This window comes from Lolium perenne, chromosome 7 (genome assembly GCF_019359855.2).
Source record: "Lolium perenne isolate Kyuss_39 chromosome 7, Kyuss_2.0, whole genome shotgun sequence".
In the NCBI taxonomy this organism is placed as follows: Eukaryota; Viridiplantae; Streptophyta; class Magnoliopsida; order Poales; family Poaceae; genus Lolium; species Lolium perenne.
In genome coordinates, this window is record NC_067250.2 from 254758636 (window position 1) to 254830724 (window position 72089).

At 44.7% G+C, this 72089-nt stretch overlaps 3 protein-coding genes across 6 annotated transcripts; all 3 read right to left on the reverse strand.

Annotated features, from left to right (window-relative positions):
- Positions 1 to 7124: 7124 nt before the first annotated feature.
- LOC127313439 (uncharacterized) lies at positions 7125 to 28680 on the reverse strand. 4 transcript variants are annotated; one of them, XR_007859000.1, is made up of 5 exons: positions 25626 to 28679; positions 25292 to 25412; positions 23346 to 23405; positions 18181 to 18265; positions 17910 to 18035 (listed from the first exon to the last, which is right to left on the reverse strand). XR_007859000.1 is itself a non-coding variant. In XM_071823145.1 (4 exons), exons 1-4 carry the CDS (start codon positions 28511 to 28513, stop codon positions 7331 to 7333), a joined length of 4020 nt encoding a protein of 1339 aa, XP_071679246.1. In that variant the 5' UTR covers positions 28514 to 28680; the 3' UTR covers positions 7125 to 7330. The 4 variants fall into 4 exon arrangements, 2 of the variants coding, with proteins under 2 accessions (XP_071679246.1, XP_051199899.1); XR_007859001.2 differs by having other exon boundaries at positions 17947 to 18035; positions 18168 to 18265; XM_071823145.1 differs by lacking the exons at positions 17910 to 18035; positions 18181 to 18265; positions 23346 to 23405 and adding exons at positions 7125 to 8281; positions 8411 to 8470 and having other exon boundaries at positions 25626 to 28680.
- Positions 11601 to 13696, reverse strand: LOC139833082 (uncharacterized). Its single transcript, XM_071823239.1, has 4 exons — positions 12371 to 13696; positions 12039 to 12159; positions 11705 to 11762; positions 11601 to 11611 (listed from the first exon to the last, which is right to left on the reverse strand). The coding sequence occupies exons 1-4, from the start codon at positions 13666 to 13668 to the stop codon at positions 11601 to 11603; spliced, it is 1488 nt and encodes a 495-aa protein (XP_071679340.1). The 5' UTR covers positions 13669 to 13696.
- A 1802-nt stretch (positions 28681 to 30482) lies between the features above and the next one.
- On the reverse strand, positions 30483 to 32671 carry LOC127313440 (putative F-box/LRR-repeat protein 9). The gene is made up of 2 exons (XM_051343940.2): positions 32276 to 32671; positions 30483 to 31254 (listed from the first exon to the last, which is right to left on the reverse strand). Exons 1-2 carry the CDS (start codon positions 32629 to 32631, stop codon positions 30579 to 30581), a joined length of 1032 nt encoding a protein of 343 aa, XP_051199900.1. The 5' UTR covers positions 32632 to 32671; the 3' UTR covers positions 30483 to 30578.
- Between the last annotated feature and the right edge of the window lie 39418 nt (positions 32672 to 72089).

Here is a 72089-nt window from a genome sequence, read left to right on the forward strand (position 1 = left end):
ACTCAGAGAGATCCACGCAGGGGACTGCGGGCATCATGCCGCTCCCAGGTCACTCGTTGCAAAAGCCTTTCTGCATGGATTTTACTAGCTCACAGCTAAAGAAGATGCTGACAAGCTGGTAAAAACCTGCAGAGGTTGCCAGTACTACGCTACTCAACCAAACGCTCCATCCTAAGAGCTGAAGACCATACCTATCACCTGGCCATTTGCGGTCTGGGGCTCGATATGGTTGGTAAACTAAAAAGATCATCTCCTGGCGGTTTTGAGTACCTCCTGGTCGCTGTTGACAAGTTCAATAAGTGGATCGAGGCAAAGCCAGTGAGAAAAGCCGACGGTGCTACGACACTAAAATTTGTTTGCAGCCTCGTGATGAGATTCGGCATCCCACACAGCATAATAGAAGATAATGGCACAAACTTCGCGCAAGGAGAACTGAAGGATTATTGTGAGGACGTAGGGATACGGCTCGACCTCGCTTCTGTGGCCCATCCACAATCCAATGGCCAGGCTGAAAGGGCCAATGGTCTCATATTATCAGGGATTAAGCCACGCCTTGAAGAACCGCTGCGACGCGCAGCTGGAGCTTGAGCTGATGAGTTAGATTCTGTCTTGTGGAGTTTACGAACTACCCCTAACAGGTCAACTGTATTTACTCCTTTCTTCCTGGTATACGGATCCGAAGCCGTGCTCCCCTCCGACATCATCCACGATTCACCGCGAGTTTCCGCCTACAATGAAGAAACTGCTTACGAGGCCAGACAGCTATCTGTGGACCTGATCGAAGAAGCTCGGAATTTAGCTGACCAACACTCCACCATCTACTAGCAGAAACTCCGATGCTATCACAGCCGTCGAGTTCGGAATCGCTCCTTCATGGCTGGAGACCTGGTCCTCCGCCTTCGTCAGGTGAAAGACCATAAGCTGCAATCTCCATGGGAAGGACCCTTTGTCGTTAGCAAAGTGCTTCACAATGGATCATACTACCTTGTTGATTTCCGGGAGCAAAAGGACAGACCTGCTAATTGGTACCGGAAACGCAAGCGAGAGGATCCGGATGACATATACGATGAAACAGATCGCCCTGGAACATTGCACAGCTACATCCTTTCCACACTTAGCAAAATTTTCCGAGTTACATATTCTGTAATAGTTATACATGATCAATGAAATAAAACTTTTGGTTCACTCTTTGAGTCTTTTACCTCCTTTACTTGTTCATTTTTGGATCGTGTATATTTTCCAACTAAAATCGCAGAGCTGGATATTTCCGCCTAGGCGTGTATGAAAGTTGTGATTTTCAAAAATCGTCCTTTAGGACGTGAGCTTAAGTTTTCTGGTGCAAATATTTTCTGTTGCAAACTCATGGATTCCTAGTAGCAATTTCCGGCACCTTGGCTGGGGGCTTGTTTCCGCGGTTATTGACGGATTACCATTGGGCTTCGTCGCCGCTGGCGAGCGTTTCCGGTTAAAGGTCTTCCGGCTCGCGGAAGGTCAAGTGAGTAAGCCGGAAAACATAGAAACCAACACTTGCTTTCAAACATAACGAAACATGCAAATAATATTAACGGATAGCAGGATAAGTTGTTTCCGCCCATGCATACGTGTTTCGTCCCTAACTACTTAAGAATTTGAAGTTATATTACAAACCCTCTCGGACCAAAATGATGCATTGTTTGTCCATCTTTTCCGCAGGAACAAGTTCTTACTTCTCCTTAGCCGGAAAAGTTTCCACATTGACATCAGCCTCCGGAGCTTCTTTCTCTGCGTCCTTGGCGGGAGAGGAGACATCTTCGTCGTCTTCTTCTTCATCTGCAGCCGGAGTTGCAGCGCCACCTTGGTCCTTGGAGCCTGTCCAGGTATATTGGCTTCCGGATTGCGCAGGTCTGGATTCCGCCTCGCGTTCCTTGAGAATCTCAGCTTCAAGGGGCTCGTCGGCTGGAAGCACCACCTTGTCATAAAATTCGTCGTGGCGAATTCTCTGAGCAATGCGGGTGTCGTAGCCACTAACTGCATTCATAAGTGCGTTGACGTCTGCCTCCGGAGGAACACCAGCAGACACTCTGTCGATATCCAGATCCGGGTGGTGCGCCAAGCACATGGCCAAGGACATGGCAGATGCGCCTCGAGCAGAAGATCCTTGCAGATCCACCACCAACTCCGGAAGAATGTCCATCCTTTTGATAAGCTTGCGCACATCGCAGGTTCGGCTTTTCTTAAGGTTAAGGTTGTGGCAGATCTTCCGGGAGGCGGAGATGAGATCCTTGCAATCCTCTCCGGCTAGCTGAAGCAGATCATCACGCGGGAACTGGCTCCGACGCTCTTCATCATATCCAAGAGGATCTGAAAGACATAATTTTTGCTAGGTATAACAAAATCAAGCGCAACATATGCACTACTCTATGAGCTTCGAGGACATACCCATGAAGTCGGAATTCAGCAGGTCCCAGCAGTTCTCCGCTGTCTCCATGTAATTCCAGAGTCCCCCCAGCTCTTTCTACTGCTCCTTGATGGTCTCACTATCAGTTTTCCTCTTGAGCTGGAACTCGCCCTCTTTACGGATGAGCTCCGAGCTTTTTTCAGCAAGCTTTTTCTCCACCTCGGCAAGTTTGGCCTCAAGGGTTTTCTGGGAGGCGCGCAGAGTTTCCAGCTCGGAGGAGGCTGCAGCAAGGGGCGAGGATGCACCTATTCAAGAGATATGTAAACGTTAAGTTTGAGATGCGGAACATAATCTACAGGCAAAAGAGAGTCGGAAACCAACCTTGGGCTTCTGACAGCTGCTTCTTTAGATCTGCATTCTCTTCTTTGAAATGTTGAATTTTTTCTGCCTGACTGAGGGTAACGCGGCGCTGAAGAGCAATGTTTTTATGCAGCTCAAAATGCAGAGCCTGCTGTTCCTGTAAATTCAGTCAGTGCAAGAGTAAGTTCCACAAGTATTTTATGGTTAAGTCTTTCTAAAGCATTGTTGCCGGAAATCTTTCGGCCATAATGCTTGGGGGCTGCCACGACATTTAAATTTTCCTTCAGTTTGAATTTTTTCTAAGTATCTAGACGCTAACTACACTAGTTTCTGCCTATATACTTGGGGGCTACTGGGGAGTTACCTTCCGCTTGCGGATGAGCTTGTCCAAGAACTGGCCGGTTTCCCTTTTGAAGTCCTGGATCTCCGACGTCTCGGCGTCATGTTTACCCCAGGCATTGTTCAGCATAGAGTTGAGCAGATCTTGCTCCAACTCCCATTTTTCCGCTTCTGTTAGTTTGTTGAAAAACTTTGTGGCATAGGCTTTAGGGGTGGAGGTAAGATCAGCCGGATCTCCAAAATTCTTGGGGAAAACGACCATATCACCAGTTGCAGCTTCAGCTTTGCCGGAGGAGTTAACTTATGCTTCCTCACGGCCTTGTGCTTCAGTTTCTTCAGGGGCAGGGCCCTTGCCACCGGAACTTTCTCCGCCCGCTTTGTCTCTACTAACCGGAATTATTTCCGGTGGAGTGGATGCAGCAGGAGCAGGAGATTGATCCGCGGGAGGAGGAGATGGCTGTGGGGTAGCTTGGGGGCGCTTGGCGGAGCAGGAGTGGCAGGACCAACGGCTGGGGACTTCTTCATGTATTTTGTGATAGGTTCTTGCACATTGGTCCGCGTAGCGGTGGTGCTCGGATTCCTGCAAGCAGGCAAAGGGAAAACATAAGTAACAAAACTTGTCAACTTAAAAGACGCATAGTACTCGAAAACTTACGTCGCGCCCGGAATGTTGGGGCGCGAGCGCTTCCCTGCTGTCGTCAGCAGTTTAAGACGCTCGCGCTCCGCCTTCTTGGAATCGAGCGGAGGCGGCTTGGTCACCTTGGGTTTCTTGGCGGAGGCCTCGCCGCTAGCTCCGGCTTCAGAGCCGGAAGCTTTGGCGCGGGAACGCTTCGAAGGTCGAGGGGCAGCCTTTCGAGGCGCTCGCTCCTCCTCCTCCTCAAGGTCCTCCGGATGCTCCTCCGCCGCATCGCCGCTGACTGGGACTCGGAGTATGTTGCGCAGATCCTCCTCCGCCAAAGTATCGAGCTGCGAGAAGGATTAGAAGAACAAGTTAAAACACTTTGAAAAATCGAGAAGTTGAAGAACAACGAAGAAGCAAGTGCTTACCGGAGGACACTGGTCGTTCGTCTTGATGTCATTTATCAGTTCCGGGACCTCTTGGCCCCATCCTATCTTCACCAGCTTCTTGAATCTCCTCTTGAGGGAGTCAGCCGGAAGATCATGGCGTGTCACCCGGAGAGGATCGTCCGCCCCAGTATATGCGCACATCATGCGTGCGTTGTAGCGCAGAGGTTGGATTCTCCGGGAGAACCAGCTAAGGGTCAGCTGGGCTCCGGTTAGTCCATCGTGGACCAACCAGGAAATCCTCCGGGCCGCCTTCTCCAGTATCGGAGTTTGAGCGAGCGTGGGGATGAAGCTCCAGCTAGCCAGTTCTTCTGGAGGCTTGTTGCTGAAGGAGGGGAGTCCATCGTGGACATTCGGAACTGAAACATTCTTTACGTAGAACCATCCGGCGTTCCAGTACCGGACGGACTCGTGGGAATCGTGAGGCGGATACATACGGCCAGGTCGGAGCATGAAAGTCACGCTCCCGCAGTTCAGCATGGCCTTGTCCTTCGTCTCCTTCTTCACTCGGAAGAAAAATTGCCACAGCTTGACATCTGGTGGGATCCCAAGATGCCCTTCGCAGAGAGTTGCGAAGTTGGAGAGGAGAAGGTACGAGTTGGGGCAGATGTTGTGGGGTTGGAGCCCGTACGTGTCGAGGACGGAGAGAAAAAACTCCGAACAGGGGAGCGATAGACCGCGCTCAACCCATGCCTTGGTCATGACTCGTTCGTCCGCATCGGGTTTGGGGACGTCGGAGTCACGCATGAAGCTCCAGTGCTCGGAGATCATGCCCTCGTTTTGGAGCTCTCTAAGCTCCGCGTCGGTGGTTTCGTAGGGCCACCATTGACCCCTCACACCTTCGCGGATCCGGGCCTTGGAAGCCTTCTTATTTTCTACTTCCTGAACCTTGGCTGCCATTCTAGCTTGGCCTTGAAGTTCTTCTTGGAGCTCTTGAGCGGTTGGAATCCGGCCTAGTACGGTACTGGAAGAGGCGGAGAATGGTTGAGCGAGCCTAATGTCGGAAACATATGGTGGTAGATATGCAATGGGATCCGGGCAGATTGTTCTACAGTGCTGGGTTCCGGGCTACTCGGAGAACTACCAGTACAATGTGGTGAACCATGCGGCATGCTTCCGGCTGCACCCATGCAAACTAGTTGGGTAACCGGAATCTACGCTAAGTCTAGTTCTTCTTCTACGAGGCCGGTGCACGTACCGTTAATGGCGCGGCGGTCCGGCGATGCTCCGGTGAAATAGAGGTCGTCGAACTTGCAGCGTTGAGCCTCCGATGACCACGAATCGGCGGCGGAGACGTTTTCCCGATCAACCCTGGCAATCTCGGTGCGGAGGGAGGCCTGGAACGGCGGTGCGCGAAGTTCCCGTGGAGAAAGCTCGCCGGAGTCAAGATCCGTTGGGCGGCGCGGCGCGAGTAGGAAGACGATGCGGTGAAAGAATGCGAAGTTACCGTGCTTAGGGGTATTTATAGACCTCGCGCGGAGATTCGTGATTTGGATCCAACGGTGGAAACGGAACGGTCACACCGTCAGATGATTGACACGTGTCTTAGGTCAAAAGCGGTAAAACGACGTGGAGGTAACTTAACTGTGCGCTCCCAAAATTTCCGGCTAAAGATTCGCATCTCCGAAAATTTAGCGCGTGAAAAGTGGAATCTCCGTTGCATTACCAATTCAGAAGATAAGAAGATCTCCGAGCAGATGAAGCCGGAAACAAGTAAAAGTTTTGAAGCTCTTCAAGATTCTCTTCGGATCCGAGTGACATGAAGTCGGAGGAATGATGAATCTCGGAGAATTTCGGGGGCTACTGTTGTGGGTATACTTTATGGGTATATCAACGGAATGACCTAGATCCGGCAAGCCCGGGTGGCCCATGGTTGGTGATGAGGCATGTGGCCCATCGGGCGGCCCAGTTGCTGTAGATCCTGAAGGATGAAGTCCAGCCCAGGAGCAGGAAGCCGGATCCCAACCGACCTACGGAGGAGGCCGGATTCGTGAAGGCCCATGAAGTATCCGGATCCAGCACGTACTTAGAGGAAGGCGGATCCTTGATGTACACGGCAAGATATTGTACCGTAGTTAGGCAACTTGTATTCCGTCTAGGACTCTCCGTGTAAACCCTAGATCTGTGCGCCTTTATAAACCGGATCCCGGGAGCCCTAGAGGTACAACCACAACTCATTGTAACAACGCGAAAGCGCCCAGATAATTCCAGACAAGCAGCAGTAGGCCCTGTCATCGTGCAGGTGTTCCGAAGCTGGGTAAATCGCGTACCACCGTCCCGTGTGCACTCCGCCCTATGGCCCCTACTTCTTCTCCCCCTCGTGAGGATTCCTCCTCCGAGGCACCGTCGAATAGGCAACGACAGTAAGTTAGCTTTTCTCCCGTGAAGATCCGGTGATTTCGTTCCTTTCAAGCGTTCCAAAGAACATAGAGGAAGCGGATATAAAGTGTGCACAGTTTAGCTGGTTAAAATTTTGAGATATCTCATGGTACGTTTGGTTTTCTCCTGTGTGTGCTCTGCCAATCGTTGGCCAGCCAATTTTTTGGCGCAGAAATCTTCTGCCAGCAGATGACCAAAAATATGGCAACAGATTGTGAAGGCTGTACCAAAGGATCCATTGGCAGCCAAAATACTGGCAGTAAACCAAACGAGAGAGAGCCTTTCACGTTACCAATATCTTGGAAGGGCAGCTTGGAGGCATGAACCAAAAATACCCTCAATCAAACTTCTAAGCCTCCGGATCGGCATCCAAGCGATCCAGGAAACTCTACAAAGTACAAAGTAACAATTGAATCAACAATTTTTAAAAGTTGCACTCCTACAAAGAGTATAGTTTTAAATTCTAGTAATGTGTAATTTAGGTGACTATATTTCCAAAAAGAAATCAGACAGACGAAAATGCTTAGGGGCATACATGGCGAAACAGAAGATGCAAAACATATGTCAGCAATTTCAACATTTTGCAACTGTTCGCGCCCAGTTGCATACATATTCATCCCTGGGAAACCAGAAGCATAAACTGGGAGCACGAGGTAGTACTGATATAACACAAAACATACAACCGGCAACAAACTAAACTTCCCCCATCTCTATATGCAGATAATCTGATGTTGATATGCACTAAAGGGTGAGACAACCCCTAGAACGGATGCTTGCCGATTGCACAGCACTACCATGTACTCCATGTCATCAGCCCCTCTTCCAAGCGCCACTGGTTCGACTGCGGTCAGGCGCAGCAAAGTGAGATTGACCACCGCGGCCTAGTGCACCGTAGTAGGATGCCACAGCAGGGTGCATAAGGTGCCCGTAAGTCAGAAGCTGCTGCACAGGCATGGCAGGCGCAGCAAAGTGAGATTGACCACCGCGGCCTAGTGCACCGTAGTAGGATGCCACAGCAGGGTGCATAAGGTTCCCGTAAGTCAGAAGCTGCTGCACAGGCATGGCAAAATGCTGGTTCCATGGGTATGCCTGGGGCAAGGGGATTTGGGATTCGCTTGGCATGTCATACTGAAGCATGGACTGGCGCCGTAGCTGCTGATAGGGGAGCTGTGGTGTTGGAATCTGCGCCTGCTGAAGATTACTTTGGGAGTTTGGGTTCACTTCTGGTAAGTTACCATGCTTGTGAACAATGCTTGCGGACTCGTCACCTTCACGGTTCCAGGGCTGGGCTGCAACAGATATGTCACCGTACTTGAGAACCATTTCCTTAGTTTCATCTTCAGAGAGAGAAGTGTGCCAGGTCTGTGACGTCGCTACATTGTCAGCGGAGTTTTCATCCTTAACAACACCAGGACCAAAGCCCGGAAGAACGTCAGCGGTTTCAACATCCTGGCGGGGCTGACGAGCATTGGAAGAGCGAGCTGGTGGCTGAGAAATCATTGGAAGAACACTAGAACTCGTGGCCTGACTCTCGGGGACATCTTGCATTGTGGGCACTCTAGGCGAGACATTGGGTCTCTTCCACACGACCAGTCCAATAATAGATGTTTTAGTCCAGGTTAAACTGCCCGACTGCTCCTTTGGCAAATGGTCAGCAAGTATCTGAGCAGCCTCCCCATGAGAAGGACAGAGGTACATCACCACTCCTTTAACAACCTTCACTAATCCTACTCTCCCATTTGCAATATCCCTCTCAATGGTCTGCAGGAGAACAATATGTGGTTGAAAAATCAGGAGCTCGATGATGGTGCTACTCTTTGACTTAATGGCAAATACTCGAAAAAAACAACATTTGAGAAGAACTGTAGTTTCAGGAGAGTAGAGAGAAACCTTTAAGAGACGACGATGACCACTCTTAGGCGACCCCTCCTTCCAACATAACTCAGTTACCTGCAAAACAAGTGACAGATATTTAATGGAAAAAAACAATTTTTTAAGATGAAAAACTCAAGAAATCCAGAAAGGTGTGAAATAAGTATAGATTATTCGGAATATTCGATATTTGAATTTCGTACGATGTGAATATATGTCAATCTACCCATGGTATAAATGCTAGTTTATTTATTATTCAATATCACAGGAAAATAAGGATGTTAATACCAGCATACAGATTCCAGTTGCAGTGTCCAATACATATGGGAACAAAATTTATACACCTCTATGTTTTATAACCTTGTCGTACTGCCTCCAAGGCAACTTGTGGAAGACCAGAGGAGAAGGGGGTAGTAGACTAGATAATTATTATAACTCGTTATGAAAATAGAAAGCATAGCTTAATGATACAGGGCGTGCTGGCCGTACTGGACCTGGCAAATGTTATCGTCTATACACTGAAAGTGCTTACCCCAATGAAATGTCTCCCACAACGATTCCAGAAATTCAGAGGACCAACTTGGGATCTACAGTTCTTAATATGAAGGCAATGGGGATAAATGACCTACTACCCCTAGATTTAATGGAAGCCCTCAGAACCTCAAGCACCATCTCTGCTATGGAACTGCTTTACAGCCATGGCACCGTTGACGGAGAGGGTCTTCTTACCAAACTGGGTAGAAAAATGGCTGAATTCCCACTGGATCCACCACTTTCAAAGATGCTACTAGCTAGCATTGACCTTGGCTGCAGTGACGAGATACTGACTATCATAGCGAGAATATTTTCTATATGCCTAGAGAAAACAGGCTCAAGCTGATTAGAATGTAGTTTTGTCCTAAGTTTATTTCTGTTAACTAAAATCACAGCTGTCAGTACGACTAAATGGCACACTGCAGGTCTGCAGCACATTAGCAGTACTCATTACATCAAATCCAGCTAGTATGCCTAACTTGTATGCACAAATTATGAATAGGCATGCTGAAGACAGGGATAAACACCATATATTCGTAATGCAGATTCAAAAGATTATGAAGAAAAACATGCTTATAAAAGGGTAAAAAACACCCATGAAATGTATTACATCCACTCAACTGCATAGATTCTGTTGCGTCTGGATATTGAACTGACATTAGTGGCTGACTGCGCATGCAAACAGAAGACAGGGATAAAAGAACAGTATGTGTGTGTTGTCATGTTGCTATTTCTCTGAATTTATATCCTTTTTGTTCTCTAAAACTTGTTTTGGACATACCTGAAGTAAGACTTTCAAAACTGTGCTTACTGATATTTGAAAATAACAATATGAATTAGTGGACATGATTGTGATTTGGAGACCTCATCATTTTACAAAACAACTGGTTTCAGATGACTGCTGGGACTATAATGAGGTCCCTCCAACTTTTTGTCCAGCTGGTGAACATCCACCCAAGCAGCGCGCTATTCCAGTGGCAGCCGGACTGGGTCATTTACCATGATCTCGTAATGACACGAATGAGTACATGAGGGAGGTTACCGTGGTTGACCCGAAATGGCTGGTGGAGCTAGCGCCGAGGTTCTACAAGGGCACAGACCCAACCAAGATAATCAAGAGGAAGCGGCGGGAGAGGATCAAGCCTCTCTATGACAAGTACCATGAGCCCAACTCGCGGCGTCTCATCAAATGCTGGGCTTGATGGTCCAACCATAGAATGTTTTTGACCGAGCTGTAAATGCTTATGCTCTGCTTGTAGACACTGTCACAGTAGGTACTTTCACCTACCTAATGTACTTCTTTTCCTTGAGACTAGATTTTCTTGGTAAAGTTCCTTGAGACTAGTAGTATATTTGCACTCAAATTTTGACCGTTACTGGGTGGGTTTTCTCTTGTTGGATAATTTACTTATGATTTAATTGTTCTGCTGAATTGACATATATAGTACGGAGTGGAAAAGTCAGCTCTAAATGTCTTTATCCTGCCCTTTAAAACAAGCCTTTTGTGATTTCCTTTCTATTTACCGTAGGGACTTCCCTACAGTTTCACGGTCAAAAATAAATTTCATTTCTATTGTCTGATTTAAAAAGCAGCTTTGATAGCTAGATTACTTTCTCAGTGATTCTTGAATCTCAAGGCACTCGTTGATCTGGGTGAAAAAGTAATACAACACAAGAGCGACATTCATTAATAGTTTGTCTATGGGATTTACTGTAAAGTGTTATACAGTGACCATTGATCTTATGTCTGTATTGTTCTGTTTGAACTTTGAACAGCTGGCTTGTATTACAGCTCGTTTTGGTTCGGAACCTTGGAATTCTTGCTGACGCTTGTCAACTAGTCCTGGCTGCCAAATTTCTTTATGCTACTATCCTACTTTTATTTATTTATTTATCCTTTTTTTTACTCTTGGAATAACATGGCAAGGACGGACTCGTTCAATAGCTTTAAATTTGGTGTTCATCTACTTAGATAGGGACAGAATCTGGCAAATGCGAAGAACAGTTTGCTAACTAGAAATTGCTTGTGGCCATAGACAGTCAGCGTTCCTATAAATATATGGATCCGTATGGGAGTACGCCTATGTCTAAAGCATTATCCTTCTAGGAACAAATGTAGGTATCATGATCAGAGGATGACAAATGTATGTCATTTAAAAAGCACAACTACACATCATGCGTCCAGGTGGGGGACGATTTTTATGGATAACATTCTACGAAACGACAATGTCCTTAGCTTCCTATATTCCAGTCCATCTTTGTAATGCTAACACTAAGAATTATATAATTTTTAGTACGAAAAGTTTTTTCCTGGGGAACAAACCTTTGGATCACAAGGAGTTCTAGTGCATATTGACTTCGAAAATAAATTTTAGCTGAGTTGTAGACAAATTAGTATTCTGTAGAGAGAAAATAGGATGTTACACTTTACATGTGTTGTGTTTTGAGTTGAATAAGCTTATAATCTCTACTTAACATATTTCTATGTCTAACTCTGATCATCGATCTGACTAATATAATATGGATCCTGTGCGTAAAATTGTACTAACACTTTATTTGTAAAAAAAATTGCTGACCAACGGTATGCAATTTTTTAACACATAATTCATATATTGTCAGTAAAATTGATGTTAATTTTTTTATAAGAAGACACCATGTAATTTGGGATGAAGTATCACAATCCATCTAATACCAAAAGAAAGAATGTTTATAACTTTATTTTTGGTGCTACCATGCATTTGTCCGTCTGACATGTTGACCTGGAATGCATTAACTAACCGTTGCATCCAATCTTAAATTTTATGGCATCCCAGTGCCCTGACTGTGAACATGTACACTGTAAGTTCACATAATACAAATACAGGTAATTAAGTTTATGCAGCTATGATGTAACCACAATGAAACACATTCAAGAGACATGTTTCCACTGGGTTCTACAATCAAATCATTATTCTGTCAAAGCGACTGAGACAACTGTTTGCAAAAGTCCACAAGTGCAAGAATGTGTATGTGTCAGTAACAGAAAGAGTATAGAATTGCCAATATTAATAAACGACATAGTCATCCAACCGACAAAAAGATGTATGAAACCACACACAGAACAAATAGTTACCGTTATAGCACGTCTCCTGGATTTAGGAAGTTCTTCAAGATATTTTTTAAGTTCACTGAGGCTAGTTTTTCCATTGATCCCAAGCAAGCGGGGCCACTCATTTGTAGATAGCTTTTCACCACTGCAGAAGAAAAGCAACATAATAATAAAATTTAGGATTCCTCCATAACATGGACATGCAGGCTAGGACATGTGAAGATACACAAAATGAACTGGAGTGTTATTTGTTGAAAATAAATAAAGTACTTTTTTGTAGTTAATAGTGTGTTTCACAGGAAAAAAAACATTTACTAATTGCATAGGATTACTATAAGAAAGGTGATGAAACAAACCTTTTGAAGATAGCAACAATATTTGTGCGTGACCGTGAAGTCAAACTAAGCTTAATTGCTCCCTCCCATATACTGCCATGAATCAATGCAGCATCAGGACTTATCTTACACTGCATATCTGATTCAGGAATCAAACCGTTTAGAGTATCTGATTTTTCAGCATCCACCTTTTCAGGGGGGGATTCGAATATCACATCTCCCTTTGATTCTACAACTGGATCCAACATTGAAACTGATTTTTTTACGGGCGATTCTAGCTTGGACTCAAAAGTGTCTTGTGGAGATCGTAAATCAGAATGAAATTGGAATTTTAATGCACCAGCATCGTCTTTAGCTATTGGAGAACTTTGTGACTTCAAAGCCTTATCAGCTTTGTCAATACTAGGATCATCTTGCAGGGCTCCAGCGGACTGATCTTCAAAATGTGTTTCTGAATAAAAGAGATCCAAGAATTCATCCAGTGTCATGATCTCTGGAAGATTCTCCGTGTCCTGCAAGTCATCAACCATAGGTTCTTCCGTCATGTCACTTTTCTCATTCACTGGATAATCTAAATTGCTCGATGTGTTTTCGTTGCATGTCTCAGCAACTCCATCTTGCACACTGTCGTCCGATCCCTTGACCTCCTCCTGCACACTCGTTTTATCCATCCGCCACTCCGAAAGCTCCTTCGAAGCAAGCTCTTCTTTAGTCATTGTGCATAGGCATTTAGGTGGTATGTCTCCAGACAGGACTCGTTCCATCAGCGCAGGGTTATTTTTATTTTTCAGATTAAACACAAGCGATCTGCTTTTCGCCTTGTATTTCTTATTAACTTCTCCAAATAATTTGAACAGCTCCTCTTCGATTGTAACTGCTAAACTTTGGGCCTTATGAATCCTGCCATTCCTTGCTTCAGCTGCCCCATCAGTGGTAACTTCTCTTTCAGACTCTGGCCCGATTTGGAGAGATGCATTAACCCCAGCATGAACATCAGACATCCTGTCCCTTTTTGGGTTGGGCTGTGATATTACAGGTGACACGTTTCCAGCAGATTGTTGCCCAGAGTGGTGGTCAGAATCAGAATCCATACTCAACGCAGCAGCCAGAGTCTCCCTGAACTTGGATCTGAATGGATCGAGCTGCACCTGCGGATGAGCCCTTGGGGACAATTCCTTCTGAGCAAAACGTTTGCCAGCAGAGAACGGTGAAGGCAGTGGCTTCAGCATCTGGACCTTCGGGGACACCGGGTGCGGGTCCTGCGCGGACCGGTGGACAGCAGAAGGCAACGGCGGCTGTGGCCTTTTCGTGAGTCCCATCGCGCTATGCCTTCCAGACAACACAGGCGCCCGCGCCTACCTAAAGGTGATATCAATCCATGGCGGAAGAGGGTTGTGTTAGCGCCGCATACGGACGAAATATACGCGGCAAAGAAACAAAACGGCGCGTACGTGCAAGTGCAATGCGGGTTTCCCGGAGAGCTCACCTCGGCGATGTAGTGCCACCCGCGCGGAGACCGGAGGGCGGCGGCGGAATCAATGACGGAGCAGGGTAGGGGTTCGTGGTAGGGTAGGGTTCGAGGATTTGGGGGTTTCGCGGTTTCTTGCGTTTTTGGACGCGGTGGAGACGAGGAGACGCCGGCGAATAGTGGGCCGCACGCGTGGGCAGAATGCGGTTCCGAGAGGGGTGCGAGTGGGCTTCAAGTAGGTTGGTGGGCCCTCAAAGCCATCGCTGTAAGCCCGTTCTTGTGATGTGTTTCGCTCAGAAAACAATAGATCGGGGCTATTGCTAAAAAAGAGGGTGTGGACCATGTGTGATGTCAACGGGAAATCTGCAATGCATTTCTTTGCCCGGAAATCATCAATTGAACAGGAACTCAAATTTTGTAAACTAAGTGAAAGCCGTATTTGTAAGTTACAAAGAAATCAGACATATTGGTTTGGGGTATATATAAACCTACTTATGTAAAAATCGCACATACACCCACACCCACACACACAAAACTGTACATAGCTCCGCCAGCATTGGTATGCAATCGGCTCGGCTCATTCACGGAACACGGAACTGCGACATATCTCGATATCTCCTCATCTACGATATGTCGCAGAACGGTCTTTGGCCTGGGTGAAACCCTAGTGAGCGGCTTTTGATGTTGACCACGGCGACACCTCTTGTTGCCGCTTCCTCCTTGGAGGCGTGGTCTTGGGCTTGACATGTTTTCCCCTTCTCGGTGCCAGGGAAACCCTAGGTCTAGTTTACCAGACCGGGTGGTGGCGCCATGGCGTTGTTTCCTCTATGGAGGCGTTGCTTTAGCTGCGAGGGGAGTCCCACTGTGGCATTGGGAGCTAATGGCCTCGTCGGTCTCACCAGAGAGGCTTAATGGTGATGTGTCGTTGGTGGTTAGCTACTGCTCAAGACGTGGGTCTCCAGAGTGCTTTGTATGTCATCGCCAACCTCCTAGTTGACTACTTCCTCATGCTGGATGTATCCTCCCATTTGCTCGTCAATTCCCTAGGCATATGAGTTAGGGGTGGAAACAGATCCACTAGTAGAAAACCTCTCATCCATCTAAGCCATAAATACCGGTTCCCTTACGAACCGGTACTAAAGGGTGCATTAGTACCGGTTGCACTGCCCAAACCTTTAGTACCGGTTCGTAAGGACCTTTAATACCGGTTCGTGACACGAACCGGTACTAAAAGGTTCGCGTCAGCTGAAAAACCTTTAGTACCGGTTCGTGACACGAACCGGTACTAAAGGTTTTTCTGCTCCCCCACGCAGCTCCACCCCCCCCCCCCCCGTGGATCGCCTTTTTTGGCACTGTAAAATAGAAAAGAAAATGATAGAAAATTCAAAAAATAAAATGTTTTCAGATTCTTGTATATCAACCTACTATTAGGGAAAATTAACAAATTTGAATTTTCACTTTTTTTGCAAAAAAGTTTTGAAAAATGGTAAAACCGCAATAACTTTTGCATACGACGTCGAAAAAAAGCGTATAATATATCAAAAAAATCCTGGTAAAAAGTTACATCCGATTTCACCCGGGTTTACCCAGTTAGCCAATTTTTAGATTCTCAAAATTCCAAATGAAAATATGAAAGCAGGAAGATTTTAGTTTTTTTTTTCCAGAAATTTAGAATTTTATATATATATAATTATAAGATTTAGTGAGTCCTAACATATTACTATTACTTTTATCAAATTATTTCAAGTTTTAGGTTTTGCAAAAAAATATTAATTTTTTTAAAAATAATTAAAAAAGTTAATTTTATTTATTTATTCAACATTATTATTACATCATTACTTTTGTTTATTAAAAGAATTATTTGGAATTCAAACGATAAAAAGTGTGACATCGACCAACATGTTAATAGGATTGATATGATACTACTATCACATACATGCGCGCGAAGCACTTGGAAGTGGAACGGGATGGAACTTGGAAGTTAAGCGTGCTAGTGCGGGAGTAGTGTGAGGATGGGTGACCGACCGGGAAGTTTGACTACGGGTAAGTAATTTGACTAGAGATTAAGTGTAGTTAGAGACTAACGGAAATACTAGTAATTCTGAAAAAAATAAAAAAAAGAGGCCGTGAAAATAAGGGTGTGAAAAATAATTAGGAAAAATGGAAAAAAAAATTAAACGAAATAGGCTTTAATACCGGTTCGTAACACGAACCGGTACCAAAGGTCTTCAGCCCCACGGGTTCCTCCGTGCCCACGTGGAGGCACCTTTAGTAACCGGTACTAAAGGTGAAAGGCTTTTAGTACCGGATAATTAGTACCGGTTCCAAAACCGGTACTAAAGGCCCTTTGGAACCGGTACTAAAGGGAGGTTTTTCTACTAGTGATCAGATACGGATCAGATAATGCCATTTTCATATCTGTTTCCATATTTTCAAAACGTACGGATACGGATACAGATGTTGCCGAATATAAATTCAGACTCGAATACGAATACATATCGGATAATTTGTCAATTCGGTGCGGATATGAATATAAGGAAATAATAGATTCATTTCTTATAATTCGCTAACTATAGAATGGTAGAGAGATAAATATACCAATATAATGCAAGTAGTTCAAAATGAATAACATAAAAAAACATTTGACCGATTTGTTAGTTTCTCTAGGTTAGGTAATTGGCATATTGGGGTTAAATTACTAAGTTAGTTTGTTAGGTAATTGGCATATTGGGGTTGAATTACTAAAATTGGCTATATTTACCATATTCATTTTCACATGCCTCCAGATTCAAATATTACCACTTCTATTTTCGGTTTCTCGAATACAAATATCGGATAATACGACTATCCACTACCAGTTGTGCTTCAGAGTCACGACTAGACCAAATACCACCAAAGCACAACTAGGAATATCGGATACTAGAGTGCATGCTTACGGGCATACGTGCGAACCAGAGATGCATATACATCCACAATGATAAATAAGTAGCCAGAAAGTCTCTGCGATGTAAACATACGATAGCAATTTCAGCTTTCGATTCTTGCAGCTGCAAAGTTGACGCCTAATTTTGTAGTTGCATACATTTCAGTCCCTGGGAAACCAGAAGCATAACTGGGTGCACGAGGTACAGATATAACACAAAACATGCAACCAGAAACCAACTAATTTTCCCATCTCACTTCAAAAAAAAAAACCCAAATTTCCCATCTCTATATGCACATAATCTGATATTTATATATGTGAAAAAAGGGATGAGATAACCCCCAGAACAGATGCTTGCACTTTGCATGAAACTACCATGGATTCCATGCCATCAGCCCCTGGTTCCAAGGGTCATTGGTTTGAATGTAGTCAGGCCCAGGGAAGTAGGATTGCCAACTGCCGTCTGGTACGCCGTGGTAGGATTGCCAACTGTCATCTGGTACACCGTAGTAGGATCGGTGAAAAGGCTGCATTGTGTGCCCATAAGGCAGAGGCTGCTGCTCACGCATGCCAATATGCTGCTGCTGGGTATATGCTTGGGGCAAGGGGCTTTGGTACTCTCCTGTCATGTTGTACTCAAACATGGAATGGTACTTTGGCTGGTGCTGATAAGGGGACTGTGGTTGTGGAATATGCGTCTGCAGGAGATAGCTTTGAGAGTTTGGGTTCCACTCTGGCATGTCGAAGTCACCATCGCAATTCCAGGGATGGGCTGCGACAGAGATGTTGCCATACTTGCGAACCATTTCCCTGAATTGATCTTCCGAGAGAGAGGTGTCCTGATGGCCCCTGTAGGTTTGCGACGTCGTTACATTGCCAGCTGAGTTTGAGACGCTCAAAAAATTGTATTCTGGCATATCATCATCATCCTTAACAGCACCAGGACCAATGCCCGGAACAACCTCAGCGGCTACAACATCCTGCTGGGAGCGACAAGCATTGGAAGAGCAAGATGGTGGCTGAGAAATCCTGGGCAGAACTGAACTAGAAATTATGGCCCGACTCTTGGGGACATCTTGCCTCTTGGGTGGCACCGTCGGTGTGACATGGGGTCTCCGCCACACGACGAGTCCGATAATAGATGTTCCAGCCACCGTTAAACTGCCTGAGTGCTCCTTCGGTAGGTGGTCAGCAAGTATCTGAGTGGCCTTCCCTCGAGGACAGAGGTACAACTCCATCCCTTCCGCAAGCTTCACTAGACCTACTCTCTCATCTCCAATATACGAGTCAATGGTCTGCATGAGAATAATAGGTGGTTAGCAAATTAGGAGCTCAGAGACAGCCTAAGGTTTGACTTAAGGGCCAATATATATGCAAGGTTGGCTAAGCTAATAGAAGAGATCAAAGTTGTGGTATATGTGCCAGACACTGATTCTATACATGATGTAGCAGATGGTGTAAAGGCACGGTTGCTCAACACCCAGTGAGAAGCTCGCAATTGCATATGGGCTCATTTGCACAACCCCTGTTACAACAGTGCAGATAAATAAGAACCCTCGAGTCTGTAATGACTGTCACAATGCAAGCGAGTTAATAACTCTAGTGACAGGACCGGAAATTATCATGAGAGATATTCAACCATTTCACCATTTTAAGGACGGTAAATGTTCATGTGGAGACTACTGGTACTAAAGTTCTGAAGGCAGGCCAGATATGGATTTTATATAAAATATAAAACGGAGGCAAAAGCTTTGCCTCATCCATTAATTAAGAAGAAGGTGCCCGATTTTTTAGGAGAAAATCGGGCGAAAACCTACAAAGACAGGGCCAAGCCCACACCCACCCACACGACGCCGCGAAGGGCATACCGAGCCACCCTGGCTACCCACAGAAGCTACACAAACGCGAAGCTCGAGTTGGCCTATGCCAAACAGGTGGCTCCCCAAGAAAAACCGGTAGCTCCGATTTTGACGACAAGCCCTGGAGAGGAGATGCACAAGACCTGCGCCGAAAAGGACCTTCACCGCCAGACCGCCCCTCGAAGGTCATCGTACACCACCCAAAGGCAGCTTCGACTTCACAGCAAGAGGAGACCAACTTGAAGACATTCGGACACGCCGGGACGGAGCCGACTAACACGGTCTTGTAGCAACCAAACCATGCTCAACACCATTGTCGTTGCCACCCAAGCCCACCGTCGAGAGTCACGCCCACGCGACCCAAGGTCAAGCACCCTCGAAGATGACGAACATTCGGAGCCGCCGCTCCGACATACCGCCGCTCCGACATACCGCTGCTCCGTCGTGCCCTGCACGTCCACCAAGACCACCACCTTCCGGGGCCGCCGCCCCGACATACCACCGCTCGCTCTCGAGCTGCAACGCCGCACGAATCATGAACCCGCAGCCCAAGCTGCACAGGGCAAACGGCCGCAGACCACGGGCATCACACCAACTCATCTGGGGCCGCCGCCCCGACATAACGTCCGACCGTCCTCTCAAGGACACGTCCGACCGAGCCGACTGCCCTGCCGCCCACACGGACAGGGCCGCCACCCAAGCTGTGGCAAGCCGCATCCCCGCACCATAGAGATGTTGCCGCACCGCCTTCCGGGGCCGCCGCCCCGGCACACAACCATCTACCCGAGGCCGCCGCCTCGGCATCCTCCAACACAGACGGCAAGGCAACGCAGCCCGGCAAACAAACCACCATCGCCAAATGAAGGTCATGCACTCCAAAGACGACGCCTCCAAGAAGGGAAGCGACGAGACCGCCGCCGTCGCTCGCTCCGGCCGAGGCAAGAGCTTGGGTTTTCACCCGGAGGGCACGAAGCCTCGAAGGCAGGAGAGGTGGGAGCTCCACGACGATGCCTCCAAGAAGGGGAACGGCGCCCTAGGGCGTCGCCATCGCCGGCACCGATCAAGTCGGGTAGAGCTTTCACCCGGAGCAAGCACCTTCCCATCGAGAACTCCTTCACCGGCAGGACAGCCCGCATGCCATCACCGCCGTCCACCAAAACGCCGCTGCCGGGCGCCGCGCCCGCACACCACCACCATCCGGTGCCGTTGCAATCCCGCAGCACCTCCACGCCAAGGGGCCGTGCCGGCCTGCCGCAGCACCGCCGCATCGCCCAGACCACCCGCGCCCCCGAGCCGGCCCTCGTGGCCCAGATCCGGCCCGCCGCACACTGCCCCGCGCCAGAGATATATATAACTTCATGCCACTAATACAAGTAGGATAAGATCATACTCTCAGAATATCAGGTGAACTTAACTAATTGGCAAGTCTATTAAGGTGCTTGCTGAGTTTTTATATGGCGCACATCGTGTGATAGTAGCATTCTATAGAAAAAATTATGTTCATGTTCAGACTTTTAGAGCTGCGAATGAAATCTGAATGGGCTTGTACCATACTCTGCTACAGGTCTAGCAGCTACCTTCTTTATCGACACTTCGCGGCTCAGATTGTGAAGTACCAGCGAGCTTTAGTGATCATCCCACGGAGCATACTGTAGACTTAGGTAAATGCAGATTATACCTGTAAGTGGACAGACCCACGGCTGTTCGTCAGCTTGCCGTTTGTGCCCGATTAGTTAAACATGACTACGATTTTGCCCCCCTTAATCCCGTTCTAGTACCACGGCGTTCGTCAGGCCCGCTAAAACCCACCAACCATGCCAGCTCGTTCTTCGATCCGCTCAGTTCATGACCCTCCGACCATGCCAGATGCCATGAACGACCGTACCTCTGGGCGCGCCAGAACTGCACTTCATGGTGCCGGTCCAAAAGCTCGTGGGGCTCTAATTCGGCCGCCATCGACCTCTCCATCTGCCGCGACGCTGACCGCCGGGCAGGAGCATGGCGCATGAGGTTGGGGAGAGGGGCGGCCGGCAACGAAGGAGCACAAGGAGGCCTCGATTCGCCGGTTTTTTGGGTGAATCGGGCGGCGGCGGGCGTGAATCGGACGGCTGCACGGCCTTCTTCCCCCATTCCGCGACGGTGAGGCCCCCTCGTTGGATTGGACGATGCTGCTCGTGGACGAAAGGCATGGCCGCACAGGTCCAGGCGAAGAAAATCGGCAAGTATCAGGTACGCCGGCGGCAAAAAAAAAAATCAGTCGAAGAATCCAGGACAAGTCATGGCCGCATCATTGGCATCTCCCCAGATTCGTAGCCATTAGGGTGCTCCTGCTTTGGATGAGGAAAGCGCAGAGCGAGGAAAGCGGACTGTTTGTTTCCGAGCAGTTTGTTTCCATTAGACTGCTCATAGTGGGAGTAACATAGCTAGTAACATCACACATCTCAAGGCATTTTGGTGACATGGCATGCGAATAAATGAAGAAAGAGAGTGAGGTAGTAACTAGCTATGTTAACATAACATCACACACCCCAAGGCAAAATGAGTCTACAACATAATAAATGACACAATGCATGACACCACATATAAGTTACTACCCACTATGAAGGTAGTAACCTAAACTAGTAACATGACATATGTTACTAGTCTAAGTTACTCCTCACTATGAGCATCCTTAGAGAGGAACGGGACGGGGTGGGCTTAATTAGGTAGAGAGGGTTAGCCGCTCCTGCCCGGCAGCTAACATGCTATATCAACGGGTGTTCACGTGCACGATTAAAGTGGGAACGGCTGGCGGCGCCGTGGACAGCCCACCCCAACTTACAGCCTTAATGCAGATATCCTTGCGGCTACAGATGAAAGTTTTGATTATATGAGCTCTCTTTTAGTTCAGGGATGCTTTATGTCTGTTTTGTTTCTCTTTCAATCTCTGTGAATTTGTCAAAATACTATGCTGTGGTGTTGTAGTTTCCTTGGTAGGTTTGAAACATTTTCAGATTGCAAGCAAAGAACTTTTGGCGAGCCTTATCATCTATATCCTGTCACTTGTGCTTTTAATGTTTCACATGGAGTATAACATATTAGTGCTTGCGTTCAAAAAAAAGATGTTACATGTTTTAACTACTACAAACCCCAAACAAGTTATGCATTTATTTAACAACTAGTTTTGTTTTGCTTTTCTATATACAACTAATGTTTTTTTGGAGAACTATTTCACTTTTCTTTACCCATATTGTTATTTGACAGGAAGCTTATAACTATTTTACTGTGGCCAGTTGATTATACGTGTTCCCGTGTCGCACTTATAAGCATGCTGTTTTAGGCTGCTTCTGGCAACTCAATTACTCTAGCGGTCAAAGTTTTCGAAGAAACTTTGATTTCTTCAATCATATGTTTTCAAAATTGAACAAAGCTTTATAAAAGACTTCCATGAATTTAGAGCACCATGAAATTTTTAGTACATTTCTATGTTTTATGTGATACTTTCTCTTTCATTAATTTTTTCTTCTGGAAACAAAATATGTGTTATGCTTAAAAGGGGCATTTTAGCCACTATCCTGATTTTCCTGTCACACAGATACTTTTCTGTCACGCGGATTTGCTTCTGAACAAAAGAATAATAAATTGGTTGTTTATTTTTGGCCCAGTTATCATTATTGCGAGATTAAAGTTGGTTAAGGAAAATGTCTACCAGTTATTGGAAAATACTGATGTTTTAATTTTAGAAAAGAGGTTATTGCACTCCCAAATGTGTGCTCTGTCTAAAACTAATTTTTGGTGTGTTGGTGTGAGGTCATATATATCGTTAATATAATAGGAGTACTAAACACAGGTCTAAGTGACTTTGACTGTGATGTTGACTAATCTTTGACTTGGACAAGCTAGTTGGTAAAGGATGAGTATGAGCAGGGAAGTCGTCATGGAGGTAGTAGTGCTGTTGGAAGGGATAGTACAGCAGCACTCATGGAGGTGGTAGTGCTGTTGGAAGGGATAAAGCAGCAGCATACTTATGTTAACACAGATGACTAGAGAGGGAAGTACGTAGCGGGGCCAGCCTGGGTTTCCCTGCCGCGGCTCCCACAGTATCTCTTACCACCTCTCATGGCTTCCCATCCAAGTAATAGCAACCAGTAATTTATTTTCTCCGGTGGTACCATGGAGTGTGATTGCTGCATTGCGACAAGGAGAAGCTGCTGAGGGTGGTGAGGAGGATGAGGGAGGAAAGCAGCAGCCAGCAGAAGAGGAGGGAAGAAGAGGTACAGCTGACAGAGGTGAGTGGTGACTAAGGTGCTTCGCGTGGTTAGCTTCCTGTCCATCCTCACTGGTCCTTATACCTATTACCTTACCTCCACCATGTTCTCGATCCAGGGAGTAATCCCCTTCTCTCATACGTTTCTCACTTCTTCATGTGTGTGTTGTGCCTGCAATGTTTTATAGTAGTATAATAGAAGTAGCAGCAGTCGAAGCAATCTCTGAGAGGGTATTATATATGTAATCTGTTCAATTTTTTTTGCCTTGGTTCTCATAAATCATGTGCAAATGTTCCACGCTGCTGAATAGTGCTGGAGTCTCTAGGAATACGGCGCCTTATTGAGTCCTGGTTGTTTTGCTAGGTGGCAACTGTTGGAATTAAATTCCTAAAAAAAACCTTTATTCCACTAGTGTTGTATGCATAACTCAATAAATGGTCAATAATTGATGGTTAAAATATTTGAGAATAACTCTATTTTCCGGAGAATAGGGAGGAACCTGTGAAAGATGATGCCGACCACTCTCAAGAGAACCCTCCTTACAACATAACTCAGTTACCTGTCACACAAGTGGCAGATATTGAATGGAAATTATAATATTTTCAGCAGCAAAAACTCAAGAAAACCATGAAGGTGTGAAATAGGTGAAAGCCATATTTCGAATGAGTATTCATGCAGGATCAAAGAGAAGGGAGAACAAGAGTGTTTTTTCAAAAAGGGAAGAAACTGAGGACAACATGTGTATTATGCATAAGTACGACAGGGAAATATGAAGTTTGGTTATTATGCTATCGGCAAGTAATAGTTGCAGAAAATTAGATACCTAACTTATAGTGTTTGTTATTTTTTTAGAGACAGATTAGTTAGATTGATTATTATCGCATATTTATGAAGATTACATAAACTGGGTATGATAAAGTAACTTAACTTCCAAGAAAACAATAACCCCATGTCTAAGAGTCTAAGGTAGTAACATCGGATCTATTTATAAAAACTCCAAACTGTAGCTCTAAGAAATTGGCTCTAGCTAGGTAGCTATAACCAAAAGTTGGACATTTGCCGTTGTCCACAGCCCTAACAAAAAGGATACAGTTTCGAGAAGTGGTGATACAATAGGAGTATTAGTTTTGTGGTGGCATTTCATCATGTATAATTTATTTCTCAATTTTGTCCTAAACTATGTTTAGTAAGAGTAGATCACGATATTGCAATGACTCGTTCTGTTCCATGTGGTGTAAAATAACACAATTGTACAAACATGACCAGATATGGGAGGAATCACAGAAAGCCTGTGAAGTTCGCCAGACGCCACATGCAACAGAATTCAAATTCAAATATGCGGTTGACTAGTGGGTACAGATGCAGTTGCCGTGATTAACTACCATATTTGGAAGGACACAAGATCACACTGCATGCACCAATTCAACAGTAATGCTAAACATGCACAAAATATTAATATCAGGTCTTTCTTTTCCTTCTCTTCCCGTCGAAATGTTTATTCTGCAAGATCTCTTTGCAGTACAATACTGTTTGTAGCAGGATCCTAACAGTATAGCATATGAAAGGTGCTCAAGTTCAGTATGTCAAAACACAAAACAATCTAATTGCTCTGCTAAAAGAACAATCTATTTGAACCTTTGTTGTCCAAACCTCAGGTGACCCCTAACATGTAAATGGTTCAATGGAACACTAACTTATATAACAATAAATTTACCAAATGTGGTGATGAAGTATTGAACTATCAACTGTAAATAAAAGATGACTAGGTCAAGGAACATAGATTAGTGGACTGCCTTATCTCATGATCTACTTTCATGGCTTGCTACACTAGTGCTTTTAATTAGTACAAGATAGATGCGCACAATCCACCCACGCCACCACACCTACACACACGAATGTGGGCCTCCGACATATGCTATGGCCAGTTCTTAATCTACATTGGAAACACCATAAGAACACCACAATACAAGGCCAGGCATTTTATGTCCCATATAACAGGTAGGTGCAGTCCAAATAAGTACGGCATGAGGTGTTAATCCTAAGGATTGAACCCAGTTTTGGGTGGGAATGAACAATCTCGCTCCTGCCACTAGGCCACAGAACCCATCCCTTCTCAGTCTGCCACACTGAACTAGGATGCATTAACTAACAATTACATCTAGTCTTCCATTTTATGGCATTTCAGTGCTCAGACTGTGAACAGGTACAATGCACATGATACATATAATTTAGTTTATGCAGCTATGATATAACCAAAATGAAACACATTCAAGAGTACATCTTTCCACTGGGTTCTACAATCAATCATTATTCTGATAGAGACAACTGTTTGCAAGGCAACAAGTGCAAGAATGTGTATATGCCAGAATTGCCAATTTTAATAAACAACATGGTCATCCATCCGACAATAGCATATATAAACCCAAACATAGAAATAATAGTTACCATGATAGCACGGCTCCTGGATTTAGGAAATTCTACCAGAAATTCTTCAAAAACACTGAGCCTCACTCTTCCTTTGATCTCAAGAAAGCGGTGCCACCCATTTGTAGACGGCTTTTCACCACTGCAAAAGAGAAGCAAGATATTGATGAAATACGGATGCCACCAAAACATTGAGATGCATGCTAGGAAATGTGATTCCCAACGCAATGGAGTGTTGTGTTGATTGTTCAGGATAAAGAAATTGCAGAAAAAGTACTTCTTGTAGTTAATTGCATATATGTCAGAGAAGTAGTCAATGGCATACGCTTACTATAAGCGAGGTGATGAAACAAACCTTTTAAATATAGCAACCATATTTGTGAGTGTGGACGAACTAAGCTGAATTGATCCCTCCCATATACTGTCATGCGTCAGTGCAGCATCAGGAGTTATCTTACAGTGCATAGTAGATTCAGGAACAGAGCCATTAACAGTATCTGGTTTTTCAGCAACCGCCTTTTCAGGGGGGGATTTAACTAACACATCTCCCTTTGGTTCTTCAACTGGACCTAAAATTGAGACTGATTTGTTCATCGCTGATTCTAACTTGGACTCACAATTGGCTTGTGGAGATGGCAAATTAGAATGGAACAGGAAATCTGATGCAGCAGCCTTGTCTTTAGCTGTTGGAAAAAAGCCTGACTTCAAAGCCTTGTCAGCTTTGTCAATACGGGAATCATCTTGCAGGGCTCCAGTGGGCTGATAATGAGGGTCCTGCGTGAATTCATCCAATGTCATGATCTGTGGAAGATTCTCTGTAACCTTTAAAGCATCAATCATTAGCTCTTGCATGAGATCACTTTTCCCATTTGGTGGATAATCTAAATTGTTCGACGTGTTGTTGTTGCATGTTCCGGCAACGCCATCCTGCACACTGTTGTCTGATCCATTGACCTCGTTGCCTACACTTGTTTTATCATCAGATTTGGTTTGAACTGCAACATGTTTTGATGGAACATAGGAAGGTGATTCACCCCCAAGCCCAACTTCTGTCACATCAGTTTCTTCTACAATTTGAAATTCTCCTTTGTGCGTTTTCCTCACCAAACGTCTAACATCCACTTCTCTATGAGGAAGAACAACCATGTTTGCAAACTCTTCAGCTTTAACCATCCGCCACTCTGAAAGCTCCTTTGAAGCAAGTTCTTCAATAGTCATTGCACATAGGTATTTAGGTGCTATGTCCCCAGACAAGACTTGTTCCTTGAGCACGGGATTATTTTTATCTTTCAGATTAAACAGAAGTGATCTACCCTTCTCCTTGTATTTCTTATTAACCCCTCCAAATAATTTGAACAGCTCCTCTTCAATTTGAAATGCTAAACTTTGGGCCTTATGAATCCTGACCTTCTTTTCTTCAGTTGTCTCACCAGTGGTAATTGCTCTTTTAGACTCTGGGCCAATTTCAGATGCATAAACCCCAGCTTGAACATCAGACCTCTTGGCCCTTTTTGGATTGGGTTGTGACATGGATTGAGATTGAGATTGAGAAGCTCCAATAGGAGACCAGCAAAGCCCCTGATCTTGCAACAGATCATCTAAAACAACAGAGCTATTGCCTGATACTTTGTTTCCCAAGGGTACATGTACTGTTTGTTGCTGCATATCATCCCTCACTTCTATTTTCATGTATGGTCTGAGATTGCTATTTGACATGTCACCGTGTTCACTTCTTCTAGTAGCAACTTTTGTCACATTTTCATCATCACCTTTACCTGCAACCTGGGAGGCAGTTGTGAATCCTTGCATTCTACCACGGTCTGCCTGTATGTTCCCACCAGCTGATCCCAAAGGTGGCACATTTCCAGCACATTGCTGTCCCATCTGTCCATAAGATTCCATACTCAACGCAGCAGCCAGAGTCTCCCTGAACTTCATTCGCACTGACTCAAACAACTGCATCTGAGAATGAACCTTTGGTGGCAGTTCCTTCTGAAGAAAACGCTTGCCAGCAGATAACTGTGGCGGCATTGACTTCAGCATCTGGACCTTTGGCGACACCGCCACCTTCTTGCCGGCCGAGGGCGGTGAGGGCTGTGGTGTAAACATCTCTGGAAACTCCTTTGAAGAAAGTTCTTCGACAGTCATTGCACATAGGCATTTAGGTGTGATGTCCCCAGACAAGACCCGTTCCCTGAGCACAGGATTATTTTTATCCTTCAGATTAACCAGGAGTGATCTACATTTCTCCTTGTATTTCTTATTAACTCCACCAAACAATTTGAACAGCTCCTCTTCAATTGCAAATGCTAGACTATGGGCCTCACGAATCCTCCTGACCTTCTTTTCTCCAGTTGTCTCATCAGTGGTACTTGCTCTATTAGACTCCGAACCAATTTCAGATACATTTACCCCAGCTTGAACATCAGACATCCTGGCCCTTTTCGGATTGGGCTGCGAAAAGGATCGAGAAGCTCCAATGGCAATGTCAGGATCCCAGCAAAGCCATGCTCTGTTTCCCGAGGGGACATGCTCTGTTTCTTGCTGCATATCATCCCTCACTTGTGCTGTCATGTCTGGACTCAGGTTGCTATGCAACATGCCACCATGCTCACTTCTTCTAGAAGCGGCAACTTTTTTTGTCGCATTTTCATCATCACCTTTACCTGCAACCAGGAAGGCAGTTGTGGATCCTTGCATTGCACCACCACCTGTCTGTACTGACCCCAAAGGTGGCACATTTCGAGCAGATTGCTGCCCCGTCTGCTGGTCAGAGCCCATACTCAGCGCAGCAGCCAGAGCCTCCCTGAATTTCGATCTCACTGAATCGAACTGCTCCTGCTGATGAGCCTTTGGGGGCAATCCCTTGAGAACAGAACGCTTGGCAGCAGAAACCTGTGTCGACGGCGGTGACTTGAGCACCTGGACCTTGGGCGACACCGCCTTCTTCTTGCCGGCCGAGGGCGGCGGTACGAACATTTCTGGAAAATCCGTCTGCACACTCGGCGCCTGCCGCGGCGGCCTCAGCGACGATGCCCTGCTCGAAGGCCTGCTACCGGATTGGTGTGCGCTGGGAGTGGGCGCACCTGGCTGCTGGCTCGCCGGCACGATCGGGTAGGAGGTGGTTGGCGCCTGCGCGGTCCGGTTGTCAGGGTAGAACACGGCGGCGGGGTACGGGACCTGCGCGGCCCGGTGCGCAGGCGGAGGCAGCGGCGGGTGTGGCCGCTGCTTCGTGAGCTCCATCGCGCTGCTACGCCTCGCAGGCACACGCGCGCGCACGCACCTAAAGGTGGGATCAATCCATGGCGGAAGAGGGTTAACTAGGGTTGCGTTAGCGCGCGCGCGCGTCAGCACGGACGAACTAGGCGACAAAAAGACGGCGTGCAGGTGCGAATGCGGGTTTCATGGAGAGCTCACCTCGGTGAGGCGGGGTAGAGGCCGGAGAGCGGGGACCGGAGGGCGGAGGCGGTGGCGGTGGCGGTGGAGGCCGGAGAGCGGGGTTTTGCCGTTTCCTGCGCTTGTGGGGAGGAAGAGAGAGACGGCGGCGAAGGGCGATCGGTGGCGCCGCACGCGTGCGTGAGTACGGCGAGGGTGGAGTGGTTCCGTGAGGAGAGCGGCTGGGCCTTGAAGAGGTTGATGGGCCTTCAAAGCCATCACTTTAAACCCCTTTTTTTGTCAAGATTATAAGGGCATAGCGACCGTTTGCCTCCGCCCAAAAATGCGTCTGGTACCACCTCCAGCGGGACGACGCAAAGTGACCGGACCGTCCACGGCGACGCAAACCTGGCCTAAATATGCGTTTCGGATGCGTCTGCACGGACGCGCAAAGTGTCCGCTCGCGTCTAGCGGACGATTCGTCGGGCCCGCCTGGCAGCGAGCCTGCGTCGATGCGTCTTCTCAGGCGCACCTCCGCCAACGCAGTAATGGCGACGCCCGCGGCCGTCGCCTGCCTCCGGCCTATATAAAGAGTGCGCACGTTCTTCTTCCTCATCCACTCCTCCAAACAAACCCTAGCCGCCACAAGCTCCACCGTAGCGCCGCCTAGCTCTTCGTGCGACGCATCCAGGCCCTCGAGGAAATCCATGGCGGGTTCTGGTGGCCAGCGAGGTGGTCCAGGCCGCGGGCCTGGGCGCCCGGGTCCAGGGCAGGGGCCGCCGTGGTGGAGCAGCTACGGCCCCACGCTAACCGTCGCCTGCCCCCTCCTCGTCTTCGCAGGAGGACAGCTGATTCGAGTTCCTCCTCCGCATCGACGACGACCCACTCGGCATCAAGCGACGAAAAAAAACAATTAAAAAAATGCATCACCCTGCTGGAGCCACCCTCAGACACAAACGGACGCGCGCGTCCGTTGGAGATGCCCTAAGGGCAAAGCTCATGTTGCGTTTCCTCAAAAAACAAAAGGAGTGATGGGCGTTCCCCAGGAATCAAATGCCCCGTCCCGGGTGGACAGCCGTTGGATTAGGTAAATCTGACCTCTACAAGAGATGTGTTACAGTAGCTTTTAATCTCGCTTTTGCTTCCATAATGTATCAAAGTAGCAAAAAACAGTTGGTTTGCAGCATAATCTATTTTCACCAAAATTCCACTTTTACTTCCATAAAAGTACCAGTGTAGCAAAACCAAACCAGCCGTAGCAAAAAATGATTTACCCACGAAAGACACATATCTCGCCGGAGATCATGTATCAAACAAACTATGTTATTATAGCAAAAATATCTAGTATTCTAGCAAAACCAACCTCACTAGAGACCTCGCCGGAGACGTCACCGAAGACTTCGCCGGAGGCATTGCCAAGATTCTCGCCAGAGACCTCGTAGCAACAATTGTGTACTATTGTAGCAAAAACACAACATAACTGTAGCAAAAACTCGATTTTCGCTCGAGACCTCACCATAGATCTGGCCTGAGACATTGTAGTATTGTAGCAAAACCGCATAACAATTGTAGCCAACATAATAGAATTATGAAAAAAATCTGCAGCAAAAATCCTGAAAATCCGATTTCAGAGGTAGCAACATCGAGCATCGTTTGTAGCAGCACGAGAACACCATTTCGTCATCTGCCATTTGTAGCACCTCCGCCACACATCATAGTAAGGTTGTGGACAAAAATACGGAGCAATGTCCTCGACCTATAGTAGCAGTGTAGCAGGTGCAGATGGGATGATGAATGCCCAGGCGGAAACTTGCCGAGACAGGAGCACACCAAAGCAGCAAAATACAGTGAATTGGTGAGCAAGAAGTCAGTACAGGGGCAGCATATGCGCACTTCCATCAAAACATCTAGGGCCTGCATGATACCATTCCATCTACATTTTATATCTCCGCATGCTCTTGTCCAGTATCCTATCATAGTATTCTAGATTAATCTCATCGTCCTCACCAAGGTAGTAGCAGTAAGAATAACGGGACTCCTTGGGGACCGAATCATCGCCGGCAATGTATTTGGCTGCAGCGTCTGCTATATCTCTCCAATAAATGGATCCTAAAGTCCTGATCGGGCGATAATTAATCGCACTGGCATGGTGGTCCTTGAAGGAAGGAAGTATTGTTTTTTTCTTGATCCTAGAACACATAGCTCGTAGGGCATCATCCATGGTGATATTGCGGCAACCTGTCAAGTCGAGGGATTCCAGGTGGGGGCAATTGTCAATGATAGATGCCAGCCCTGCATTAGTGAGCTTATCACGAAAAAGCTGCAGGGTTCGTAGTTCCGGCATACTTGCGATTGCCAGGGCTTCCCGGTCATTGTTGGGATCCGTAATATCAAAGTCAAAGTCAAAGCCGAGGTATTTTGTATATGTGATATGCTTCATCCGTGGACAAGATCTGGCGACATGCTCAAACACCCCAGTGTCATCTATACCATGACACAGATCGAGCTCAAGCTCCTCAAGCAGAGGAAAGTTAGTAATGGCAGCAGCAAATCCTTCATCGGTGATTCTATAGCAGAATTTGAGGCGAAGACATCTCAGCAATGGTGCCCTGCAAACATAGGATTAGATATTACTAGCATGTGACGATTCTCCTATTGAAACATTGAACTAAGCAAGTAGTTCGTAAAACTACTTTTTTATGTGAACATAAAAAGGGTATGAGTTTATTTAAACCAAATCGACCTAAACGGTTAATTTAATTTCTGTTCGACAGCTTACAAAAGTTGGACTTTAAAAAATTTAATCGAGTTAATGATTTCATTTTCTCCTTTTGTTGCACCACCAAGAATATTGTAAAGTATATGCATAAATCAATTTGAAAAAATCAAAGTAACTAAGTACTCTGCAAAACTAATATCTCGACATGATCCTACATATTTACTTTTCTATTTATGTTGCGCAATATTTGCAACATTAGTAGTAGGACTAAGAAAAATATATGCATGAAATAACATTATTAATTTATTTCACGTGGGTTATGTTATGTACATACTAGGCTACTAGCCATGTTGATTTTCCAAATTTACATCAAACTGTCCTTGATGTACAATGCATGGTTTCTACACTTAAAATGGAATTAAATATTTTAGTGTGAGCAACTTGATGGTTACGTTGGTGAGCAAGACATACTATTCAACTTGATGGTTACGTTGGTGAGCAAGACACTACACAATTCAACTTACGATGGTGAACTATTATCCATGATCCAAATTCTTAAGCCATACCGTACCTGTCAAATCTGCTGTACACGCTCTAAATCTTGCATAGTCAAATTTGTAGTAAATCTGAAAACAAGTATGGCGGTTCAGTTAATCTAGTGTGCCAAGGTTGGAGACTTCGCTGGGATTCGAGGTTCCCCGGCCGTCATCCTGATGTACAGCACCAACGATTGTTCCAAGATTGATGCCATGGATTTTTTTTATTAGTTTGATGAGGATGGTTGTTCCTTGTTAAGTGACACTACTAAGTGATCAGATCGATACACGAAACTAAATCCTAACCCTAACTGAACAAGAAGAACAATAACAAACCACTCGGTATAATCAGACCAACAGGTTAGTAAATCTCACCGGTGGGCGAGGAAGAGCAGGAAGTCGTCGTCCAGGTGCTGGCCGCAGAAATCCTGGCACTGCCCCGCGCTGAGGCACACGGCGCGACGGGCGATGCCGTCGAGTTTGCCCGGGAAACGGAAGCTAATGTCGATGCGGCGCCACAGCTCGGGCTCGTGGCGCGCGGCGCGGCGCCAGGAGCTGCACACGGCGGCCACGCTGCCCTTGACGAGCTCGACCAGGTCGAGCTTGCGGAGGATGTACGAGATGGCGTCCAGCGGCAGCTCCGACCAGTCTCTCTCTGGGATCAAGGTCGGGAACTGAAAGTGGTTGAAAACGTCGGGTACTATGGGTTCCGGCCGACTCCAACGCAGCATCGCGATCCGCTAACTTACAATCGGAAGGGATAGTGCTGAGCGTCCCCCGGGGGATTAGATTTCCGATCCCCGGGTCCGCATCCGTCCGATTAAGGCGAGGGATCCGTTCGATCTGCTACTGGTCAAACCTGGCTTTCCTTTTCATCTAGGTGGACCTAGTTGATGTGGCTTTCTCTCACGTCGCTTTCATCTCTCTCTTCTCTCGCTGGCTCGGGAAAAAAACCCACCCGTACTCTCTTGACGTTCCGACGACATGGCGTCGCATCACCGCCCCGCTCCATGTGCACCGGCGGCCGTCGCAGCAGCGCCGCCCGACCGCCGTTGAAGCATCGGCGGCCAACCTTCGCAGCAGCTCCACCAGCTCCATGTAGCAGCTCTGTCCGCCCGTCGTAGCATCGGCGGCCGGCGGCCGACCTTCACAGCAGCACTGCCAGCTCCATGTAGCAGCACCTCCGACCCGTCGTAGCAGCGTCGGCGGCTCCATGTAGCAGCGCGGCCGGCCCTTTGCAGCAGCGCCGCCCGCTCCATGTAGCAGCGCGGCCGGCCCTTTGCAGCAGCGCCGCCCGCTCCATGTAGCAGCGCCGCATGCTCCATGTAGTCGGAGCCGCCGGCCCTTTGCAGCAGCGCCGCTGGCTCCATGTAGCCGCGCCGCCCGCTCCATGTAGCAGCGCTGCCGGCCCTTTGCAGCAGCGCCGCCTACTCCATGTAGCCGCGCTGCCCGTCCTTTGTAGCACCAGCTGCCGGCCTTCGCAGCAACGGTGGCCGGATTTTGGAGCAACAGCGGCCAGAGTTCGTAGCAACAACGACTGAAGTTTGTAGCGCCCGGCAGCAACGGGCGCGGATGGCACTAATGGTGGGCGCCTCCGATAGCAGCGGCGAGCGCGATGGCAGCAACGGCGGGCTCCGCTAGCAGCAACGGCCGGCGCGGACAGCAGCAACGGCCGCTGCCGACGGAAGCTCCATATTGGCAGCCGTGACGCCCGCGCTGACTTCCGGCGACCCCCGTTGAGGCGGTCGAGCCCACATCCTTGGAATCCAGTGGCGGCCGTCCAGGCAGGGTGCGGAGCGCGTCGCCGAACCCGGGCCGGGGCAGAGGTCGCCGAAGACGGCCGCGACCCCATGGGAGCAGTTGGGGAAAAGGAGATGCGAGACGGGGTGGAGGGACGACGGCGTTGCGGCGGCGCTCCGGCGATATAGGAACTACGGCAGCGCCTCGCTCGAGCGAGTACGGAGGCGGAGTAGGTAGCAGAGAAGGTGGAGCGAGCGGGTCTGTGGGTGGAGCTGGAGCATCGTCGGTCTCTGCTCCCATCAGAGAAGAAACGAGAAGGCAGAAGGAAAGGATACGTGCACTTCAGGGAGAAGATAAGGTGGGCCTGCCAAGGACACGCGGCGCTTAACCGAGGAGGACGATCGCTAGACCACGATCCCCCGAGGGAACACAAGTATTTTCCAATCGGAAGGGCTAAGAGAGAATCGGGTTTGTCTCGTTTTATAGGGATCTCTAGGTCGGTGAACTTCTAGCCGGATAATAATAATGAGTGGACCATACTATGTTTTTTTTTCTCAAACACAGACGCTCATATACATGCGTATACATCCACCCCTATAAACGCACACACGCACACCCTACCCTTATGAGCACTTCCGGAAGACTGAGTCAGCGGATTGGATCTTAAAATTGACGAAATCACCACAGACGCCTCACTGTCGACGGGAGCATCGTTTCCCAATAAATAAATATTCCGCTTTTATGAGACACACAGATGTCAAACCTTGGATTTAAACTCTGATGGGCTTGAGGTACAACCACCCTCCTAACCACTCAACATCAGATTTGTTCTCACACTCTATGTTCTCATTTGCAAAGAACTAAGATCTAAGCATACTTTAGCAATTCAGCTCTCAACTTTATGCAGCTGCTAAGTTGGTGACGAGGGAATACCTCGGCAATGCCTACGTATTGTAGACTAGGGTTTCGGGAGAGCGACGATGGAGATTCCGGGGACGAGATTAGGCACACGACGTACCCAGCTTCGGGTCCCCTCGGTGGAGGATCCCTACGTGCTGCTAGCAATCCACTATATGATCACAGTATGTTTACATGGTGTCGTCATCGGCGGAGCTATGTTGTCTATCTCTATGTCTATATGTTGTCCTCCTTATTTCGGGTGCCCTGGCTAGCTTTATATATGCAACCAGCCTAGGGTTTTACAAGAGTCCTAGTCGACTACTTCTTCGGGTTGCCTTGTTGGGCCTTCTCCATATTGGGTCTTCTCCATATTGGGCCGAGCCGGGTATACTAATAATGGGTACCCGAAGGGTATGCCCATGTCAGTAGCCCCCGAGTTTATAGGGAAGTCGAAGACTTGCGTAGAAACTCCAAGCATAACCATCTCCGAAGTCGAAGAAATACAAGGCGAGATCCATGTCGTATATCATGTGTAGCGTAGATGATGTCGATGATTCTTGAAATTATCGGGTGCGCGGCAGCGCTCCTGATGGGAGTAGCCCCCGAGTCTATGGGCAAGTGCTTGCACTTGGGCATAGACTCAAGTTGTACTACTCGTTGAAGAACTTTAACTATATTTCCGGAGAACTTGATGAAATCCATGTGCTCCCGATGGGAGTAGGCTCCACTCGAGTCGTAGAATCGAGTTGAGTCTACAAACCTTAATTGTCGTAGATGTTGTCGAAGTTATTTTCTATCGGGTGCGCGACCAGCGCTCCCGATGGGAGTAGCCCCCGAGGCTACAGCCAAGTGTTTGCACTTGGGTGTAGGCTCAACTTGCTTTTAATCGACACCACAATTTTTCCTCTTTCTTGTATCTTATCGGGAGGATGAACAATACTCTCGATAAGAGTAGCCCCCGAGCCTATGAGCAGGTGCTTGCACCTAGGCATAGGCTCAAGTTGTACTACTCGATAACGAACTTGGTACGCCCCTCTTTTTATCGACTCCAAGCCGTTGCTATTTTTATTTGACATCCATATCTATATTGTACAGGGATAATGGTAGTTGGGGCTAGTTCATCTGACGGATCAGGTACTAGTTAACTGCTCTAGTGGCAATCCGCAAAAACCTACTTCAAGATCACGTCCCTGGACATGATCCCGGGATACTGGTGTAAACTTCGACAGGTGCCGCTTAAGGTCTTACCATTCTGTCGAGTCCCAGTCATGTTTTATCGGGTACCTAACGCGTCCGTTAGGATTTTTCTTCGTATCTGTTGATACGGATAAAAGTAGCAGAGCGCAGTCTTCGGCGATGCCACGCCCAGCAGAACGGATCTGGGGTCTTACCTTCGCAAATTTGCGGCATTCAGAAATTGATCGCAACTTTGGCGTTCTGAGAATATATTGTCGAGTGCCTTGTTTGGCTGATGCAATGACCCATTTCGCGGGTTCTTCTATATTTTTCTCGGGTGTGATGAGACAGCCGAATATATTGGTTATTCTATATTGTCGGGTACATCACCGATGCTCTTGCTCGGAAGAATATGACGAGTCAATGAACCCGAAGATTTGCCTGTCCTCTTTTCTCTCTCTTTTTTTTTTTTTTTTTTTTTTTTTTTTTTCCTCCTTTTTTTTTTTTTTTTTTTTTTTTTTGGTTTCTCCTTGATGATAATTTCGTCGAGTTCCTCCCTCAGGAAAATTTCTTCGGGTCCTCCTTGAGGACAATTCTTCGGGTCCTGCTTGAAGATAATTTTTCGGGACCTCCTTCAAGATAATTCTTCGTGACCTTGTTGAAGATAATTCTTCGGGACCTCCTTAAGGACAATTTCGTCGGGTTCTCTTTGAGTAAAATTTCGTCGGGTTCTCTTTTGAAGAAAATTCCATCGGGTGCTTTTTTGATTTCGTCGGGTTCTGTCCTTTCTTGAAGACAATTTTGTCGAGTTCTCACTGTAGACAATTTCGTCGGGTTCTCTTTTATATACTTTGAAATTTGCTTTCTCCTGCACAAATGAACAAACTTTTTCTATCTTTTCCTTGACTCTCTTTTTCACATGCGGTGTCGATGCTCAGATTCAATGATATGTAAAGTGAATATACGCCGCAGCCCCCGAGCATCAGGTGCGGCAAAAGTAAATGATAATCAACTTTGTGTAAGATAAAGGAACACTTAGCTTTATTGGGTATGATGGAGTCGACGCGCGATGAAATCTTCGACTGCATAGAGGAAGTCGAACCGAAGTAGAAACCACCAAATAGCGATAATAGATGCCGCCAAATTGTTGATGAAGAAATAGCCGAGCCTCCGAGCGCTGCTGGGGTGACGTTATGATTGTTACTTAGATGTTGTGTCGCAGTTGCGACCCGAGGCGAAGTCATGGTCGAGCCCCCGAGTGTTTAGCCATGATGTCGAAAGAATTTGACGGAGTTGCGACGTCATATATGGTGACGCCATTTAAGATGAAGCCATAGACAATAATATATGAAGATGAATCCCAGATGAAATATTTGAGATGAATCCATATTGAAGATTACGCCATTAAATATAGAGCATATATTGAAGATAAATCCATCTATATCACAGAGGATGAACCCATTGACCCGAAGAATCCAGTAATACCCATAGAAGATGAATTCGCTGATTATCATAGAAGATGAATCCATTGATCCGAAGAATCTAGTAATAACCATACAAGATGAATCCATTGACCCGAAGAAAATAGTTCCAGTAATAATCGTAGAAGATGACTCTCTTGACCGGAAACGCATTGGATAGTATAATATTAGAAGAAACCAATGATAACTTTATAAGAGGAATCCGAAGTAGCCAAATCCAAAAGCTGAAGAAAATAAATCCATTGAGCCGAAGAAGATAAATTCGCTAAGCCGAAGAAAAATAAATCCAATGAGCCGAGAAAGATGTATCCGAGCCGAAGAAGATATATCCACTGAACCGAAGAATGATATATTCCATCGAGCGAAGAATGATATATTCCGGAGAAGATAATTCCACTAAGCCGAAGAAAAGAAATTCACCAAGTACCCGAATATATTTGCGGTAAAGAAGTAATGGCACAGCCCCCAGGTATTTTGGGTGTAGCGAAAGTAAATAATAATTGACTCTTGAAAAAGGAACACTTAGCTTCGTTGATCAGGTGACGAGTCGTTTGTCAAGCAGGTCGTGCAACGAACAAAGTCGATGTAGGCACGCGACGTCTGGCTGACATTGTTGATGTAGTCGCGCGGATCCTAACCGACTTGGTCGATTTAGATGACGATGTCGAAATAATTGCGCAACAAAAAGACAGTCGATGTAGTCGCGCGGCGCCTGGCCGAAAGTATTCGATGAAGATGACACAGTCGAGGTGGCGGATCCATGACGGTGAACAGCCGAGTATGTCGAGTCCATGCTGTCGGGTCCGCGTAGCCGAGATAACTGGAGCTTGTTCCGATCTGAGCAATTTATATTGGGATTTCGTCGGCACATCTAGACTGCACCGTTTCATGCCATGAGTTCCATCTTGTTGACCGAGCATCTAGCTATATCTTTGCCTAAGTATAATGCAGACAAGTCAAAAGATCTACGCAGTAGTACTAGTCTAAATACATGTGAGAATACTTAGCTCTATTTTTCTTCACGAAGTGGTTGTTTGATGGTATTGATGCGGGTGCGCCAAACAAACTTCTCTCCTTTTCTTCTTATGTGGAGTGCTGTTTTGGCCACAGGTTGTCTTCACGTTTGATTGCCTTGTCCTTGAAGAACACGGACGGAACCAGCAGAGTTCCGATCAAGTTGCTGATTGCACCGTGGTGGTAGCTCGCGAAGTAGATGCGATCTAAGTTTTTTTTTTTTTTTTTTTTTTTTTTTGTCTTCAATCTTGATGTCGATGAAGAACTTGATGATCCCGCCCGAATAACAAAATCCAAACGTCGCCAGTTCCCACAGACGGCGCCAATTGACGAGGGAATACCTCGGCAATGCCTACGTATTGTAGACTAGGGTTTCGGGAGAGCGACGATGGAGATTCCGGGGACGAGATTAGGCACACGACGTACCCAGCTTCGGGTCCCCTCGGTGGAGGATCCCTACGTGCTGCTAGCAATCCACTATATGATCACAGTATGTTTACATGGTGTCGTCATCGGCGGAGCTATGTTGTCTATCTCTATGTCTATATGTTGTCCTCCTTATTTCGGGTGCCCTGGCTAGCTTTATATATGCAACCAGCCTAGGGTTTTACAAGAGTCCTAGTCGACTACTTCTTCGGGTTGCCTTGTTGGGCCTTCTCCATATTGGGTCTTCTCCATATTGGGCCGAGCCGGGTATACTAATAATGGGTACCCGAAGGGTATGCCCATGTCAGTTGGCGCTCAATTTCAAGGTGCATAGATTTCATTTCTTGTGAAACTAGAGGTATAAACGGGTGCATAAGGTACTTTTTTTTTACCTGGTGTATTAGCTATATTTGGTAGTTTAAGGTTGTAATCTAAATCTATCTCTACTAGGTTTCATAGTCTCGAAATTTTGTCTACTATATAAACAAACCAAGAGGCTCAATTTAATAATCGAACAATACAATCAATATTTCCGCAATCTATCATGGCACCGGAGCAGTTCGTTCCACCTAGGGTTTAGCCACCCATCGTTTCTGCCGCGCCTATAGGGACATCGATCTCCATGATCTCAGTCGAGGGCATCAGATCTCGTAACCAGCTTTTCTTTAGATTTGTTTCATAGTTTAGCAAAATTTGTTTTAGATCTTTTTCTTCCTCACTTTTTCTTTAGCCACCAAACACCCGGTCGGTTCAATCGCCATGTCGTCATCACGCGCCTCTACTCCAACCTCGACATCAACACATCTCTGGCAAATTCTCGTTGGCGACCATGCCAAGGAGGTTTCGCGTGGCGCCCCAAGGGACGACTTACGCGCCGTCGTTGGCTTCTTCGTCTGCATGTCGCCACCATGCCGTCTTTGCCAACATCGACAAAGGGCAGCGCCATCATCGCTGGTCATCATCGCCCACCTACCATCTACAACAACACTAGCAACTCGCGTGGCCTTCGTCAACACCAATGGGGTTCTTCTTCGACTCTACGTTCATGCACGCGGAATTCCTGGGTTTAGTCCCCGACATCTACTTCAACAACTACCTCGCCGTTTTCATCCACCACAACCTTGCCTCCAGAGTTGCAGTCTATTTTTTGTTTGCACACTCGTGCTTAATTTTCTTCTTGAAGCTACTTCTTCTACTCTGCCATATCGGCAGACAACTTCTACGCAACGACCGTTCACAAGGACCTTCTCTGCTACTCCATCCGATTTTGTCACGCATTTCTCATGGTGGTCCTTGTCTTCGCATGTTCGGTACTGGCAAGACCGGCGTGTGCCTTCGTCCCCGGCGCGCTCCCGAGTCCGGCAAGCTTGGCACAGCGTGTCGCCTATTACTTCTACCACAACTACATGCCCCTCCTTCCGAGCGTCTTCCCGGGCTCAACGATGACATCGACCAAAACACCAACAACCTCAGCAACTTCATCAACGTCGACAACATCAAGCATGGTACCATCAACCACGACTATAACGGCATCACTCTCGGCTACATCGATATCGGCATCAAGTGCTACACCACGTCTTTGGCTTCTACTCTAGTCGAATGATACGTCTCCAACGTATCTATAATTTCTGATGTTCCATGCTTGTTTTATGACAATACCTACATGTTTTGTTCACACTTTATATCGTTTTTATGCATTTTTCGGAGCTAACCTATTGACGAGGTGCCGAAGTGCCAGTTCCTGTTTTCTGCTGTTTTTGGTTTCAGAAATCCTAGTAAGGAAATATTCTCGGAATTGGACAAAATCAACGCCCAGCATCTTAGAATCCCACGAAGCTTCCAGAACACCCGAGAGCCACCAGAAGAGGGCCCTGTGGGCCCCAGATGACAGGCCGGTGATACGTCTCCAACGTATCTATAATTTCCGATGTTCCATGCTTGTTTTATGACAATACCAACATGTTTTGTTCACACTTTATATCATTTTCATGCATTTTCCGGAACTAACCTATTAACAAGATGCCACGGTGCGCTTCTGTTTTTCTGCTGTTTTTGGTTCCAGAAAGGCTGTTCGGGCAATATTCTCGGAATTGGACGAAATCAACGCCAAACCTCATATTTTTCCCGGAAGCGTCCAGAACACCGAAGAAGAGTCGGAGAGGGGCCAGGGGGCCACCACACCACATGGCGGCGCGGGCCAGGCCTAGGCCGCGCCGGCCTAGGGTGTGGCGCCTCCAGGTGCCCCCCTGCGCCGCCTCTTCGCCTATAAAAGCCCTTTCGACCTAAAAACGCAGTACCAATTGACGAAACCCACAGAAACCTTCCAGAGCCGCCGCCATCGCGAAGCCAAGATCTGGGGGACAGGAGTCTCTGTTCCGGCACCCTGCCGGAACAGGGAAGTGCCCCCGGAAGGCTTCTCCATCGACACCGCTGCCATCTCCACCGCCATCTTCATCACCGCTGCTGCTCCCATGAGGAGGGAGTAGTTCTCCATCGAGGCTCGGGGCTGTACCGGTAGCTATGTGGTTCATCTCTCCCATGTACCTCAATACAATAATCTCATGAGCTGCTTTACATGATTGAGATTCGTATGAGTTTGTATCACAATTTATCTATGTGCTACTCTAGCAATGTTATTAAAGTAGTTTTATTCCTCCTGCACGTGTGTAAAGGTGACAGTGTGTGCACCGTGTTAGTACTTGGTTTATGCTATGATCATGATCTCTTGTAGATTGTGAAGTTAACTATTGCTATGATAATATTGATGTGATCTATTCCTCCTACATATGCATGAAGGTGACAGTGTGCATGCTATGTTAGTACTTGGTTTAGTCTATTGATCTATCTTACACTATAAGGTTACTTAAACATGAGCATTATTGTGGAGCTTGTTAACTCCGGCATTGAGGGTTCGTGTAATCCTACGCAATGTGTTCATCATCCAACAAGAGTGTAGAGTATGCATTTATCTATTCTGTTATGTGATCAATGTTGAGAGTGTCCACTAGTGAAAGTGTAATCCCTAGGCCTTGTTCCTAAATACTGCTGCGTTACTACTGCTTGTTTACTGTTTTACTGTGTTACTACTGCTGCAATACTACCACCATCAACTACACGCCAGCAAGCTATTTTCTGGCACCGTTGCTACTGCTCATATATATTCATACCACCTGTATTTCACTATCTCTTCGCCGAACTAGTGCACCTATTTGGTGTGTTGGGGACACAAGAGACTTCTTGCTTTGTGGTTGCAGGGTTGCATGAGAGGGATATCTTTGACCTCTTCCTCCCTGAGTTCGATAAACCTTGGGTGATCCACTTAAGGGAAAACTTGCTGCTGTTCTACAAACCTCTGCTCTTGGAGGCCCAACACTGTCTACAGGAAAGGAGGGGGAACGTAGACATCAAGCACTTTTCTGGCGCCGTTGCCGGGGAGGAAAGGTAAAAGGTACTCACACTCCGGACCTCGGCTACCAAGCTATTTTCCGCCATTGTAAGTACTCGAAGCTATTTCCTTTAGATCCTGCAATTGCAACTTTTTGTTTCTTGTTTACACTAGTTAGGCATAATGGAAAACATCTGTGAGCTCTTTGTACTATTTCCTGAGTCAAGACATGAATGGTTTAATGCGAAAATTAAAAAACCCATGGAACATGTTAGCATGAATACTTTGAACACCATTGTTGCTAATGATATGGAAAATTCTAAGCTTGGGGAAGATGGTTTTGATGAGCATGATCTTTTTAGTCCACCAAGCATTGAGGAGAAAATTTTCTTTGATGATACTTTGCCTCCTATTTATGATGATTATAATGATATTAGTCTTTTGGTACCACCTACTATGGAGAGTAAATTTTGTTGTGATTATACTATGCCTCCAACACTTGATGAGAATAATAATGATAGCTACTTTGTTGAATTTGCTCCCACTATTACTAATAAAATTGATTATGCTTATGTGGAGAGTAATAATTTTATGCATGAGACTCATGATAAGAATGCTTTATGTGATAGTTATATTGTTGAGTTTGCTCATGTTGCTACTGAAAGTTATTATGAGAGAGGAAAATATGGTTGTAGAAATTTTCATGTTACTAAAACACCTCTCTATGTGCTGAAATTTTTGAAGCTATACTTGTTTTATCTTTCTATGCTTGTTGCATTATGCTTCTTGAACTTGTTTATTTACAAGATTCCTATGCATAGGAAGCATGTTAGGCTTAAATTTGTTTCATACTTGCCTTTTGATGCTCTCTTTTTGCTTCAAATACTATTTCTTGCGAGTGCATCATTAAAACTGCTGAGCCCATCTTAATGGCTATAAAGAAAAGAACTTCTTGGGAGATAACCCATGTGTTATTTTGCTACAGTACTTTGTTTTTATTTTGTGTCTTGGAAGTTGTTTACTACTGTAGCAACCTCTCCTTATCTTAGTTTTGTGTTTTGTTGTGCCAAGTAAAGCCGTTGATAGAAAAGTAAGTACTAGATTTGGATTACTGCACAGTTCCAGATTTCTTTGCTGTCACGAATCTGGGTCCACCTCCCTGTAGGTAGCTCAGAAAATTAAGCCAATTTACGTGCATGATCCTCAGATATGTACGCAACTTTCATTCAATTTGAGCATTTTCATTTGAGCAAGTATGGTGCCATTTTAAAATTCGTCAATACGAACTGTTCTGTTTTGACAGATTCTGCCTTTTATTTCGCATTGCCTCTTTTGCTATGTTGGATGAATTTCTTTGATCCACTAATGTCCAGTAGCATTATGCAATGTCCAGAAGTGTTAAGAATGATTGTGTCACCTCTGAATATGTTAATTTTTATTGTGCACTAACCCTCTAATGAGTTGTTTCGAGTTTGGTGTGGAGGAAGTTTTCAAGGGTCAAGAAAGGAGGATGATATACTATGATCAAGAAGAGTGAAAGCTCTAAGCTTGGGGATGCCCCGGTGGTTCATCCCTGCATATTTCAAGAAGACTCAAGCGTCTAAGCTTGGGGATGCCCAAGGCATCCCCTTCTTCATCGACAAATTATCAGGTTCCTTCTCTTGAAACTATATTTTTATTCGGTCACATCTTATGTGCTTTACTTGGAGCGTCTGTATGCTTTTGTTTTTGTTTGTGTTTGAATAAATGCTTGTGTGGGAGAGAGACACGCTCCGCTGGTTCGTATGAACACATGTGTTCTTAGCTCATAATATTCATGGCGAAGGTTGAAACTGCTTCGTTAAATTATTATATGGTTGGAATTGGAAAATGCTACATGTAGAAATTGGTGTGATGTCTTGAATAATGTGATACTTGGCAATTGTTGTGCTCTTGTTTAAGCTCTTGCATCATATACCTTGCACCCATTAGTGAGGAAATACATAGAGCTTGTTAAAATTTGGGTTTGCATGAGTGGTTTCTCTAGAGTCTAGATATTTTCTAGTAAGATGTTTGAACAACAAGGAAGATGATGTATAGTTTTATAATGCTTCTAATATGTCTTTTATGTGAGTTTTGCTGTACTAGTTCGTGCTTGTGTTTGCTTCAAACAACCTTGCTAGCCTAAACCTTGTATCGAGAGGGAATACTTCTCATGCATCCAAATCCTTGAGCCAAACAACACTATGCCATTTGTGTCCACCATACCTACCTACTACATGGTATTTTCCGCCATTCCAAAGTAAATTGCTTGAGTGCTACCTTTAAAATTCCATCATTCACCTTTGCAATATATAGCTCATGGGACAAATAGCTTAAAAACTATTGTGGTATTGAATATGTAATTATGCACTTTATCTCTTATTAAGTTGCTTGTTGTGCGATAACCATGTTCACTGGGGACGCCATCAACTATTCATTGTTGAATTTCATGTGAGTTGCTATGCATGTCCGTCTTGTCTGAAGTAAGAGAGATCTACCACCCTATGGTTAAGCATGCATATTGTTAGAGAAGAACATTGGGCCGCTAACTAAAGCCATGATCCATGGTGGAAGTTTCAGTTTTGGACATATATCCTCAATCTCATATGAGAAAATTATTAATTGTTGTTACATGCTTATGCATAAAAGAGGAGTCCATTATCTGTTGTCTATGTTGTCCCGGTATGGATGTCTAAGTTGAGAATAATCAATAGCGAGAAATCCAATGCGAGCTTTCTCCTTAGACCTTTGTACAAAGTGCGGCATAGAGGTACCCCTTTGTGACACTTGGTTAAAACATGTGCATTGTGATGATCCGGTAGTCCAAGCTAATTAGGACAAGGTGCGGGCACTATTAGTATACTATGCATGAGGCTTGCAACTTGTAAGATATAATTTACATGATACATATGCTTTATTACTACCGTTGACAAAATTGTTTCATGTTTTCAAAATAAAAGCTCTAGCACAAATATAGCAATCGATGCTTTCCTCTTTGAAGGACCATTCTTTTACTTTTATTGTTGAGTCAGTTCACCTATCTTTCTCCACCTCAAGAAGCAAACATTTGTGTGAACTGTGCATTGATTCTTATATACTTGCTTATTGCATTTGTTATATTGCTTTGCATTGACAACTATCCATGAGATATACATGTTACAAGTTGAAAGCAACCGCTGAAACTTAATCTTCCATTGTGTTGCTTCAATGTCTCTACTATGAATTTATTGCTTTATGAGTAACTCTTATGCAAGACTTATTGATGCTTGTCTCGAAAGTACTATTCATGAAAAGTCTTTGCTATATGATTCACTTGTTTACTCATTGCATTTACATTGTTTCGAATCGCTGCATTCATCTCATATGCTTTACAATGGTATGATTAAGATTATGTTGGTAGCATGTCACCTCAGAAATTATCTTTTATCGTTTACCTACTCGAGGACGAGTAGGAACTAAGCTTGGGGATGCTGATACGTCTCCAACGTATCTATAATTTCCGATGTTCCATGCTTGTTTTATGACAATACCAACATGTTTTGTTCACACTTTATATCATTTTCATGCATTTTCCGGAACTAACCTATTAACAAGATGCCACAGTGCCAGTTCCTGTTTTCTGCTGTTTTTGGTTCCAGAAAGGCTGTTCGGGCAATATTCTCGAAATTGGACGAAATCAACGCCAAACCTCCTATTTTTCCCGGAAGCGTCCAGAACACCGAAGAAGAGTCGGAGAGGGGCCAGGGGGCCACCACACCACATGGCGGCGCGGGCCAGGCCTAGGCCGCGCCGGCCTAGGGTGTGGCGCCTCCAGGTGCCCCCCTACGCCGCCTCTTCGCCTATAAAAGCCCTTTCGACCTAAAAACGCAGTACCAATTGACGAAACCCACAGAAACCTTCCAGAGCCGCCGCCATCGCGAAGCCAAGATCTGGGGGACAGGAGTCTCTGTTCCGGCACCCTGCCGGAACGGGGAAGTGCCCCCGGAAGGCTTCTCCATCGACACCGCTGCCATCTCCACCGCCATCTTCATCACCGCTGCTGCTCCCATGAGGAGGGAGTAGTTCTCCATCGAGGCTCGGGGCTGTACCGGTAGCTATGTGGTTCATCTCTCCCATGTACCTCAATACAATAATCTCATGAGCTGCTTTACATGATTGAGATTCATATGAGTTTGTATCACAATTTATCTATGTGCTACTCTAGCAATGTTATTAAAGTAGTTTTATTCCTCCTGCACGTGTGTAAAGGTGACAGTGTGTGCACCGTGTTAGTACTTGGTTTATGCTATGATCATGATCTCTTGTAGATTGCGAAGTTAACTATTGCTATGATAATATTGATGTGATCTATTCCTCCTACATATGCATGAAGGTGACAGTGTGCATGCTATGTTAGTACTTGGTTTAGTCTATTGATCTATCTTACACTATAAGGTTACTTAAACATGAGCATTATTGTGGAGCTTGTTAACTCCGGCATTGAGGGTTCGTGTAATCCTACGCAATGTGTTCATCATCCAACAAGAGTGTAGAGTATGCATTTATCTATTCTGTTATGTGATCAATGTTGAGAGTGTCCACTAGTGAAAGTGTAATCCCTAGGCCTTGTTCCTAAATATTGCTGCGTTACTACTGCTTGTTTACTGTTTTACTGTGTTACTACTGCTGCAATACTACCACCATCAACTACACGCCAGCAAGCTATTTTCTGGCACCGTTGCTACTGCTCATATATATTCATACCACCTGTATTTCACTATCTCTTCGCCGAACTAGTGCACCTATTTGGTGTGTTGGGGACACAAGAGACTTCTTGCTTTGTGGTTGCAGGGTTGCATGAGAGGGATATCTTTGACCTCTTCCTCCCTGAGTTCGATAAACCTTGGGTGATCCACTTAAGGGAAAACTTGCTGCTGTTCTACAAACCTCTGCTCTTGGAGGCCCAACACTGTCTACAGGAAAGGAGGGGGAACGTAGACATCAGCCGGCGCGGCAGGGGGTGGGCCGCGCCCCCCTATGGTGTCACCTGTTGGAGATATGCCCAAGAGGCAATAATAAAATGGTTATTATAATATATCTTTGTGTTTATGGTAATGTTTACATACCATGCTATAATTGTATTAACTGAAACATTGATACATGTGTGTTATGTGAACAACAAAGAGTCCCTAGTAAGCCTCTTGTATAACTAGCTTGTTGATTAATAGATGATCATGGTTTCATGATCATGAACATTGGATGTTATTAATAACAAGGTTATGTCATTGTATGAATGATGTAATGGACACACCCAATTAAGCGTAGCATAAGATCACGTCATTAAGTTATTTGCTATAAGCTTTCGATACATAGTTACCTAGTCCTTATGACCATGAGATCATATAAATCACTTATACCGGAAAGGTACTTTGATTACATCAAACGCCACTGCGTAAATGGGTGGTTATAAAGATGGGATTAAGTATCCGGAAAGTATGAGTTGAGGCATATGGATCAACAGTGGGATTTGTCCATCCCGATGACGGATAGATATACTCTGGGCCCTCTCGGTGGAATGTCGTCTAATGTCTTGCAAGCATATGAATAAGTTCATAAGAGACCACATACCACGGTACGAGTAAAGAGTACTTGTCAGGAAACGAGGTTGAACAAGGTATAGAGTGATACCGATGATCAAACCTCGGACAAGTAAAATATCGCGTGACAAAGGGAATTGGTATCGTATGTGAATGGTTCATTCGATCACTAAAGTCATCGTTGAATATGTGGAAGCCATTATGGATCTCCAGATCCCGCTATTGGTTATTGGTCGGAGAGAGTACTCAACCATGTCCGCATAGTTCGCGAACCGTAGGGTGACACACTTAAGGTTTGATGTTGAAATGGTAGAACTTGAATATGGAATGGAGTTCGAAGTTTTGTTCGAAGTCCCGGATGAGATCCCGGACATCACGAGGAGTCCCGGAATGGTCCGGAGAATAAGATTCATATATAGGAAGTCATTTTTATGTGATTTAAAATGATCCGGAAGGTTCTATGGAAGGTTCTAGAAGGTTCTAGAAAAGTCCGGAAGAAACCACTAAGGAAGGCGGAGTCCCGGTGGGACTCCACCTCCCATGGCCGGCCAACCCTAAGGGGGAGGAGTCCCAAGTGGACTCCCCAAGGGGGGCCGGCCACCCCCTCCCAAGGAAGGTGGGATTCCCACCTCTAGTGGGAGTCCTAGCTTGGGTAGGTTTCATGTGTTATGGAAGGTTTTGGTTTGGGGTCTTATTCGAAGACTTGTAAACCAACTCTTGGGTGTTCCACCTATATAATGAGGGCCAAGGGGAGGGGGCCGGCCACCCCAACAACACCAAGGTGGCTGATACGTCCAATTTGCATCACTATTTTATATCATAATTTGCTGTTATTCATTGATATATTTCATATTGGGACACAATACTTATGTTATTTCATCTATTTTGCATGTTTCATCATTATTGGAGGATCAAGCACCGGAGCCAGGATTCTGCTGGAAAAAGCACCGTCAGAACGCAATATTTCGGAAGATCAACTGTGGAAGGAAATTATACCAAAAATCCTATTTTTCCAGATGACGAAGGAAGCCAGAAGGAGGAGCTGAGAAGGCCCAAGGTGGGGCCAGACCACCGGCCGGCGCGGCCCATGGCCTGGCCGCGCCACCATGTGGTGTGGGGGCCCCACAGCCCCTTTCGCCTCCTTTTCTTCGCGAAACCCTTCGTCCCGAAGACCTAAGCCACAGAGGGTACCTCACAAAGAGTTACAGCCGCCTCTGCGGGGCGGAGAACACCAGAGAGAAAAGAGCTCTCCGGCGGGCAGGAATCCACCGGGGAAATTCCCTCCCGGAGGGGGAAATCGACGCCATCGTCACCGTCATCGAGCTGGACATCATCTCCATCACCATCATCATCATCTCTACCATCATCACCGCCGTCTCCACCGCTGGACACCGTCACCGCCGTAGCAATTTGGGTTTGATCTTGATTGTTTGATAGGGGAAACTCTCCCGGTATCGATTTCTACTTGTTGTTGATGCTATTGAGTGGAACCATTGAACCAAGTTTATGTTCAGATTGTTATTCATCATCATATCACCTCTGATCATGTTCCATATGATGTCTCGTGAGTAGTTCGTTTAGTTCTTGAGGACATGGGTGAAGTCTAAATGTTAGTAGTGAACTATGGTTGAGTAATATTCAATGCTATGATATTTAAGTTGTGGTGTTATTCTTCTAGTGGTGTCATGTGAACGTCGACTACATGACACTTCACCTTTATGGGCCTAGGGGAATGCATCTTGTACTCGTTTGCCAATTGCGGGGTTGCCGGAGTGACAGAAACCTAAACCCCCGTTGGTATATCGATGCAGGAGGGATAGCAGGATCTCAGAGTTTAAGGCTGTGGTTAGATTTATTCTTAATTACTTTCTTGTAGTTGCGGATGCTTGCAAGGGGTATAATCACAAGTATGTATTAGTCCTAGGAAGGGCGGTACATTAGCATAGGTTCACCCACACAACACTTATCAAAACAATGAAGATTATTTAGCCGTATGTAGCGAAAGCACTAGACTAAAATCCCGTGTGTCCTCGAGAACATTTGGTCATTATAAGTAAACAACCCGGCTTGTCCTTTGTGCTAAAAAGGATTGGGCCACTCGCTGCAATTGTTACTCTCGCACTTTACTTACTCGTACTTTATTCAACTGTTACATCAAAACCCCCCGAATACTTGTCTGTGAGCATTTACAGGGAATCCTTCATCGAAACTGCTTGTCAACACCTTCTGCTCCTCGTTGGGATCGACATTCTTACTTATCGAAAATACTACGATACACCCCCTATACTTGTGGGTCATCAAGACTATTTTCTGGCGCCGTTGCCGGGGAGTGAAGCGCTATTGGTAAGTGGAATTGGTAAGGAAAACCTTTACTGTTTGTGCTGATTTTATTTCTGCCTGCTGCTATAAGTCATTATGGAGAGATCTTCTCTTCAATTTCTATTTGGGAAATCTACTACTACTGCAACGGTAGTGGATGAGGCGCCATGTGAGGAAGTGATACCATATAAAATACCTATGAAAATTATTGAACGTGTTATGGATAACCGCTATGAAGGGGATGGAACTGTCCACCCTGGAGATCATTTATTGTTCTTACATGAATTATGCGGTTTATTCAAGTGTGCAGGTATTGCTATGGATGAAGTGAGGAAGAAACTATTCTCTATATCGATGTCTGGTAAGGCGGCGCATTGGTATAAATTACTGGATAATGGGGATTCTCTTGAATGGAATGATATTGTGCCCCGGTTTTATTCTAAGTTCTATCCTCCAAGTGAAATTCACAAGGATCGGAATCGCATATATAATTTTTGGCCTCATGATGGAGAGAGTATTGCCCAAGCTTGGGGGAGATTGAAGTCTTTAATGCTCAAATGCCCCATTCATGAGCTTCCTGGTAATGTTATTATTGATAATTTCTATGCAAGACTTTCTTTTCAAGACAAGACCTTGCTGGATACTTCTTGTTCTGGATCATTTACACGCAACAAAGAAGAGTTTAAAAGGGACCTTCTTGATCGGATCCAAGAAAATACTGAAGGTTGGGAGAACGACAAGGATAGAGAATCAGGTATAATTTATGATTATAAATGCATTGAAGCTTTTATGGATACTGATAAGTTTCGTAATATGAGTGCTACATATGGTCTTGATTCTCAAGTTGCTGCAAATCTTTATAAAGCTTTTGCCTCTCATTATGAATTGCCAAAGAAGAATTTTGATAAGTATCATGAACCGTATAAAGGTAAAATTGATTCATCTATTAATAAATGCGTTGTAGTTGAAACTGCTGATCATGTTATTCCTGAAGCTTATATTGAAAAAACTCCTTTCCCTACTAAAATGAAGGAGTACTCTGTTATAAATAGTGCGGTTCATAAAAGTGAAAAGAAACCTGTAGAACCTGAAGAACAAATAAAAGTTGAACCTGCTGTTGCAATAGTTAAAGATCTTGTGACTGAAAATGTGGAGGATGGTCATATTATTTTCTGTGAAGATGCTTCTAATATTGTTTCACATCCTAATAAACCCAAACAAGTTAGTGTTCCTATGCTATCTGTTAGAATTGGTGATCATTGCTATTATGGATTATGTGATATTGGTGCAAGTGTTAGTGCTATTCCTTATGAGCTTTACACGGAGATTATGCACGAAATTGATTCTTGTGAACTTGAAGATATTGATGTGGTTATTCAGCTGTCTAATAGAGAAACTATTTCTCCAATTGGTATTGTTCGAGATGTGGAAGTTTTATGCGGTAAGATTAAATATCCTGCTGACTTTTTGGTACTTGGTTCTGCTGCTAGTGATTATTGTCCTATCATTTTTGGTAGACCTTTTCTAAATACTTGTGGAGCTATTATAGACTGCAAGAAAGAGAAAATTTTGACTAAATTTGCTGGTGAATCTTATGAGTTTAACTTCTCTAAATTTACCAAAACTCCTTATAAAGCTGATTTGCCTAATAATGATTTTAAAATGGAACAGTGTGCATCTATTGTTCTTGTTCCTAATAACCCTTTGCAGCAACATTTGGAGGATAGCGAGAGTGAAGTTTTTAGGAAAGAAAGAGATGAGCTTGAGGAAATTTTTCTTCGCCAACCTATTCTCAAGCATGATTTACCGGTGGAAGATTTGGGTACAACACCGCCGCCAAAGGAAGATCCTGTTTTTGATTTAAAGCCTTTGCCTGATAATCTTAAATATGCTCATATTGATGATAAGAAAATATATCCTGTTATTATTAGTTCTAAGCTTACAGAGTTTGAAGAAGAAAGGCTATTGGAAATATTGAAGAAACACCGAGGCGCTATTGGCTACACTCTTGATGATTTGAAGGGGATTTCTCCTTCTATTTGCCAACATGCTATTAATATGGAAGATGATGCAAAGCCTGTTGTTGAACATCAGCGTCGTCTAATTCCGAAGATGAAGGAGGTGGTAAGGAATGAGGTATTAAAACTTCTTGAAGCTGGTATTATATATCCTATTGCTGATAGTAGATGGGTTAGTCCTGTGCATTGCGTTCCCAAGAAAGGAGGAATGACTGTTGTGCCTAATGATAATGATGAGCTCATCCCTCAAAGAGTAGTTGTAGGGTATAGAATGTGCATTGATTTTCAAAAAGTTAATAAAGTTACTAAGAAAGATCATTACCCTTTACCATTTATTGATCAAATGCTAGAAAGATTGTCTAAAAATACTCATTTTTGCTTTCTTGATGGTTATTCTGGGTTTTCACAAATTGCTGTTAAAACTAAAGATCAAGAGAAAACCACTTTTACTTGTCCCTATGGAACTTATGCTTATAGACGTATGCCTTTTGGTTTATGTAATGCTCCTGCTACTTTTCAAAGATGCATGTCTGCTATTTTTCATGGCTTTTGTGAGAGTATTGTGGAAGTATTCATGGATGATTTTTCCGTCTATGGGAATTCTTTTGATAGTTGCTTGCGAAACCTTGATAAAGTTTTGCAGAGATGTGAAGAAACTAACGTTGTTCTTAATTGGGAGAAATGCCACTTTATGGTTAATGAAGGAATTGTATTGGGACATAAAATTTCTGAGAGAGGTATTGAAGTTGATAGAGCTAAAGTTGAAGCAATTGAGAAGATGCCCTATCCGAGGGATGTTAAAGGTATTCGTAGTGTTCTTGGTCATGCTGGGTTTTATAGGAGATTTATTAAAGATTTCTCCAAGATTTCAAAGCCTCTTACTAATCTTCTTCAAAAAGATGTACCTTTTGTTTTTGATGATGATTGTAAGGAAGCTTTTGAAACTCTAAAGAAAGCCTTAACAACTGCTCCTGTAGTTGAACCTCCTGATTGGAACTTACCATTTGAAATTATGTGTGATGCTAGTGATTTTGCTGTAGGCGCTGTTTTTGGACAGCGGGTAAACAAAAAACTGAATGTTATTCATTATGCTAGTAAAACTCTTGATGCTGCTCAAAGAAATTATGCTACAACTGAAAAAGAATTATTAGCTGTAGTCTTTGCTTGTGATAAATTTAGATCTTATATTGTTGATTCAAAAGTTACGATTCATACTGATCATACTGCAATTAGATACCTTATGACAAAGAAAGATGCTAAGCTGAGGCTTATTAGATGGGTACTTCTTTTGCAAGAATTTGATTTACATATTGTAGATAGGAAAGGTGCTGATAATCCTGTTGCTGATAATTTGTCTAGATTGGAAAATATTGCTTATGACCCTGTTCCTGTTAATGATAGTTTTCCAAATGAACAATTGGCTGTAATAAAGGTGAGCTCGCGAGACAGTCCTTGGTATGCTGATTATGCTAACTTTATTGTTTCCAAGTACTTGCCTCCAACCTTTTCAGCTCAGCAAAGGAGGAAATTCTTTTATGACTTGAGGCACTATTTCTGGGATGACCCACACTTATATAAAGAAGGAGTGGATGGTATTATGCGAAGATGTGTTCCCGAATATGAACAACAGGAGATATTGAGTAAATGTCATGGTAGTGCTTATGGAGGACATCACGCCGGAGAAAGAACCGCTCAAAAGGTTCTACAATCAGGTTTTTATTGGCCAACTCTCTTCAAAGATGCAAGGAAGTTTATTTTATCTTGTGATGAATACCAAAGGGTTGGTAATATCTCCAGACGTAATGAAATGCCTATGAATTATACTCTTGTTATTGAACCATTTGATTGTTGGGGATTTGACTTCATGGGACCTTTTCCGTCTTCAGAAGGTAACACTCATATACTTGTTGCTGTTGATTATGTTACTAAATGGGTGGAAGCCATACCTACAAAAAGTGCTGATGGTGAGACCTCTTTAAGAATGCTTTTAGACATTATTTTTCCTAGATTTGGAGTGCCTAGATATATTATGACTGATGGAGGTTCTCATTTTATTCATGGAGGTTTTAGAAAAACTCTTGCTAGATATGGTATTAATCATAGAATTGCTTTCGCTTATCATCCTCAAACTAGTGGGCAAGTAGAATTATCAAATAGAGAGATTAAATCTATCTTGCAGAAGACTGTTAATAAAACTAGAAAGAATTGGGCTAGTAAATTGAAGGATGCACTATGGGCTTATAGAACTGCTTATAAAAATCCCATGGGAATGTCACCTTATAAAATGGTTTATGGGAAAGCTTGTCATTTACCTTTAGAACTAGAGCACAAAGCTTATTGGGCTGTTAGAGAATTAAATAAAGACCCTAAACTTGCCGGTAATAAGAGGTTGTTGCAATTGAGTTCTCTAGATGAATGGAGAAGTGAAGCTTATGAAAATGCTAAACTCTTTAAAGAAAAAGTTAAAAAATGGCATGATAGAAGGATTATCAAAAGAGAATTTATTATTGGGGATAAAGTCCTATTGTATCGGTCTCGTCTCAGATTCTTTGCAGGGAAATTACTCTCGAAATGGGAAGGACCATATGTTGTCGAGGAGGTGTATCGTTCAGGAGCAATCAAAATTAGCTCTCTCCAAGGCAATGCCACGCAAGTGGTGAATGGACAAAGACTCAAGCATTATATCTCAGGTGATTCCTATAATGTTGATGTTGATATTATTCGAGTGGAAACGCCGGAGGCTTTCATCAAAGGGCAAATTGACAGTCCGCCAGAACTCGACTTTGAATAGGTAACAGTACTGGTAATGAAAAGTACGCGATTTACTTTCCGAACAATATTTTTGCTGTTTTTTGGAAAATATGAAAAATTACGAGATCGAAACGGAGTGGAAAGTACGCACGAGGGCGTGCCACCATAGGCCGGCGCGGCCTGACCTGGGCCCGCGCCGACCTATGGTCTGGCCGCCTCGTCGCCCCTTTCCGACTCTGGTTCGATCTGGTACTTTCCTTTTGTCGTGAAAATTTTTGCTATATAATCCCCCGGACCCCTGGAGGTCCGTATGTCGTTTTCTCGACGTGTTTTGTTTCGAGCTGTTTTTGCCAGGATCTGTTTTCGGTCTAGAAGCACCATGGCCTCCAACAACAAGGGCAAGGGGCTTTCGGAGGAAGAAGTGAAGAGGGTGCCATCAAGACAAGAGCAGCAAGCCGTTGGGAGCAAGCAAATCTTGGTGGGATCTGTTGACACTCGACGTTCTTTTTCTCATAACTTGCAGGGACCTTTACCACCCGCTCTTAGCCTCGACTCCTTCCCTGTGTTGGAAGAAGCTCTACGGACTACCGATGAGTTTTGTGATCAATATCGGGCTCTGAGAAGAGAAGTGGAGATACTCCAGGAGGAGAATTGCCGTCTCCGAAGAATGCTGGAATACCACTCGATTCACATCACAAGGTCATCATCGCCAACTTCAGATAACAATGAATCTCTTCGAGTCTTAGTGCAGAATTGCCAAGCTGAGAAACTGAAGCTGAAGGAGATCTGTAAGAAGCGCGGGAGGAGTTCATCACCACCATCGCCGCAGGAGTAACTCATCATCGGTATTGGCATCCCCTTGGTTTGTTCCAAGCTTGGGGGAGTGCCGCGGTATCACATCATCACTATCTTTTACTTTTACTGTCAAGTAGTGTCATATCATGAGTAGGGAAGTTATCATATAAGATGGGTTGCAGTTTGGAAGTATCTCTCCTTTAGTTGGTTATCTATGTATCCCTTGGTGTGAGTTATCGTTATGGAATATTAATGAGAAGTCTTATCATTTACATATTGCACATCTTATTTTAGTTTGCAATCTCTATTACATGATTTACCTTGAGGTTAGTATTGGTATCACTTTGGGAGCATTGAATAAATCTATTTGGTTTTGGCAAACTTAGCATTGGTCAATAGCAACAACACTTTGAGGTTTAAGTAGAAAAGAGAAATACATGTAGTTGTTTCATTGTCTTTCTTTCTTGTTAGCCCATAGCTTATTATTCTGAAGTTAAAATTGTTTGTGCTTACAAGGAAGATGCATGATTGTTTCTATCACATGTATATTTGTTTGTTTCCCTCAACTCTTATGCTTGCTAATTAACCTTGCTAGCCAAAAACCTGTACTGAGAGGGAATACTTCTCGTGCATCCAAACCTTAGCCCAAACCTATGTCATTTGTGTCCACCATACCTACCTACTACATGGTATTTTCTGCCATTCCAAGTAAATACTTCATGTGCTACCTTTAAACAATTCAAAACTTAGTATCTATTATTTGTGTCAATGTTTTATAGCTCATGAGGAAGTATGTGGTGTTTTATCTTTCAATCTTGTTGGGCAACTTTCACCAATGGACTAGCGGCTTCATCCGCTTATCCAATAATTTTGCAAAAAGAGTTGGCAATGGGATTCCCAGTCCCAAATTAATTAAACTAAATAGACACTCCTCCATGGTATGTGATTGATGGACGGCACCCGAAGGATTCGGTTAGCCATGGCTTGTGTAAGCAAGGGTTGGGGGGAGTGTCATCATCATAATAAAACCAAAATAAAAAGGCACTCCTTCATGGTATGAGATTGTTGGCAGGCACCCGAGGATTCGGTTAGCCATGGTTTGTGAAAGAAAGGTTGGAAGGAGTGCCACATAAAATGAAAATAATATGGGAGCCGCTCTTTGAAGGTTGTCTGGCAAGAGGGTTAGGGTACCCGCTACCAGTCGTTGACAACAACAAACACCTCTCAAAATGTTACTTTTATTCTCTTTATATGATTTCAAAACTGAAAAAGCTCTAGCACATGATTTAATCCCTGCTTCCCTCTGCGAAGGGCCTGTCTTTTACTTTATGTTGAGTCAGTAAACCTATTTCCCTCCATCTCAAGCAAGCATTTGAGTAGTTGTGATCAAACCATTATATTGTGATTTGCTTCATCATGTCTTTTATTCTTCCTTGTTTAGTTCAAGTTTTATCTGAATGAATATAGCTTTGCAAGTTATCAATGATCATGAGGAGACCATTATGATTGAGTATGCAAGTTGTGCCTTATAAACTTTAACATGAGAGCGCTGCTCAATGAGATAAATATAACCTGTTAATTGTTCTTTGACCAAGAACGAAGTTTGCCATCACCAACTATGATTTCTTATGCACCTTTATTTGTGATTACCTTATACTTGTTTCAAGTTGAGTTATATGAGGAAGTTGTTTACTATAATGTCTTGTATGAATGAATATGATGCTTCTTGTCCGTATTTTATTTATCGACTCTTCACTCCATAAACATGTGGTCCTGTTTACTGAGTTCAGTTTCGCTTGGGGACAAGCGAAGTCTAAGCTTGGGGGGAGTTGATACGTCCAATTTGCATCACTATTTTATATCATAATTTGCTGTTATTCATTGATATATTTCATATTGGGACACAATACTTATGTTATTTCATCTATTTTGCATGTTTCATCATTATTGGAGGATCAAGCACCGGAGCCGTGGATTCTCGCTGGAAAAAGCACCGTCAGAACGCAATATTTCGGAAGATCAACTGTGGAAGGAAATTATACCAAAAATCCTATTTTTCCAGATGACGAAGGAAGCCAGAAGGAGGAGCTGAGAAGGCCCAAGGTGGGGCCAGACCACAGGCCGGCGCGGCCCATGGCCTGGCCCCGCCACCATGTGGTGTGGGGGCCCCACAGCCCCTTTCGCCTCCTTTTCTTCGCGAAACCCTTCGTCCCGAAGACCTAAGCCACAGAGGGTACCTCACGAAGAGTTACAGCCGCCTCTGCGGGGCGGAGAACACCAGAGAGAAAAGAGCTCTCCGGCGAGCAGGAATCCGCCGGGGAAATTCCCTCCCGGAGGGGGAAATCGACGCCATCGTCACCGTCATCGAGCTGGACATCATCTCCATCACCATCATCATCATCTCTACCATCATCACCGCCGTCTCCACCGCTGGACACCGTCACCGCCGTAGCAATTTGGGTTTGATCTTGATTGTTTGATAGGGGAAACTCTCCCGGTATCGATTTCTACTTGTTGTTGATGCTATTGAGTGGAACCATTGAACCAAGTTTATGTTCAGATTGTTATTCATCATCATATCACCTCTGATCATGTTCCATATGATGTCTCGTGAGTAGTTCGTTTAGTTCTTGAGGACATGGGTGAAGTCTAAATGTTAGTAGTGAACTATGGTTGAGTAATATTCAATGCTATGATATTTAAGTTGTGGTGTTATTCTTCTAGTGGTGTCATGTGAACATCGACTACATGACACTTCACCTTTATGGGCCTAGGGGAATGCATCTTGTACTCGTTTGCCAATTGCGGGGTTGCCGGAGTGACAGAAACCTAAACCCCCGTTGGTATATCGATGCAGGAGGGATAGCAGGATCTCAGAGTTTAAGGCTGTGGTTAGATTTATTCTTAATTACTTTCTTGTAGTTGCGGATGCTTGCAAGGGGTATAATCACAAGTATGTATTAGTCCTAGGAAGGGCGGTACATTAGCATAGGTTCACCCACACAACACTTATCAAAACAATGAAGATTATTTAGCCGTATGTAGCGAAAGCACTAGACTAAAATCCCGTGTGTCCTCGAGAACGTTTGGTCATTATAAGTAAACAACCCGGCTTGTCCTTTGTGCTAAAAAGGATTGGGCCACTCGCTGCAATTGTTACTCTCGCACTTTACTTACTCGTACTTTATTCAACTGTTACATCAAAACCCCCCGAATACTTGTCTGTGAGCATTTACAGGGAATCCTTCATCGAAACTGCTTGTCAACACCTTCTGCTCCTCGTTGGGATCGACATTCTTACTTATCGAAAATACTACGATACACCCCCTATACTTGTGGGTCATCAAGACTATTTTCTGGCGCCGTTGCCGGGGAGTGAAGCGCTATTGGTAAGTGGAATTGGTAAGGAAAACCTTTACTGTTTGTGCTGATTTTATTTCTGCCTGCTGCTATAAGTCATTATGGAGAGATCTTCTCTTCAATTTCTATTTGGGAAATCTACTACTACTGCAACGGTAGTGGATGAGGCGCCAGGTGAGGAAGTGATACCATATAAAATACCTATGAAAATTATTGAACGTGTTATGGATAACCGCTATGAAGGGGATGGAACTGTCCACCCTGGAGATCATTTATTGTTCTTACATGAATTATGCGGTTTATTCAAGTGTGCAGGTATTGCTATGGATGAAGTGAGGAAGAAACTATTCTCTATATCGCTGTCTGGTAAGGCGGCGCATAGGTATAAATTACTGGATAATGGGGATTCTCTTGAATGGAATGATATTGTGCCCCGGTTTTATTCTAAGTTCTATCCTCCAAGTGAAATTCACAAGGATCGGAATCGCATATATAATTTTTGGCCTCATGATGGAGAGAGTATTGCCCAAGCTTGGGGGAGATTGAAGTCTTTAATGCTCAAATGCCCCATTCATGAGCTTCCTGGTAATGTTATTATTGATAATTTCTATGCAAGACTTTCTTTTCAAGACAAGACCTTGCTGGATACTTCTTGTTCTGGATCATTTACACGCAACAAAGAAGAGTTTAAAAGGGACCTTCTTGATCGGATCCAAGAAAATACTGAAGGTTGGGAGAACGACAAGGATAGAGAATCAGGTATAATTTATGATTATAAATGCATTGAAGCTTTTATGGATACTGATAAGTTTCGTAATATGAGTGCTACATATGGTTGAGTTTGCCCGGGAAACGGAAGCTAATGTCGATGCGGCGCCACAGCTCAGGCTCGTGGCGCGCGGCGCGGCGCCAGGAGCTGCACACGGCGGCCACGCTGCCCTTGACGAGCTCGACCAGGTCGAGCTTGCGGAGGATGTACGAGATGGCGTCCAGCGGCAGCTCCGACCAGTCTCTCTCTGGGATCAAGGTCGGGAACTGAAAGTGGTTGAAAACGTCGGGTACTATGGGTTCCGGCCGACTCCAACGCAGCATCGCGATCCGCTAACTTACAATCGGAAGGGATAGTGCTGAGCGTCCCCCGGGGGATTAGATTTCCGATCCCCCGGGTCCGCATCCGTCCGATTAAGGCGAGGGATCCGTTCGATCTGCTACTGGTCAAACCTGGCTTTCCTTTTCATCTAGGTGGACCTAGTTGATGTGGCTTTCTCTCACGTCGCTTTCATCTCTCTCTTCTCTCGCTGGCTCGGGAAAAAAACCCACCCGTACTCTCTTGACGTTCCGACGACATGGCGTCGCATCACCGCCCCGCTCCATGTGCACCGGCGGCCGTCGCAGCAGCGCCGCCCGACCGCCGTTGAAGCATCGGCGGCCAACCTTCGCAGCAGCTCCACCAGCTCCATGTAGCAGCTCTGTCCGCCCGTCGTAGCATCGGCGGCCGGCGGCTGACCTTCACAGCAGCACTGCCAGCTCCATGTAGCAGCACCTCCGACCCGTCGTAGCAGCGTCGGCAGCTCCATGTAGCAGCGCGGCCGGCCCTTTGCAGCAGCGCCGCCCGCTCCATGTAGCAGCGCGGCCGGCCCTTTGCAGCAGCGCCGCCCGCTCCATGTAGCAGCGCCGCATGCTCCATGTAGTCGGAGCCGCCGGCCCTTTGCAGCAGCGCCGCTGGCTCCATGTAGCCGCGCCGCCCGCTCCATGTAGCAGCGCTGCCGGCCCTTTGCAGCAGCGCCGCCTACTCCATGTAGCCGCGCTGCCCGTCCTTTGTAGCACCAGCTGCCGACCTTCGCAGCAACGGTGGCCGGATTTTGGAGCAACAGCGGCCAGAGTTCGTAGCAACAACGACTGAAGTTTGTAGCGCCCGGCAGCAACGGGCGCGGATGGCACTAATGGTGGGCGCCTCCGATAGCAGCGGCGAGCGCGATGGCAGCAACGGCCGCTGCCGACGGAAGCTCCATATCGGCAGCCGTGACGCCCGCGCTGACTTCCGGCGACCCCCGTTGAGGCGGTCGAGCCCACATCCTTGGAATCCAGTGGCGGCCGTCCAGGCAGGGTGCGGAGCGCGTCGCCGAAAATTCGGGCCGGGGCAGAGGTCGCCGAAGACGGCCGCGACCCCATGGGAGCAGTTGGGGAAAAGGAGATGCGAGACGGGGTGGAGGGACGACGGCGTTGCGGCGGCGCTCCGGCGATATAGGAACTACGGCAGCGCCTCGCTCGAGCGAGTACGGAGGCGGAGTAGGTAGCAGAGAAGGTGGAGCGAGCGGGTCTGTGGGTGGAGCTGGAGCATCGTCGGTCTCTGCTCCCATCAGAGAAGAAATGAGAAGGCAGAAGGAAAGGATACGTGCACTTCAGGGAGAAGATAAGGTGGGCCTGCCAAGGACACGCGGCGCTTAACCGAGGAGGACGATCGCTAGACCACGATCCCCCGAGGGAACACAAGTATTTTCCAATCGGAAGGGCTAAGAGAGAATCGGGTTTGTCTCGTTTTATAGGGATCTCTAGGTCGGTGAACTTCTAGCCGGATAATAATAATGAGTGGACCATACTATGTTTTTTTTTCTCAAACACAGACGCTCATATACATGCGTATACATCCACCCCTATAAACGCACACACGCACACCCTACCCTTATGAGCACTTCCGGAAGACTGAGTCAGCGGATTGGATCTTAAAATTGACGAAATCACCACAGACGCCTCACTGTCGACGGGAGCATCGTTTCCCAATAAATAAATATTCCGCTTTTATGAGACACACAGATGTCAAACATTGGATTTAAACTCTGATGGGCTTGAGGTACAACCACCCTCCTAACCACTCAACATCAGATTTGTTCTCACACTCTATGTTCTCATTTGCAAAGAACTAAGATCTAAGCATACTTTAGCAATTCAGCTCTCAACTTTATGCAGCTGCTAAGTTGGCGCTCAATTTCAAGGTGCATAGATTTCATTTCTTGTGAAACTAGAGGTATAAACGGGTGCATAAGGTACTTTTTTTTACCTGGTGTATTAGCTATATTTGGTAGTTTAAGGTTGTAATCTAAATCTATCTCTACTAGGTTTCATAGTCTCGAAATTTTGTCTACTATATAAACAAACCAAGAGGCTCAATTTAATAATCGAACAATACAATCAATATTTCCGCAATCTATCATGGCACCGGAGCAGTTCGTTCCACCTAGGGTTTAGCCACCCATCGTTTCTGCCGCGCCTATAGGGACATCGATCTCCATGATCTCAGTCGAGGGCATCAGATCTCGTAACCAGCTTTTCTTTAGATTTGTTTCATAGTTTAGCAAAATTTGTTTTAGATCTTTTTCTTCCTCACTTTTTCTTTAGCCACCAAACACCCGGTCGGTTCAATCGCCATGTCGTCATCACGCGCCTCTACTCCAACCTCGACATCAACACATCTCTGGCAAATTCTCGTTGGCGACCATGCCAAGGAGGTTTCGCGTGGCGCCCCAAGGGACGACTTACGCGCCGTCGTTGGCTTCTTCGTCTGCATGTCGCCACCATGCCGTCTTTGCCAACATCGACAAAGGGCAGCACCATCATCGCTGGTCATCATCGCCCACCTACCATCTACAACAACACTAGCAACTCGCGTGGCCTTCGTCAACACCAATGGGGTTCTTCTTCGACTCTACGTTCATGCACGCGGAATTCCTGGGTTTAGTCCCCGACATCTACTTCAACAACTACCTCGCCGTTTTCATCCACCACAACCTTGCCTCCAGAGTTGCAGTCTATTTTTTGTTTGCACACTCGTGCTTAATTTTCTTCTTGAAGCTACTTCTTCTACTCTGCCATATCGGCAGACAACTTCTACGCAACGACCGTTCACAAGGACCTTCTCTGCTACTCCATCCGATTTTGTCACGCATTTCTCATGGTGGTCCTTGTCTTCGCATGTTCGGTACTGGCAAGACCGGCGTGTGCCTTCGTCCCCGGCGCGCTCCCGAGTCCGGCAAGCTTGGCACAGCGTGTCGCCTATTACTTCTACCACAACTACATGCCCCTCCTTCCGAGCGTCTTCCCGGGCTCAACGATGACATCGACCAAAACACCAACAACCTCAGCAACTTCATCAACGTCGACAACATCAAGCATGGTACCATCAACCACGACTACAACGGCATCACTCTCGGCTACATCGATATCGGCATCAAGTGCTACACCACGTCTTTGGCTTCTACTCTAGTCGAATGATACGTCTCCAACGTATCTATAATTTCTGATGTTCCATGCTTGTTTTATGACAATACCTACATGTTTTGTTCACACTTTATATCGTTTTTATGCATTTTTCGGAGCTAACCTATTGACGAGGTGCCGAAGTGCCAGTTCCTATTTTCTGCTGTTTTTGGTTTCAGAAATCCTAGTAAGGAAATATTCTCGGAATTGGACAAAATCAACACCCAGCATCTTAGAATCCCACGAAGCTTCCAGAACACCCGAGAGCCACCAGAAGAGGGCCCTGTGGGCCCCAGATGACAGGCCGGCGCGGCAGGGGGTGGGCCGCGCCCCCCTATGGTGTCACCTGTTGGAGATATGCCCAAGAGGCAATAATAAAGTGGTTATTATAATATATCTTTGTGTTTATGGTAATGTTTACATACCATGCTATAATTGTATTAACTGAAACATTGATACATGTGTGTTATGTGAACAACAAAGAGTCCCTAGTAAGCCTCTTGTATAACTAGCTTGTTGATTAATAGATGATCATGGTTTCGTGATCATGAACATTGGATGTTATTAATAACAAGGTTATGTCATTGTATGAATGATGTAATGGACACACCCAATTAAGCGTAGCATAAGATCACGTCATTAAGTTATTTGCTATAAGCTTTCGATACATAGTTACCTAGTCCTTATGACCATGAGATCATATAAATCACTTATACCGGAAAGGTACTTTGATTACATCAAACGCCACTGCGTAAATGGGTGGTTATAAAGATGGGATTAAGTATCCGGAAAGTATGAGTTGAGGCATATGGATCAACAGTGGGATTTGTCCATCCCGATGACGGATAGATATACTCTGGGCCCTCTTGGTGGAATGTCGTCTAATGTCTTGCAAGCATATGAATAAGTTCATAAGAGACCACATACCACGGTACGAGTAAAGAGTACTTGTCAGGAAACGAGGTTGAACAAGGTATAGAGTGATACCGATGATCAAACCTCGGACAAGTAAAATATCGCGTGACAAAGGGAATTGGTATCGTATGTGAATGGTTCATTCGATCTCTAAAGTCATCATTGAATATGTGGGAGCCATTATGGATCTCCAGATCCCGCTATTGGTTATTGGTCGGAGAGAGTACTCAACCATGTCCGCATAGTTCGCGAACCGTAGGGTGACACACTTAAGGTTTGATGTTGAAATGGTAGAACTTGAATATGGAATGGAGTTCGAAGTTTTGTTCGAAGTCCCGGATGAGATCCCGGACATCACGAGGAGTCCCGGAATGGTCCGGAGAATAAGATTCATATATAGGAATTCATTTTTATGTGATTTAAAATGGTCCGGAAGGTTCTATGGAAGGTTCTAGAAGGTTCTAGAAAAGTCCGGAAGAAACCACTAAGGAAGGCGGAGTCCCGGTGGGACTCCACCTCCCATGGCCGGCCAACCCTAAGGGGGAGGAGTCCCAAGTGGACTCCCCAAGGGGGGCCGGCCACCCCCTCCCAAGGAAGGTGGGATTCCCACCTCTAGTGGGAGTCCTAGCTTGGGTAGGTTTCATGTGTTATGGAAGGTTTTGGTTTGGGGTCTTATTCGAAGACTTGTAAACCAACTCTTGGGTGTTCCACCTATATAATGAGGGCCAAGGGGAGGGGGCCGGCCACCCCAACAACACCAAGGTGGCTGATACGTCCAATTTGCATCACTATTTTATATCATAATTTGCTGTTATTCATTGATATATTTCATATTGGGACACAATACTTATGTTATTTCATCTATTTTGCATGTTTCATCATTATTGGAGGATCAAGCACCGGAGCCAGGATTCTGCTGGAAAAAGCACCGTCAGAACGCAATATTTCGGAAGATCAACTGTGGAAGGAAATTATACCAAAAATCCTATTTTTCCAGATGACGAAGGAAGCCAGAAGGAGGAGCTGAGAAGGCCCAAGGTGGGGCCAGACCACCGGCCGGCGCGGCCCATGGCCTGGCCGCGCCACCATGTGGTGTGGGGGCCCCACAGCCCCTTTCACCTCCTTTTCTTCGTGAAACCCTTCGTCCCGAAGACCTTAGCCACAGAGGGTACCTCACAAAGAGTTACAGCCGCCTCTGCGGGGCGGAGAACACCAGAGAGAAAAGAGCTCTCCGGCGGGCAGGAATCCGCCGGGGAAATTCCCTCCCGGAGGGGGAAATCGACGCCATCGTCACCGTCATCGAGCTGGACATCATCTCCATCACCATCATCATCATCTCTACCATCATCACCGCTGTCTCCACCGCTGGACACCGTCACCGCCGTAGCAATTTGGGTTTGATCTTGATTGTTTGATAGGGGAAACTCTCCCGGTATCGATTTCTACTTGTTGTTGATGCTATTGAGTGGAACCATTGAACCAAGTTTATGTTCAGATTGTTATTCATCATCATATCACCTCTGATCATGTTCCATATGATGTCTCGTGAGTAGTTCGTTTAGTTCTTGAGGACATGGGTGAAGTCTAAATGTTAGTAGTGAACTATGGTTGAGTAATATTCAATGCTATGATATTTAAGTTGTGGTGTTATTCTTCTAGTGGTGTCATGTGAATGTCGACTACATGACACTTCACCTTTATGGGCCTAGGGGAATGCATCTTGTACTCGTTTGCCAATTGCGGGGTTGCCGGAGTGACAGAAACCTAAACCCCCGTTGGTATATCGATGCAGGAGGGATAGCAGGATCTCAGAGTTTAAGGCTGTGGTTAGATTTATTCTTAATTACTTTCTTGTAGTTGCGGATGCTTGCAAGGGTTATAATCACAAGTATGTATTAGTCCTAGGAAGGGCGGTACATTAGCATAGGTTCACCCACACAACACTTATCAAAACAATGAAGATTATTTAGCCGTATGTAGCAAAAGCACTAGACTAAAATCCCGTGTGTCCTCGAGAACGTTTGGTCATTATAAGTAAACAACCCAGCTTGTCCTTTGTGCTAAAAAGGATTGGGCCACTCGCTGCAATTGTTACTCTCGCACTTTACTTACTCGTACTTTATTCAACTGTTACATCAAAACCCCCCGAATACTTGTCTGTGAGCATTTACAGGGAATCCTTCATCGAAACTGCTTGTCAACACCTTCTGCTCCTCGTTGGGATCGACATTCTTACTTATCGAAAATACTACGATACACCCCCTATACTTGTGGGTCATCAGTGGCCGCACCACCTAGATGGCCGGCGCCCCCTCTCCCAAACCCTAGCGGCCTCTCTCCTCCACCACATCCCGCACGCTTAGCGAAGCTCCGCCGGATTTCTCCACCACCACCGACACCACGCCGTCGTGCTGCCGGATTCAAGAGGAGCTACTACTTCCGCTGCCCGCTGGAACGGGGAGAAGGACGTCGTCTTCATCAACAATCAAACGTGTGACCGAGTACGGAGGTGCTGCCCGTTCGTGGCGCCGTGATCAAGATCTTCTACGCGCTTTTGCAAGCGGCAAGTGAACGTCTACCGCAGCAACAAGAGCCTCATCTTGTAGGCTTTGGAATCTCTTCAAGGGTGAGACTCGATAATCCCCTCGTTGCTACCGTCTTCTAGATTGCATCTTGGCTTGGATTGCCTGTTCGCGGTAGGAAATTTTTTGTTTTCTATGCAACGTTATCCTACAGTGGTATCAGAGCCGTGTCTATGCATAGATGGTTGCGCGAGTAGAACACAATGGTTTTGTGGGCGTTGATGCTCTTGTTATCTTTAGTTTGAGTACTTTGCATCTTTGTGGCATAGTGGGATGAAGCGGCTCGGACTAACTTTACATGACCGCGTTCATGAGACTTGTTCCTCGTTCGACATGCAACTTGTATTGCATAAGAGGCTTTGCGGGTGTCTGTCTCTCCTACTATAGTGAAGATTCAATTTACTCTTCTATTGAAAACATTAGTATCAACGTTGTGGTTCATGTTCGTAGGTAGATTAGATCTCTCTCGAAAACCCTAAACCACGTAAAATATGCAAACCAAATTAGAGACGTCTAACTTGTTTTTGCAGGGTTTGGTGATGTGATATGGCCATGATGTGATGATGAATATGTATGAGATGATCATTATTGTATTGTGGCAACCGGTAGGAGCCTTATGGTTGTCTTTAAATTTCATGTTGAGTAGTATTTCAAAGTAGTTGTAATAGTTGCTACATGAGGTGAACAACCATGAAGACGGCGCCATGGACCTTGATGCTACGCCGACGATGATGGAGATCATGCCCGTTGATGATGAAGATCATGTTCGTGCTTTGGAGATGAAGATCAAAGGCGCAAAGACAAAAGGGCCATATCATATCACATATGAATTGCATGTGATGTTAATCCTTTATGCATCTTATTTTGCTTAGAACGCGGCGGTAGCATTATAAGATGATCCCTCACATTAATATCAAGATAATAAAGTGTTCTCCCCTCGTATGCACCGTTGCCAAAGTTCGTCGTTTCAAAGCATCTCGTGACGATCGGATGTGATAGATTCAACGTTCATATACAACGGGTGTAAGCCATGTTGCACACGCGGAATACTTGGGTTTGCTTGACGAGCCTAGCATGTACAGACATGGCCTCGGGACAACGGAAACCGAATGGTTGAACACGAATCATATGGATGATATGATCAACATGTTGATGTTCACCATTGAAGCTACATCATCTCACGTGATGATCGGTTTTGGTGTAGTGGATTTGGATCGTGTACCACTTAACAACTATGAGGGATGTTGTATTAAGTGGGAGTTCATTAGTAATTAGATTAAAACATGAACTAATTATCATAAACATAGTCTGAGTAGTATTTTGAATTAATTTTGTAGTATTGGCATCCGTTTTCTACCATGCGCTAGTCTTGAGATAGAAATACTGTTAAAATCTGACAAGAAACTTTACGGATTGGTACCGTATTGTTAAAGAATCAAGAATTGATTAAGTCCTATTGCAAACTTTTAGTAAACCTCACATTGTTGATTCAAAGAGCTATGGTTTCAATTAGTACCTAAAGTTATCTTGTCTCCGTGAAACTTGAAGTTCAAATCTGTTTGAAAAGTAAGGAGCTGAAAATTTAGTTTTCAGAAATAATCAAGGTATGAGATATATGTGATATCTAAGACCTTATTACAAGATGATAGAATATAAATTTGGTGAGACTACATAAACTCATAAGTTTTATGGGAATGTATGAAGGTTGAAGACGCCAGGCGTCACAATCCTCCAACTATTGGGGCACTAATAATATTCGCATATCCATGAAGTTATCATCCTTAGTATGCACCGTTGCTAAGACTCGTCGTTTCAAAGCATCACGTGATGATCGGGTGTGATAGATTCTACGTGTGCATACAACGGGTGCAAGCCAGATTTGCACATGCGAATACCAAGGTTAAAACTTTACGAGCCTAGCATGTACAGAGATGGTCTCGGAAAGTCATCATGATATGATGGATAAAATTATGAGTGAAATTGTTCATCATATTACAAAGTTACTAATAGTGAAATCTGAAACACTTGTCATATGATGATCAACTTAAAGTAAGAACCTCAAGGTTATTGGTATTTGACCAACAAACCTAGAAGTTAATAATGTTAAAGTGTTTTTCTGAATAATGAGGAAAGCTAAAAGAGAAACTGCAAAAGATATTTTGGCAAAAAGAAAAGAAAAGACTAGAAAGTCTAGCTCAGGTGTATATAAATGATATACATGTTATGGTTGTATTCCTAGTTAGATCACACAATGAAATTCTTGGGTAATAGTACCATATTGGTTGGTATGAAGTGTCATACAAAACAACGCAATATAAGAATACAATGGCCTAAGTGACTGACAAGGAATATGATAGGAATGCACGTCTGGAACAAAATAAAGTGTTATTATGTTCGTTAGCATTCTATCTAGCCCTTAGAATTTATAATAAAGAACTTAATAATTGTTATTTTGCTCTGGTCAAATGAAAACAATGAGTTGTTCAAATTATGACATTACTCCATGTACGATGGATAAGTTATTATAAATCTTAATGGTGAAACACACATACATAACACTGACGCTAAAATGCCATAAGGCAAATGATTTGAATTCCACTTATTTGTGGAACCGCCATTTAGGTCATGTTAGAAAGGAACGCATGAAGGAACTCCATGCAAATGGATTTTTGGAGTCATTTGATTTTTGAATCATTTGGCGCTTGCAAATCTTTTCTAAAGAGAATGATTAAAATACCGTTCATAGGCCAAGAGTTGAACGGGCAACAAACTTAGTGGAAAAATACATGATGATGTATGTGGTTCACTGGGCATAGTTGTGTGCGGGAGATTCTTCTACTTCATGAAAACTTCCAACAATGAATTGAGTATATATATATGTGGATATATTCGATAAGGAAGAAGTTTGAAATTTTTGAAAGATTCAAATAAATTTCAGCATGAAGTGGAAATCATCGTAATAGAAAAGTCAAATATCTATGATTGGATCATGGTGGAAATATTTGAATTACGAGTTTTAGCGAACATCTAAGAGAGTCATGAAATTGTTCTACAACTCACATTTCTTGGAGTATCATAATGATGATATAGTATCTGAGAGATGTATCCAAACCTTGTTGGATTAATGATGAGATAAAATATTATGACGCCATTATATTTTTGTGGATTATGCTTTAGTGACTACCGCTTTTACACTAAATAGAGCATCATCATGATCCGTAGAAATGACACCATACGAGTTATGGCATGGGTATGAATCCTAATAGTCTTTTCTTAAATTTTGGTATGCATAACATAAGTAAATAAGTTTACAACCAAAATCGGATGAATGTCTTTGTTGGTTATCCCAGAGAATTGATTGGGAATTCTTCCCACTATGGAGACAAAGACAAAAGTGTTTGTCAATATTTCCAAGAAATTGTTTCTAGCGAAGTTTTTGAGTGGGAGGACAATAGAACTTGATTAGGTTTATGAACCTGAGCATAATGATCAGAGTAACGCAGCATTGGAAATTGGTTCCGGAAGCGATCACGACGATCATCGTTCCCATGACTACAAAGTGTTTTAGCCATGGAGATCGAAGTACATATTGAACCTTGTAGGTATGGTTTACTTTGTGATCAAATAAATGATTTGTGGACAAAGGATTGATTTTGAACAATGATAAACCAACTACAAACAAAGAAGTTATGATGGGCCCTAACTCCGTTAAAATGGCTATACGCCATGAAATCTAAGATAGATAAATACTTTTTGAAAGTAAATAGATCTATAAAATTGATGGACTTGGATGAAATATCTTTGAAGAAGGTTGACTTGTCGAAAAGTTGTTTACGACAAAATTCAAAGAGTTGACTACGACAAGATTAGATCTTCTGTAGCAATGCTTATAGTCTATATGTATTATTCTAGTAATCACTACATATTTCTTTTATGAGATATGTTAGTAGGATGGCAAAATACATTACTTATCAGAAGTGTGTATTAAAGGTGTATACAAGATACAACCAAGAGTTTTGCTGGTCCGTGGAATACTAGATAAGTATACGAACTTCAATTAGATAAAGTAAGTATCGCGGAGTTGGAATCTTCACCAGATGAAATAGTCAAAAAGTTTTTGATTTCATTAGAGACGATGAAGAGGCTTGCATTTGCAAGAAATTAAGTGGGAGCACTAAGACATATTTATAATACTTTATGTAGGTGACATATAGTTGGTTATAAATGATGTAATTATATACTTGATTAAAAGGTTTCATTGAGAAATTAATTTCAATGAAAGGATATGGACAGAAACATATCTAGTGTCAAGATCTATGAAGATAGATTGAAACACAAAATAAGTTTAAGTCAAAGTACATAGAATGGATATTGAAATAGTTCAATATAGAAATATTAAGAAAATGTTCTTGTCATGTGAAGTTTTAACAAGACTTGAGTGTATCTGATACTCAATGAGTAAAAACACATGAGTGATTATGGATCACGAATAATATGTACACAATCAGATGACTTGTGCTCTAAAATGTTATGAGCATATACCAGAATGATTCATGAGATGATCATTGGATGACAGTAAGAGTATCCTTGAGTACTTTAGAAGAACCAATGATATATATAGTTTTGTATGGAGAAATGACAAACAAATCGCGTAAGGTGATTACACCGATATTTGTTTTGTCACATATAAAAATAGAATTTCAATCTCAAATTAGACTAAGTGTTGTTTTAAAGGTAGCACAATGAGCTAGAAGTTGTCTATATTAGATTTAGAAAAGTTCTAAATATTGTGACGGATTCTACAAACGAAGGCAGAGTATGTCATTGTTTTGACAAATGACTGAGGATGTTGAGTCAAGAAGTTCTTTGAGAACTTGGTGTAGTTCCGATAGTGTCAAAATTTTGAAACTATATTGTGTGTGACAATATTAGTGACATATTTCAGACCGCGGAATTAAGGTTCCACCAGAAGACCAAAAATATTTAATGCCGACTCATTTGGAAATGAGTTATGCGTTGAGACGCAAATGAATTACAAAATACATACGTTTCTGAGCGTGTCAGATCCGTTGACTAAAACCTCTCCCGTGATCACAACATGATAAAGCACCAGAAAGCCAAGGTGTTATATCTTTACAAATGTAAACTAGATTATTGACTCTAGTGCAAGTGGGAGACTGTTGGAGATATGCCCAAGAGGCAATAATAAAATGGTTATTATAATATATCTTTGTGTTTATGATAATGTTTACATACCATGCTATAATTGTATTAACTGAAACATTGATACATGTGTGTTATGTGAACAACAAAGAGTCCCTAGTAAGCCTCTTGTATAACTAGCTTGTTGATTAATAGATGATCATGGTTTTGTGATCATGAACATTGGATGTTATTAATAACAAGGTTATGTCATTGTATGAATGATGTAATGGACACACCTAATTAAGCGTAGCATAAGATCACGTCATTAAGT

Excerpts from the sequence above, each read along its gene's own strand:
- LOC139833082 (XM_071823239.1), bottom strand. The coding sequence starts at position 13,668 with ATGGGACTCACGAAAAGGCCACAGCCGCCGTTGCCTTCTGCTGTCCAC. Across the intron at positions 12,160-12,370 it reads ATTGTTGCTATCTTCAAAAG|TGGTGAAAAGCTATCTACAA; the intron begins GTTTGTTTCATC and ends TTTCTTCTGCAG. Across the intron at positions 11,763-12,038 it reads CCAGGAGACGTGCTATAACG|TGTACATGTTCACAGTCAGG; the intron begins GTAACTATTTGT and ends GTGAACTTACAG.
- LOC127313439 (XM_071823145.1), bottom strand. The coding sequence starts at position 28,513 with ATGGAGCTCACGAAGCAGCGGCCACACCCGCCGCTGCCTCCGCCTGCG. Across the intron at positions 25,413-25,625 it reads ATGGTTGCTATATTTAAAAG|TGGTGAAAAGCCGTCTACAA; the intron begins GTTTGTTTCATC and ends TCTCTTTTGCAG. Across the intron at positions 8,282-8,410 it reads GTCATCGTCGTCTCTTAAAG|ACCATTGAGAGGGATATTGC; the intron begins GTTTCTCTCTAC and ends GTTCTCCTGCAG.
- LOC127313440 (XM_051343940.2), bottom strand. The coding sequence starts at position 32,631 with ATGCTGCGTTGGAGTCGGCCGGAACCCATAGTACCCGACGTTTTCAAC. Across the intron at positions 31,255-32,275 it reads CTGCTCTTCCTCGCCCACCG|GGCACCATTGCTGAGATGTC; the intron begins GTGAGATTTACT and ends CTATGTTTGCAG.